Below are 60,220 nucleotides of genomic sequence, written 5' to 3' on the forward strand. Positions count from 1 at the left end.
AAAAATCCCGGTTGCATTTTAGACCATAATTGATTGGACCTGAAGCATGTAATTATACTATTAAGTGCATTTTAATATACGTTGAACATTTAGCGCTTCTTCCATTGTAGTTTGCTGGGTCGTAGGAGGTAATAAGCTCAAGGAAATAAATATATTCGCACATGAATGAACCAAATACAGTCGTAGCTCAAAATTGTGGAATTGAAAAGACACGATTTGTCATGAAAATTAAAAATTTGAGTTACGGCATAGTTTGGTTTCATGTGATGTTAAATTACAAAAACTTAACCCTCTGAACTTGCTGTGTTTTCACAAATATGCTTAGGTATATAGACATCATAGACTTTTGCGGCCAACGGCTAAAGTAAAGTCAAGTACAATAACATAATTTAAAACTACGGGATTTCGTTTTCTGTGCAACCGTCTCGGTAGAAACGGATGAAGTAAATCTAATTTATTTGACAAATATGAATCGACAGCTTACAAACTGACCTGATCACGTAAGAAAACCGAATTAGGTACTGGTACTTAGGAATTTTTCAAATATCTTATGGTTTCCGTAATAAGGCTGAAAAGTATATTGTAAACTTGCCTCATTGATTTTGATATAAATTTGTTTCTAGGCGTTTCCTATTTCGGTCCTCTGTAGGTTTATTTACTGTTGAACATAATAAAAATTATCTGTTGCGTGTGATATACGAGCTCATAAACGAGATATCGGACTTCGGAACAACTGTTGAACGCATCTGCGGCGTTCATAGCAGCCCGACGACAGCGCGTGGGGTGTTTCTACGGGGCGCCAGGGTGCGTGCTCCGTCCCTTATAACCGGGTATTTTCCCGCGTCCCAGCTATTCGTGTCCTGCCCGCGAGCTGAGCTACACGCTCGCGCGTCCGCTTCTCGCACCCGCACCAACTCCGCACTAACATCGCGACCATGAAGTGCATTATTAAATGTGCCGGTCTCGTGACTTTTGTTTCTCTTATCGTTGTGAACGCGGCTGAAATCAAAGTCAAGGAGGAACTGCAAGCCTTGGCAGAGCAAATCCAAATTTTGAAAACTTTGCACCTAACCGACGTCACGCGCCTGAAAAAGGAGGTCGAAGAGCTTAAGTAAGTGGGATCTTTTTATACCCCAGATTCCCTATAACTAAACAACATTTTAGATCGGTCCAAGTTATTATAACTCACTTATTTTTTATTCCACAGTTAAGGTGGAAACCTTATAAAAAGTTAATTTTGTACAACAAAGCAGAAGTTTCTAAAAATATTATGTAAAAAAAACGTCCTTTTGCGTTTCGTTTTTAAATATTCCTTTGTTAGCTCTTATCCTTTCAACATAATTATTTTACGGTAATTTGAAGGTTTAGTTTATTTTATTTAAACATGGTGTCCTTGCATAAAAATGTAAGCGCCCAATATTTTGCGAGTTGTTTACTAAAATAGAGCAAGTGCTGAGCGAACTGTTTTAAACGTGTGATTTTATACAACTTATCATGGCTTCACATGTTCAGTTTACAATAAAATAATGATACATTTATTGGTGTGTCTCACACTATAATATAACCATTCTATTTTTAGTCTATTTTATCTCAGACCCGCGAATTTTTAGGCAAAGTTTTTTCACCCTCACTACAATTACTTTTTGCCGAAATTTGTCTTTCTAAGTTAAGCGTGTTATACTAACACATGAACATAATTTGTATTCGAACGAATGGCTCACTTACGCCTTTAAATCGTTTTGGTAGCTAAGCGTGAACTAATTCGTAAGTTTGTGTACATTTACATACATTTCTCTGCCGGTCTGTACCGAAATTTGTAAAAAAGCATTCATTTTTGCATAGTAGTTTATAATAAGTCCGAAACACGAAGTTTTAGTGAACTGAAAGAAACGTCGTCGTTTCACACCGCGGTCATCAAGGACATGGTTCGACGAATGACCCGTCCAACTACATTTTAAGATATGTACAGACTATGACACCAATTGGCACTGTTTGAAAGCGGTCGATTCATTGAAAGATCAGGCAATGATACTATTGTATACCAATAAAGGTAGACGACACTCGCTACTGCGAAACGAATATGGATTAATACAATACTACAAAGGATTCTGCGAAAAAAGTCCTTGATCGTTGTTGACCTTTTTTGATTCTCCATGACTCAATCAATAGAAATATCCGTTGAATTCAAATACACCCTAGTTGGATCAAATTATAAAACAGTGGTAAATAGTGGAAAATAAAAACGTCCACATCAGAGCGGTGATCCGCCCGCGTCCATGCAGGCCCAGGGGGACTTTCTGTAGCGTGACAGTCACCGCGTCCGTTGCGTTTCATGCTATATGCGCACGCGACTCCTGACTCATGACCCGTTGCACTTAAAACTTTTTAATCGAAGATATAATAAGGCGGCAAATACACAGCGGTTTCTTTCCCCTGCCCCATTATACTTTGCGATATTCAGTTAATTACGTTCGAACACATACACTCTGTCAGATAGGTTAGTACTTACTAAATGTGTTACGTTAACTACACAACTTTTACCTCTAACAAATCTGTACTTAAAATCGCACGGTGTAATTTTGTAATTTTTTTTTAAGACACTAAGTGACGGGGCGACCAAGTCGTGGTATTGGTGGTAAGCGCCACGTCAGTCCATAGCAGTTGCAGTGCTATACAGAGCTTTAGAACGCAAAGATCTGTGGGGCACTGCCACTGCTGCCGTCTCTCTGAGACATAAATTGATAAGTCCCAGGGCCTATAATTTCACCAGTACCCTTATCCTCCAAAACCGGAACGCAGTAATATGTTACTCATGTGCCTATAATTTCACCGGCACCCTTACCTTCAAAACCGGAAAGTAATTAGCTCACATTACTGCTTGGCGGTAGAAATAGGTAAGGTGGCAGTACTTCTATGGACGAACTCTTTCACAAGGAGCTCTACTGTTTTTACGTAAGCTGCCGCGCCGGGGTTTTGTGAAAGTTTCACACGCTTTAAATTTTTGATGAAAATTGCCTTTCAAATAAATAAATACGCGCCCAGCATGTTGCAGGTAGGATATAAGCAACATCCAATCTTTCAATCATCAATTCTAGAACCTTCCTTCTGAATAATGTGATTGTTCCTAAACCCACGAACCAAAAACTTTTACATAGAAAACAGCGAAACGCTAAATGAAAGAAAAATTTTCAATTGCTAAATTAAAGAAGTAACCACGACAATCGCGACAGCGACCTAAACCGCGAGATGCTGCTATTTTCGCATAGAGAGCGCTGCATGCATATATAAATTTTAGAACAGTTCAATAGTCTCGTTTCGGGTTAACTCGTGATTGCAAAACTGAAAATGTCTTTGACTTCGTTTTATAAAATATAAATCTATTAAAACTTAAAAATTGTTGTCTCCGGAAATTTTATATAATTTTTGTCAATAATTCAACAGAAATTAAAAAGTAAAAAATCTTTCATTATATAATATTCTTTTCAATCTAGTCGCTCCACTTTTGGATTTTTACCAAACTTATAAATATTGTCAACATTCTGTCACGTGGAATAGAATCACGTAGAATTTATGGATAGCAACAGTAGGTATTTTGTAAATAGAAGTAACAAGGTAATTAACACCAAAGTCTATGCAACAGTGATCAGGTTCGAATCCCTGAAAATAATAACTACAAATCATAATACCTATCATGTATTTGCGTAATTCGTCGACGAAGTAAATTATCATAGTAGGAGGACTCTACATATTATATTATTACAGAGCTATTTTATATTTTTCGCTCAGACTCAAAACAGAGACGCGGTAGACCACGTCGGCGATAACGGGATGACTTAGACTCTTTTTTAAAGGACTGGCCAGAAATTGCCCAAGACCGAGAAAGATGAGAAAAGAGGGGGAGGTCTTTGCGCAGCAGTGGGGCAAAACATGCTTACAAAAAATTAAAAAAGAATCTAAAGTTCAAGAATCGGAGCCATTCGAGTTATATTATACATATATATACTATTTATTTGCTCTGTGAGTTATACGAAGCGAATATTTATTATTATTAAGAAATGTTTTAATCTGGTGAAATACCACTTCACTTCGTCTTATATCAAACAGTTAAGGTAAACTTTTATTGATTAGATAAGTACGGTTGCGATGTTTTGATGAAATACATTCAAAATTTAGAATATACAAATCCATTTTAACGAAGTCAAAGTTTTAATAACAGCAGCGAACTGTGTATCGAGAAAATTATTTACGTCGAATAACAAACATATTACAGTGAAATAAGTTAACAAAGTTATGGTTACTCAACTTCCTTTAATGTCAAATAGCTTTAAACTAGAGCTTTAAAAATAGTTATGTTGCGTTATTATATTATAAATATTACGATAGATCATGCCTTTACAACAGCAATGCTGATATTTATTATGCTGCTCTAAATATAAAGTTGGTGTCTGTATTTTTATTGCACTATCTAAAATTAATGCAAACACCTGCTGCTTCGAGATACGTCTCAAACGAGTTACTAGTTAGTTATTTTTGACAGCCGCAATGGCGTAGATAGTGTTCGGCTCTCTCGCACAAACCTTTAAAAAAGTAGATGCCACCGACTTTATATGTGAATGTAAAGAGGCCTATTTAGCGTAGGGGTTTTTTATGCTCGTGATACCAAGGTTACACGGGATGAGCCGACTCGCTGCATTCTTTAAACCACAGACATACTTTAAACTTTATACGTAGTTGAAGCTGCCAGCTGCCCGTTTTGGTTTTGTTTATCGATTTTATATAAGCAGTTGCATACTGGTTTATTTTTACAGAGCAAAACGAGCATTGCTTATTAAGACTCACGGATGTTAACGCTGTATTACCGTATAATGGTTGTGAACTTTTTGGCCTCCTTAATATGACTATCTATCTACCTAACCAGCAAAATAATCGTCTAAGGAATTTCTACTAAACTTAAACTACTTTTTTAGTCAATAATCGAGTAAAAGTTGCATAAACGTCAAACTGTATGTATCCTTTTCAAACACGTTTTCGGTAGCCCAGCAGTTTGCACTGTGAGCGATGGATAAAGAAGTACCAGGTTCTGTTCCCGGTAGGACCAATTTGGCAAATGTATTCCTATGGACAGGCGTGTGGCTTAACAATAGGCACACGACTTGTTCGTTCCGCCACTTGGTATCATAAAACATATTGCTTTTCTAAATTGTTTCTTATGCGGGTGTTCTGGGTAGTGCCCCGGAGTGAATTCCTTTGCTCTGGTACTCATAGGCGGAATTCTCTGGTGATTGGCTGGTGAGCAGTTGTCTGCCACGTTATTATTATTATAAATACGTCAAAATTTCCCAAAAGATAAATTTAACGTGTTTATGCAGGGAGAGAGGGGCAATAAGGGAACATCTGGCTAAAATGGTATGTTCATTTATCCTTACCGGAAGTAGTGCTGCGAGCCCACATCCGCCAACGAACAAATGGTGCGAATGTACAACAAATGCCTAAATTAAGGAATATGTTCTAATGTCCATTTGAACCATATTCAAAGAAGAAGGTTCTCAATTCGTTAATGTATTTATAATATACATATGTCAATAAAGATATTGTAACAAAGGACCTTAATTATCTCAGAACAGGACGTCGGCACAGCTTCAAACAATGAAATACCTGCCAACAAAACATAAAAAGGAAAAGAAAATTGGACGGGAGCGGAAAATTGTATAAAACAAATCTATAATTCTTTCCTAGTACCTACCCTACTTACTGGACCGTTCGCATTAGATATTTACAAACTATTAACAATGTAACCCAACATACTTTGTGTAAACGACGCTTTTATCCCTATTGCGTTTCATCTTTTTGCTGTGTAATGCGAATTTGCGTCACTGAAATAAATAGCAAAGTGCAAAAATGTCCACTGCTTCAGTTGTTGTTTCTAGAACTATCATAACTTCAGAGAGTCTGTATAAATTACTGCATATCTATGTTCGTTCTAGCCTTCTTTCTCTTTGTCCTAATTTTTGGAAAGTTCAATGCCCAATAGAAGACTATTTAAGACGTAGTGTTGTGTGTTGTTAGTTTATAGTTACGTACCGATTAAGTTAACAGCACGCTTATTGCAGGTTATATAAAATACCTTCAATTGTTTATCCCACACTGTCTGTCGCCCACTCTATGACCTATATTCCAAACGTACGGATGAGGTCAATAAAATCGGAAACAACAGTGAATATGTCACCTCGGCCTGTATATTTTTTTGATTGAACGCCTACTGATACTTCACCTGGCTAACTAGTTTCAATCAATGATAACAATTGGTATGTTACTATCCAAAACATTTTTTTTGTGGCGGGCACTAGCCGAGTGGGCCTCCAACCCTAACAGCTAGCCATCTACACAAAAGGCAGGTGCTATTTCTACTTATAACCATCTTTCAACGGCATATGGTCTTCATCTACATCGTATTATCAACGCTACGTTCACTGCGTAGAGCTCATAATGCGGTGAAACTGAGACGGGTAGAGATTTTTTATAAGCCGCGAGCTTACCTGTGTTGGGTAATAAAGGTGATTTTTGAGTGATGCTTGTCTAATGCATTCAAAGAGCATCTGGCAAGTTGCATCTGTTGGTCTCGTTTCTATGCGAATACCTATTAGGAATGTTTGTGAAGTCTGTTTTAATATAAATAATCCGAAAAACGCGGGTATTTGAAACAAAAAATTAAATTAAGTAGAAGCTTAGAGATTGCGAACATGCAACTGCCAACCGCAATACTGAGGAAAGCTTCACGCAAAAGAAAAACGACTAATCTTTCAAACATATTTTTCATTTTATTTTTTATCTTCGATTTCAAATCTCTGACGACCAAAACTTTCATGTCCTTACTAGTGCACATGAAATAAAATATTTCCTTTCCTGAACACAACACACATATAAACCCAGTTTAAAACAATGATATCTACGTACTAAATTGAAGTCTTTATTTTAATACTATTTACTAAAATACACATTAACTTACTAAGGTCTTACAAACCTAAACTAAACACATTAACAAATAAGATTGACTATATGGAAACTAAGTACAACAAATTAAAAAAAGATCTTACAGAACTACGAAATCAATACAATATAATGACACTCTAGAGAAATTTGAGTGATGAAAATTGTAAGAAATTCGTCTTATACGGATTTGTTGAAAATAACGTGTGATATAGGAAATTTTCTAAAATTTTCAATAACAGGAAATATCGTGTGATGAATATATTACATTTCTTTGTATAACTATAAATGTCGATTTAGACGGATACATGGGAGACATAATTACATTAGGCCTAAAAAAAAAATATTGAGCGTTAAAAAAAACGAATTATCGTCTCTTTTCAAGATTGGAAAATGCCAATGCAAAGTACTTAGATAATGAGGCCACCGAGAAAAGAAACGACCTAGGAAAAATACTACAAAACGCACGAAAAATAGGAAAGCACGCAGTGTTTAGGAACAATTATTATAAACGGAAGCGATTATAAACAAGCAGAGAACGAAAAAATCAACTAAAAATGTACACACACCGTAGATTTAACAAAAGAAATTAATTAACGCCTAAGATGAATAACTACACAGTACAGAACAAAAACAAACTTTTCTTTCGTAACTAGCCCTAATTTTAATACCATAATTCAAAACGCCCAAAGCATTTACAACAAGATCCAATTTCTTGAAAGTTTTTTACAAGACAATAAACATGAAGCATCTATGCGAAACTTACTACGGCCTATGGCAGACGCAAACGGAGCGGCGTCAGCGTAGCTATCCTATTGCGAAATGGGATCGAGTTCCTTAATAGATACGATATTTCAGACATCCAATGAATGTATAATCGAATGTTGCGCAATCTAATTGAAACCCAACTTCATTTGAATCCATATTAATAGAGGCGATCGAGAGACTTAATATTTCCTTGCATTCTTAAAACAATTTTTAACAAAATTTAACACAATTTCCAATAAGAAATACCTTATATTTATACGCGTTTGCAACTTTTAGGACCGTGCAAACGCGATGCAGTAGTAATGCAGTAGCATTGCAGTCGCTAATCGTCTACCATTCCACGTGCACGCGTCTCTAAGGAGCTATGCAAACACGATGCAAACGCGATACAAACGGGATGCATACGCGATGCAAACCCGATGCACGTTTTAAATTAATTAACTAATTTATTTATTAAATGTATTTATTAATTTCACTTTTAAATTTACAATTTACAAAACAAAATAATGTGCATGTACAGATATGTATCGTTGCAGTCGCGCGTTTGCATCGCTGCTTAAAATCGAGGTGTCTAATCAGAGGTTACACACCTTACCAGTGGTAAGTAAATCAGCATGGATTTTAAAAGAAACGATCAACCGCTTTGTCTGTTTTTAAATAGGAAATTTTAACGACATGAACTAATACAATTACAGGGGAAGGTATTTTACTTGACATGCCCAAAGCCTGCGACAAATTCTCGTACTCTATTCTGCTAAGGAAATTACTAGGATTATGAATATTATGGATATTAGTTAATAATATATATTAGGTAATATCATATTAGAAATTTTAATTACAGTATTATCTGTTCTGCCAGGAAGTATATTAGTGTGTATTCTGTTCCTAATTTACATAAAGATTTACCAACAATCTACCAATAATCTAATTCATTTTCTATCCTAATTAAATATCCTAATAATAACAATAGCACCTATATGGAAATAAACGAAACATACTGCATAGTATAAGGTTGGCTTCATGACCACAATTTAGATATAAACAGCAAAAAACAAAAATGATAAAATTTAAACCGTGAGTCCGTATCTAAATATTTTATAAAGTTCAATTACGAAGAAGTCGATAACTTTACATTATTAAGAATATCATTAGACATCACCTCGATTGGAAAACTCTCGTTGGAAACGTAAAATATAATCTTTTACATACGCAATGAAAATTCTAAAATCAAATACTAGCATAGAGTGCGACCTTATTGCTTATTACACACATGTGTATACAGCAATGTTCGTAAAAAATCTAATTATAAATACAAATTACCCTTCCCCACTCCCAATTTAGATATGTATATATAAATAGTTACAACCAGACTTAACAATACATAAAATACATAATAAAATACTAGTTATTATTAAAAACTGATGACAAATATTCAACATTTACTTTGCAAATTAAATTTGGGCCTTTATAAGCTCCTCTTCAATTGAATAGATCTCGTCAGATGAAGGGCTTTAAGTAAGTAGAATAAATGTTCTCTTTTAGGTATCAACTAATAAAATATTATATTTAGTAATATTTTAAGTAGTGATAATAGCTAAATTCTTTTAAATCCAAATCATCACAATCATCTCAGTGTGCGATGTATTTATTAGTACTTATTATGTATTGTATTTATGTTAGCGAAGTTTTTACGTAATGTATTTAAAAGAGGGGACAGGGAGAGGAATTAAAAACCCTTTGGGACGTAACACACTCTCCCGTTCTCCGCCCGACATCCGTCATTCAACGATAAAATAAACGTCCACGATACAGTCACGACAAATAGTCGTGATATGGGAACAGGCTAGACGCCATTGCCGTCTCAGAAAGAATAATGAATTCTTTAATTAACAAATATTATCATAATTGCAATATAAATATAGAAAATCTCTTTTTAAGCTGTAATATACAGAAATTTGCCCAGAAAGATGCTTAAAATAAGGTACACGTTTACACAGTTTAGGCATCGCGATTGCACATTAAGTTCTAATATTAAAATGTATAAGCTTTACTATGAAGAATGTACAAATTTGATTATCTTCTTAATGCTTATTTTAATACAATAATAATTTGTTTACATTTGTTTTGTTTTATTTGTAATGTATTAGATAAAATTATATCGAAATAAATTTATCTTTATCTTATAATCTTAGTATAGTTACGACGAAATTACAATGACGACTGGTTTTAAGAAAATTAGTGCACTTCGGGCCCGGGTTAGATGGAGGTTAAAGTAAAAAAGTTTATGTAAATTCTAGGGGTTGCTCTTTTAAATAAACACTTGAATAGATTTAACATTTGCAATATTTATTTCAAATAGCTTAGATTGAGACTACCTGCAAGAGCTAAACAATCGAGGCGAGTATTACTTATTTGACAGTAATTGTTTTGGACGGGTGTCGGACAGAGAACGAGAAGAGAGCCCCGGGTCACTACCACGGATTCGTGTCATCCAAGTACGCAGAAGCTGCATAATAATAATTAGTATAAGGTTTTTGTTTCACTATAGTTTTAAACCTCGTGCATGGTAAATTTTGAATATCATCCGGAATCTTATTTTAAAAGCTTATACATTTCATATATATATATATTTTACATTTGTGACTTTGTGAAGACGACTGTCAAAAATAGCTAGTTTATTTTTATTTCTCGTGTTAACGTTATGCCTGTCCACTCATTTTAATAAAAAAATTACTAGTATTCTTTTTACCATAAATAACATTTTCGTAAATGTACTGTGACGCTAGTGTAAGAACGTTAATCTCTTTAAACTTATCTCTCAAAGACACTCTGGGGCCCAGATTGTAAATTGCCCTAACCGCACGTTTCTGCAGGACAAAGATTCTATTAATATCGATGGCATTACCCCAAAGCAAAATGCCGTATGTCATTAAACTGTGAAAGCTATTTCGACGTGTCTGAAAGTTTTGTATTTTTTTAATCGTGTACACTGCATAGCTGAGCCGTTTTAATAACTTACTTATACGTAGACTCCATCGCAATTCGGCGTCTAAAGTTATATCTTGAAATACAATTGTATCTACAAGGGCCCCGAGTTTAATTCATATACGCCTCGACTCGGAAAAGACGCACTTTCCGATCGGGAGAGGCAATCAAAATCAAGCCTTTTGTCAAATTTTTCGTTTCTATGTTTGTGTTAAAAATAATAAAAGCGGAGCTATTTGTTGTATTATTATTTTTAGCATTAAATAAATAATACAGCTTAATTGACTCGGTTCCTGAGGTACTAGCTACGCGGTGTGGGAGGAGTGACAGTATAAGTAACAGTTATGTCGCGCTGTCTGATTTCAACAAGATTTTTCTGACGTGGTCAATACCAAGTACAATTGATACAAAAAAGGGCTTACTAAATTAGTCAATTGTTGTTATGTGAAATGACAATAATAAGAAAAAACTGTTTCATTTGTAATTGAAATTAATATACAAGCTATTTGGTACATTTTTCAATTAACGTGCTATTGAAGATTGTCCGAAAAATCTTGTTGAAATTGTCCCGTGAGCAGTGCGACATAACTGTTACGTAAATTCTCACTACTCTCGCACCACGCAGCTACCTCCTTGTAGATTACAACATCCTGACAGGGTCCATGTTTGTACGATATACATTTCTTTGTGTTTGCATCATGTGCAATTAAATAAATAAACAAATAAATGTCAAAAGCACTACACACCTATGCAGCTTTGAGGTATTTATGTCTACTACGTATTATAGAATAAATGTGCATAACTATAGGTGGGCTCTGTGACGTCAGTAGAAATAAAAAAAATGAAATTTATTGATTATAATTAATAAATATAGTAAATCTAAATTCGTTTAAATTGTTTTCTCTGCAATATCTATTCTTTGTACACAGTAAAATACTCTTCATACACTTAGCGGTATATCATAATATACAAGATAGTCTATACGTATGTCATTTGAAGAAGAATAATTGTTATTTAGCAAGTGTTCTATGTGAATAAGGTACCTTCTTATTTATATAATATTTAACCGAAAATATACCCGTCTCTACATGTTATCATGTACGGTACTTGCGAAGTGAAGCCTGAAAACCAGCAAATTGCTGAAGCCTTCATGTTTTCCTCGACAAAGTTTTAGTAATTATTTTATTTTAAATGTTGCATGTTTTCTGTTGAAGAATAAAGTCTTTTAAACTTTTTATTTGAAGTTGAATACGTATGACTTAGAAAAGTTTGTATTAAAGTTTGTATATATTATCTAACTATATATATCTGACACGGTTTGCTAGAAGACGTCGTCGGTTCGAATCCGGCCGGATCCAAGGAATTTTTTCTAAGTGTTCGATCTTTGTATTGATAATTATAACAAACTAGTGGAGTCATATCAATTTTATACATATATAATATATAAATTTAATTTTAATGTAATTTAATTATACATATATAAATTTAACTATATATTAGTCCTGTAATTTTCAGAAAATATCGACCGTACTTTTGAAAAGTATGTGCTTACATTACGGGATAAAGACGCGTCTCATGAAACTTTAGCCAGAAATTATAATATTTTTAATCAAATTGTAAGGCGAAAGTACAGGCACATGGGACTTGTCAACTTATGTCTCAGAGCCCCTCAGTTCTTTGCGATTTGAAGATCTGGGCGGCACTGACTATAAAACATCACAGTTTTAACATTATAGTAAGCTTACTTTAAGCGTGTCGTAGTACGAAAAGTCAATGTAATATTAAAGTAATATTGTTTTAAGAGGTTGTGGTAAGCCGGGTGTAACTGCTATGGACAGGCGTGTCGCTAACCACCGAGCGCACTACTTGTTCGTCCCGTGACTTGATACCATAAAAAAAGTTAACGGCGCAAAAAGAAGGGTGTTGTAGATTTGAAGCCTTTGTGTATCTGTATGTCTATCACGTTTGGTCTGATTTGGCATCTCAACGTGTTCTTTTTTTTATATTATTACTTGGAAACTAATGTTATATTTGGAATATATTTGATAAACATCTATTCAGCTATCGTTTTTAGGTTTTCGCGATTGTTACACATTGGGATCGAAAAATTTTTTCTAGAATCTATACTGTTTAAATGTATCAGATCCTTTCTCAGTTGGTCAGGGATTTGTCATAAAATAAATATTTATTTTATTTTCACTTGACGGATTGACGTGAAATTTGGTACTATGGAAGTCCTAATTAAATTTGGTCTAGGTTAGGTTCATTAAATTGGTCTCTACGAGTTGATAGCTTACCGATCGGGGGCTTTTCGACTTTCTAAACCGGTCAAACATCGATGTGGTGGTCGCACTTTTCCAACAATGGACTCATACTTATAGGTCTCTGGTCTCAGACTTTTTGCCGATTCCAAGGTCATAATAAAAAAATATCTTTAGTCACAGAGCGCACTGTCGCAATTTTATCAACCTGTAGCACAATTGCCAGCGCTCCAAGCTTCTATTATTGAAAATGCAACAATAATGTCATATTGGTCCTGAAAATTAGTATCGAGGCCATCTTGTTATTTTACATTATGCATTATTCAAAATAATAGTTACCAACATTACTAAAATTTTCTCTTCTTATTTTATGTAAAAGATTCTGTCGCAACTTGTAACAGCAATAATGTAATAGTGGCATATTATTTATTGTTATTTACGTAAATTTTGATGTTTATGTCGAACAAGGTTCTTCTCACTATATACTAACCACACGAAAGCAAGACAAAAGCTTTGGAATATGACTCCGACAGAAATTCCAGAGCGCTGAATTTCGTGAACGAAATATTCTTTGCAGGTATTTGCGGTTCCCTAGTCACAGAACGTGTATAGCACTTCTTGCCTTAAAAGCTATAAGAGCTAATTTGTCCCCGAGATTTGTATAACACATCCACATACATTTGTATAATATAATTATATACCTGCAATTCAGTCGAAAAATAACTTCAATATTATGTACGCATGTTAATTTATGTTCGTTTTCAATGTGTTATCTTTTTTTTTAAAAACCTGTAGATAATTACACAAAGTGAAATCCAGATCCTTAGTGAGGATGCAATCGACAAACGGTCGAAGTTAGAGTAAATTCATAATAAGTACGCACATGAGTGGTTCGGGAGTTATTTGTCTGATCGCAATCAATGTTGGCCAACCCGGCCTACATATGAGCGACATTCGTGGCTTTGGCGTTCCACAGGGAAGCGTACTGGAACCCATGTTGTTCATTATGTGTATGGACGACATTCATAACATTCCTTTCCGGGACGCAGAAGCAATCTGCTATGCTGACACTGCCATCATATTTCATGGTACTGACTAGAACCACGCTACCCGCAATGCAGACCATTGTTTGTTATTATGTGTCTGTGATATTGTATATCATTGGTCTGTGATTGGCTTAAGCGAATTTTGCTCAATTTAAATGTGAAAAAGACTCAGTAAATCTGCTTTCACACCTCAGCAACAGCTCTATTTTCGCTAGGTACCTGGTATTACAGGTTACCAGGTATTATAGCGCACACTTGTTGTGGAGGTGGAAAACCGTGCTCCTGTGAAGGCCTACGCAAAACCAATACTGTTAAGTGCGTTGTTATAATTGTAGACCAGAGTTTCTTAACCTGTGGTCCGTGAACCCCTATGGGGTTCGTGTAATGAAAGCCGGTGGTCCATGGGGAGCCTAATTAACATAATGGAACAGCAACCGTCACACTAACTATTCATTTATGTAATTAAGTAAAGTTTAATCCCAAACAATATAAACTAGTAAAAGATAAACCTAGCTTTTTTATCTTTTCTGAAAGGGTCCGTGGGCTCTTAGACGTTTTGAAACTACATAGAGTAGACGATAAGCTTAAATTATACTGCCACACAGCTTTATTGTCCGGGCAAGTAAGAAAAACGGCAAATATTTTAGGAATGTTTCGGGACACCGCGCTGCTTCGTAGGCAATCTCTCTCTCTCTGCCAGTCGCTTCTCACGTATTGTATTTCTAATTGGAGTGATTTAGCAAAAACGCAGATGTCCACCTGGAAAGAGCACAACGACCTGTTTTTAAAACTATGCGGTAAATCTCGACTTTATCCGACTGCAGGAGGCTATACGAGGAGTCTGGTGTTCTTAGTGTTCGCAGGCTCTTCGCTCTTAAAATTGCAATCAACACCCACAGACAAGTTCTTTGATCTACTGACTGCAGTCCTTTGATCATGAAACGTGCATTTCGTGTCCAGCTACTTACCATACACAGTTCGTGTGCTAAAAGATTTCACCCGTACCATTCCTGTACGACAACGTCCTTAGATTTTGTGACATAAACCCATATAAAACTCTATCGTCTATTCGAAGCTAAACGTGTACTACAGTTTTGTTGCTTGGTTTGTCTTATGATTTTGTTGAAAACGTGATTAATAGTATGTCGTAGCAGCATTTGATTTCATTGATTTTATTAATTTATAATGTTACATGAAATGTTAGTAGTATTTAAAGGTATACTTACCTAATTATCGTATTTATTCATTGATTCATGGCTATAGGAAAAAAAGATATGTCATTACCATTATTTATTCTCATATCTATTTCTGTTCTTTTTAGAGGATAAAAAACATTATTTTTCATAATATGTAAATCGTATGCCTGGAACCGTGGTAAATATGAAATTGTAATCGTTTTCTGTCAAATAAATTTTATCTTTTAGTCCACACATATTTTCTTAAGTAGGTATGTGCATAGCGGAACAAAAAAGGAAATCAAAATACGGATCTGTTTACAATGGAAGTCAAAACTTGAGAAGGGTTACTAAAAAGTTGTAATTAATTATAACTTTACTTATTTCCATTTCCCCATAGAATGTTCTAGCTCGTCGTCCGTTTGAGAAGTTTGTAAAATCGGTTAGACTTGTTTCTGAGAATTGAAAGATGCCTTCCAATGTTCCTACAACAGGAGCCACTGGCGACGAGCACTCGCTAAGTTAGATGTAAACTTCATCACCTTTCACAACTTTAACAAAGTACTTGTGATACCATTGTAGAAAGAGAAATGCAACGGCATTTTAAGTACATTGCACTTACAACGCGTGCATAATTAAATAAAATATCATGTTTCGTGTTTAGTAAAGGAAAATAGCATTATTTTATAAAGAATTTAAAATATCGCTTTTTGGAATACTTGGAAAAATAGTTTCTAATTTTCAGTTACGATTGGGCTAACAAATATGATATTCTGATTAATGTTAACCAAACTTATATCCATTAACATTAACCAAGCAAGGTAAAGTAAGTACCTAAAAGCATGTGTGCCGTCTTCACCCGTGTCGATTCCACCCAAAATTTAACTTACTTTCCCAAATATAGATGTACATGAATATGTATGTACTTTTTTGTTCAATTACCTTTCATTGCTATTTCTTTAACGATTAGAACATTTCAAGATCTTATACTGTTTAAACAATACAAATGTACTGTTAAACAATACAAAAGATAGGGATATAGTTTTTGCTAACAACTCAAGGAGTTAGTATTTTTATAATAATTTTAATCATATACTGCCTACTGGTACACCCAAATAAATAAGAATTTACCGTTAAATTATGTGAAATAATGTGAATAATCGTCAATGACCCATTCCACAAGTAGATAGATATAGAAGATATGTTTTGAGAGATAACGTGGGTTGCTCACTATTTACACAGATTACTAAGTTACCGAAATTGTGTAATAACACTATCGACTATTAACTTCCTTGATTGAATAGCTGATAAAAGATTTAAAAAAAAATTGGAACGCATTGCTTGCAAAAGTTGTACAATACACTCGCAACTATATGGGCCATATTATCGTCTTGCCATGTCAGGGGAGAGAAAAACGTCATTGTATGTATAAAAGTAACAATCTTGAAATCGTACCCTTGCTATAATACAGCCACGGGTTTCAATTCATACAAATTAACTTTAGTACATATAACTTGGATGAAATAAAAATAAGAAGTGTTGAATTTCGAAAATTTGAGGTGCCATAAGAATATAAAATGCAAAACTATTTTAAACAACATTTGAGGGATGTTGAAATTAATATTCATTTACAATTACGAAAATTGGTGAAAACATTTAACTTTCGTTGAAAAGATAACAAATGGAAGGTTTCTCAATGGTATTGTTTTTGATTTGTTAGTTTGCAATCAATTGTATAAATGACGCTTTTTGAACTTATTCCCGAAACTAAGTAACGTTTTAGCACTGACTTTTTATTTAAAATATTAAAAGTAACTGACTCGGCTTATGTGCGATTTATTATATGTTATTGTATATGTATCCACCGCCTGGACAGGAGCGATAACTAGTGATGCAACAGACCTCTGCTTCTGCTTGTGCAACTGCAGACGTTCCGCACGCTTTTTCACATCTGTTTCCGTTTCCACAACTTTTATGCGCGATGCGTCAAACGCTAGTGCGGGTTACTTGGCGGTCAGGGTGCGTTTTTTAAATATTTGTGGTGTGATAGAATTGCACTTAAATTTTGAAACCAAAAACAAATCCTGTTGCGACTATTTTATTGAGTTCTTATAATATTTACACTTCCATTTCCGTTTACGCTAACATTTACTTTACGTGTATTTACTTTTGAAATCCGTTTCTGTTTCCGTTATGACACTTCCGTTACATCACTAGCAATAACCTTGATAGCTGCCATCTGTTGGCCTTTTCAAATATTATTCGCATCACGAGTTTACTTGATACCAGTTAACAATCAAAATAAGCGTCCGAATAAGCGGAGTTACGAGTGCAACATTTATGAGATTGGGTATCTTTATTTTTAATAACGCGCACACTCAACATTAGCCCCGCACTAGGGTGTGTCGCGGGCGCCATGGACACACACATAGACAACCACAAATTACACCCAAACTCACGAGAGAAATAAATGTAGGCCATACAAATATTTCTCCCGGTCCGGGAATCAAACCTGGGACCTTTGCGTGGCAGTCCGGCATGGTAACCTTTCGGCCACGGAGGTAGTTTCCTGTCTGTCCAAGTATACTTTATTTATCTGTGATAAATAAAGTATACTCGTGTGTGCTTTTGTCACATGAAATATAATTATGTATAGAAATATTGTAACTCCACTGTTTAAACAGCCTAAGTTAAAGCGAGATTTATGTGAACGCGAGCGTAGAGTTTAGGAGGTGAGGTGGGGTGGTCGCCTCTCGCGTCCCGCATTCCGCGCTGTAAATTAATATGAATAACATAAGAACATGCGGAGAAAATTGGAGACAGATCCGACATCAACAAGCGCCCGATGGCAACTGACGGAGCAGCGGAGGTCGTAGCGTGACGTTGGGATAAATGTGAACTTAATAAGTAATAAGGCTTCACTTGAAAACCAAAATTTAGCAGGTTCTACGTAGTAATTAAAGAGAAATATCTCCATATAAAAATTATGTACAAAGATAGATATTTTCCTCTTAATAATCAGAATTTTATGATCGGGTGAAGTACATCTTATCTTGTAAACAGTGCATTCTTTAGTTAATATTCTTAGGTGTATCCTATATTTTTTGTAACATCGTTTTTAATAGTAAATGCCTAATCCATATATATATTTGATCTAGCAAATCAGTTATTCCCGTTTTTTCTCCGACGATTCGCCTTAAAAAATTATCGACTAATGTCGTTTGTAGAATCTTTCAACCACTCTCCTGAAAAGTAGTAATATTGCAAATGTGGCCACGTTACCCAAAGCGTGCGAAATAACATTATCTTTTCCAAAATCGAGCCCACCGTGACGAACCTAGCGCAGCCAAATAATTGCACGTGTACCGCAGCATTTTCAAAATTCTAGAACGTGCAGTTTTCGCGAGGGTCTATCCATATAGATTTATAAAACTGATATGATTGCGCTGTTTCTTTTCTGCTTTTCCTTTGTATGTACAAAACGTAGAAACTCCGTATTATGCACATGTAACACGCCTACAGCTTTTGCATAAAGGCAAGCAGGCAAAACCTATGTACCTGTGATTTTGTGCACAGAAATGCGTGGGTTTTGGAAAATTGTATAATTATAGTAGTCAGAAGGATTCTAAATGAATAGTTTTATTATGCAAGCCGAAAGGGTTAGTTACAGGAGACACGGTGTTTGGCTCCACCGTTGCGTGACGTCACTTCCCCTTGCCCCATACATATAGGAAATAAATTATTTATACCACTTTTTTGCATTTATTATAGAGTCAGTACAATATATGTATGTGTAAAATTTCAGAAACGACGTGAGTTATTTTTACATCACACTTCTCTTTTGTGACTCCATACATAGCGCATCATTAGACGTGTAATGACATAATTAAGATCTTATGTAAAGTGAAGTGTCTTTTACTCCTTCAGTCCGTAATAACTATAAAAATAGTATCCCTTTTATTTGCTTTTTCTTCTCTTTTTCTCCTCCTTTTTATAGTTCGACCTGATTTCTAAGAGCTATCTATTCCCCCGTACACTTTACAAGTGTGAAAATTAATTTGTGTAGCATCTATTTTTGGGACCGAGTTATGTTTAAAACCACACGTTTCAATTACGTTTGCAATTTTGATTTTCAAATGAAATGTGATTTAGCGTACAAAATTCAGGAATACATTTATCATCGTATAATTTGTTACAGAAAAACTTGCGGTATTCATTTGACTACAAACAACGAGCGTAACGAACAGGCTACGCTGCAATGGGCCAAAGCGTCGATGAAGGAGCTTCGTACCGAAATGCGTGAACTAACCGAGAGTGTCAATAACTCGGCCCTCCTACGAGATCTCCACGTCATCCGTAACGAGGTAAACACTGTTGTTGACGTCTGTTGGCTTTGTGCTACCAATAATCATATTATGGCAACACGTCCTCGAGAAGTCGATTGAGTTTCTGAAATTCATATTGATATATTGTTAGAAATCTTTATTGGTGTAGTGATGCATATATATAAATGCTGAGTACATAGTGGAAAAAGTTTTATAATGATGTTTAGTATGGAGAAAACTGCTTTCATTGGATAAAGTTTCATAGCGTATAGCAGATCTACTTAAGGGAATCACCACACTTAAATTTGCGGAGTCTACTTGAGCCGATCAGATAGCTTTAGTCGCGTTTCGCGTCGACTGTCTGTGCGGAACCAACTTAGTGCGATTCCGTTTCGATAAGTGCGATGATTCCCTAAAATCACACTATAATATAAGTCGCTAGGAACGTCACATTCAAATTGCTGTCCTGTACAATAAAAAAATACATTAATAGTTTCGAAATATTTGGAAAGTATCGGAGAAAATTGTTAATTCGTTTTCAGCGGTTTAGCCTACATTTCAGTTTATTTTCTTTTGCTGCTTGATGTAAGTAACTATAAAGTGATGAGTTAGTTAAATTGAGACCCAGAAATTACGCGAAATAAACATTGACCGGAATTATGTTATAAAAAAGAAAAAAATTGTCATTAATGGTAAGAATATGGGGAAAATGTTTAGTTTAGTTTTCTTAGAAACATAATAGAAGGGAAGATCGAAGGAACGAGAGGCAGAGGAAAGACCGAGATGAAATTATTTAGATCAGATAAAGGAAAAAGTTAATGTCGTGTCGTATCAGGAAATCAAGGCTAAAGCGCTAAACAGAGATGATTGGCGATTGCTCCACCGACAAGAGCCTAGCTCTTAAATAATAAGAAGAAAAAGGTAAGGTATTCTCCCTTCTTATAAGATTAAATATATAATAAGGCTTTTATAAGAATAAATATTTTAGTATTCAAAACCAGGCATGCTTTTGCTATTTGGGTTCGTTCTGAAGTTCATAAGGAAACTTAAACTTCCTTAAGAAACTTCAGAACAAGAAACTTGCACTTTAAGCGTTGTAAGCTATATACACCTATTTCCAGCTTTTAGATATCTGCAATGATCAAAGGCAGCAGCATACCAGAATTTCATCCCCTAGCTGGAATTATGTTTCTAGAAGAAGATAGAAGATAGGAAGATAAAAATAAATTGATTTCAATATAACTTAATCTAATACAATACAAGGAAAATTTCTAACCTTAGTATAAAATAGTCGTACACATTGTTTCGCCTGAGCTGAAACTAGGGTTTTCACTCTAACCTCGAAACGCAGGCAAGGGTTTTAAGTTTTAAAAGCTTTGCAATATGCTTTACACCTTAGTGTAAATAAAAAACCAGATTTGGGGTTTTTCACGGAATAACAAAAACAATTATTCTCATACCAGCTAACCGAGCACACTGGGAGCAAACACGCAAACTTGCATTGACGCTACATTTCTCTCAGCTTATTGATTGTGTCACGGTGAATACCGGTTGTTTAGACCTACAGCTTTCTTAACGTACAAAACTCTCTGCTGAGAACTGATCGGAACTTTGTATAGGTGTTTACATCTTTAAGTAGCTCCGACCACTGTCTAGTGAATAGGTACAGCAAAAAACCCGAAATGGCCGTACAGGTCAGCAGCCTATCAAAATGAAATGCGGTATTTTGTCACACCTTATCCTTGGCGTACATAATTTATATATATCTTCCTATATGATATTTTCATATGTCCGCCGAGCTATGAAAATAGAAGTTGTACGCCAGGGCGTAGCGTATTTTATAGGCAAACACTGATTATACAACTGGCAATAAAAATAACTCATGTTTAACAATTGGCTGTTGTGATCTACCCAAGGAGAAACTCACTTCGCATGTCTCGCTTTAACTGAAACTTGAATGCGCAAAGCTTCCAGAATTACCCGCCAACTAAATAAAGCATTTGTCAAAGCCAGACCAGTCTCAACTTGCGCTGACATGAGTTTGGCTTGCAAGTTGAATTAGCGTTGTTTCCAGTACTTTCAGTGCTGTAATGTTGAAAGAGCACTTTTTAATAAATTTATTGTATTAATATTTTGTGTATATTGCGTAAGGTATGTGTAACATAACACAATATTAATAAAAAAAAATAAAAAAAATAATATTAATATTCATCACATCAGAATTATGTGAATTTAAACAAAAACATTGTTACAGTTGAAAAAGGCTTTGACTGAAACTGCGGATCTGGCTCAACTGACACGGACTCAGGAGGCGCGGGTTGACAAGCTCGACAACGAAGTGAGCCGGCTAAAGTACGACCAGCAACAAGCTCACTCCATGATTGCGGAACTTCGGAACCATTTTAACAAACTCTCGAGAGAGGTAAGCTCTACGACTCTCTTTAACGAGTGATTCCAAACAGAAGTTTTTCCAAAAAAATTCCTTGATTAGCGTTAACAATCAACATGTACATGTGAGCTTAATACTTGATATTATGAACGGTTTTATAAATTATTCATTTTATTTACAATCACATGGCATTGATAGTATGTTTTTCGTTTAAGTCCACGGAAGATACACTCAAATTACTTTATTCTTTAAATTGTCTTCACTATAGGTACAATCATCACCAATAACGTTCTGTCCTAAATAATTAGGACAATTGTCCTCAAGCAAAAATCATTGACTTATTAGTCTACTCTCCGTATAAGAAGAAATTCCTTACGGAATTTCCTCTAAGCTAAAAATTTTCCAACCATATTATAATTACTACCTATAGGTATATAGATAAGAGGTGCATTTCAAGGACAGTTCTGTCAATATTTGGGACATTGTCCATAATTTGTGTTAAAATTAGTAAATCATCTATAACGTGTGTAATATTATAAGTAAAGATTTTGAAACAAATTCAAGGTGCAAGTCAAAGTGCAACAATATTAATTTACCGATGTATTCAAGAGGGAATTAAGACGTTCAAATGCGCTTTTGTTATTACGTAGCAGAGCTTGTTGTTCTTGGAGGAACTCAAAGTAAATTAAACTACGATGTGTACTTAAAGGAAATGAAGCACCTTAAGCAAGATATTGTGGCATAAATTCTCCCTTCAATGTAAGCACTACAACTGAGTAGTATGTATTTCTGATAAAGGTTACAAGATATGTATTTCACAACGGGATGTGTAGTAAATATTTGTACTCGCTAATTGGGTACCAACATACACATACTAACGTATGCACGCACTGTTTCCATTATCGTATCCGATTTTCAGACGGACTTTGTGATTTATATATAATTGTGTATAGCTGTGACGAAGGGTGCTTATGAATATTTAGAATGGTCCCAACATACCCAAATTTCGAGTAATTTTACAATAGCTGTAAATTAAATAAAATCCTACAAATAAATCAACAATATGGTATTAAAATAAAAATATAAAAAATCTGCAATATGGTTCAATACTTAATGGAATAAAGAATTGAATTGAGACGAAGTCTTTTCTTTTAAATACAGAGACTTGATCAAGTTTATTCCTTATGATGAATTGAACACAAAACTCCCATTTGAGTGTTTGGTACCTATGTTATTGATATTTTCCCGAAAATGTAATTTCAATCTACCTAATTCGTCTAATAGACAGATTTAAACGATAAAGTCATTTCGATAAATTAAACGCTTGCTGCATAACGAACGCGTATTCAAATATCTCAAGTACCTATTACGTAATATACTTAGCTATCAAAAGATAAACTCAACAGTACTCCAGATGCTCCCTCAGTGCATTGTTTTCGCAATATCTCAAAATATATCAGGACCCATAAGATGATTCACGGTCCGGTTGCCTCGGAATTGAGACCCCATATTGCAGATAACTTTTTACCAAAGCTGCGTTATCTCGCAGCCTTGTTTTTTCCTAGTGATTTCTAACTGAACCTCTCTAACTCTCTTATAACTCACCATCTTGATTAAAATAGAATTTCCTGTCGAATATAGACTAAACCTGTTGTCTGTAGATATATGTATGTTTATGTCTGCATATTCTGCCAATAGGATTAAACTAATAGGATCAATTGTGGTGACAAAGGGCGAAGCATAAATATTATTACGGGTGGCATCCCTCTTCACGCTCGGTGGTCGTAACCGTCGGTGACCGTTGCGCCCGCGCACCTGTGACGCTGTGGTTGCTCGCGGTCCTATTAGTAAATACAACTAGGAAGTCAATACGATCTTAAATTATAATATTTGCGTATTAATACATTTAAAGGTATCATGGGAGTTAATGAACCAACATTGCGGTCACGAATAAGTAAGTAAGCTGTTGAATGCCACGTTGCCGTGAAGATTTATTTCTAATACCAAGTGACGGGACTAACAATTCGTGCGCCTGATGGTAAGCGACACGCCTGTCCATAACTCAAATTACTCCTTGGCGGCATCAATAGGTAAGGTGGCACTAGTACTTCGCTGGACGAACTCTTTCACAAGGAGCTTTACTGCTACAAATGTTTCCGGGTACATGACCTATATATTACGTTTTGGAAAATTCCAATCTTTGTCTTTTACTTAAACATCTCGAAATGTCAATTCATAATGTTTTTTGTAAACAGAAAGTATGAAATGTAGAAATCAAGCGAGCGTTTTGGATAGCACTGGTTCTGATAAATATTTAACTCGCGCAGCTGCTCCGAAGAGAATAAATAATGTGATGATGTGTGTACCTTCCTGTCCTTTGTCTTAGCACAAGATCAACGTAATTAAACCTTAATAAGACCTTAATACGAAAAAGTATCTGTACGAATAAGGTGTCACATAGGTACGATCTATAAATTTTCCTGCAAAGTTATTAGACTTTTCTATACTTATCTTTCTGTAGCATTGACGAACGAATATAGAGTAAATTAAATCCTTTTGAAGTTAAGATTGCTATACTGGGTATGTACGGACTCAATTCAAAAAAGCTTTCCAATATGGGCCAATTTTTTTTGATTCTTAATATGCGGAATGTTTTGCATTTTTTGTTTTTTATTTAAGAATGTCTCTTTTTAAATATGGCAAACTATGGCTATTCCTTCACTTCCGAAAAGTCCATCTAAGTATTTAGTGCAATCGAATCAACGTTCAACAGTTCAACATTTTGAAACTTCATTAAGTGGAAGTGTAATCCGTCTGTGTATGACTTTGCAACAAAGTCGGATTTAAACAAGCGGTTGTTCAATAATTTTGAGATCAATAACGTCATCAGAAGTCGAGCAGTGTAGTACTTGTTTGTATAATATAATAAGCGACGAAAGCAAACATCCTCGTCTCGCGCCCTTTGTACAAAAGCAATCGTCAGTGAGGCTGAATCTATAATGGATATATTAATAATGGAGTCGAGCCTCCTTTAGCCTCCAGCCGACAATATCCAGTAATAAATTAACGAACAATATTTCTTTGAGGATATCTGTTTGTATGTTTACAGATTTATTGTATTATTTTTTTTCGGTTCAAATATATATTTTTTATGATTTATTTGTAACTAATATACATAGAAATTAGGCTTTCTTCTGTTCAATAAATAATATAACATTCTCACCTTATACATTTAGTTTTAAAGTATACACGTAAAAGTTATACGGGTGTGTTTGAAAGATGCAGATGAAGGTGAAACTAGTATAGACTATTTAGAAAAGCATTTCATGCTTGGTTGTCTTAAACGAAGTCAAAAATTGTTTTTTTTTTGCCTTAGTTTCAAGATTTTTTGAGAAAAAGCCAATAATTAAATAGTATTATTTTATCGAGGGACTTAATCAAGCGAATATATACCCGAGGTGGTTAGCCATCCGAACTTAGCGAAGGTGTCTATTACTCTAAAAGTTTATATTGGCTTTTAGTCTTAAGGTGAAAACTTTATTTTTCACTTCGTTTGCGAGAAAAAGAAATATTTCAATCGTTTTCGCTCTACAACATAATTACGAACTAAAATTCTGAAGTTTCCGCGGTATTTTTTTTCTCAACCAGACACAGATACATCGAAACGCGCTAACGCGGGAAATTAGTATGGCGCCACCGTACCTATGTATATGCGAAAAAGGCACGGTACTAAAACCGAGCGTACTACTGAAGATTTAGATTTCACAAGTCACAGATACTTAGAACACGTTTTATTACATTACTTTATTTAAAAAAATATAGTAGAATTTATTTATTATTTAAACTGGTCATAGTATCAATGTCATTCAAACTTTTAAACTGTTGACTTATTCTGAAAAAGATCTTGAAATTTAGGTAAAATAAATTTTTTAGAGTTCATCTAAGACAGCCATGCCTGAAACGCTTCTAAATAGTCCATACTAACTGCACCTTAAAGCTTTGCACCAATCTTCCAAACATCCTGTATATAACATCAAGTTATACATACTTAAATAATACATATTGAAAATCGTAAACGTAGTCAAGGACACATCCACGGCACATCATTCAGGACACTTGGACCCTTGTAAGCGGAATACAGTTGACCTTAAATGTTAAGTGTCAAGCTTGACGCGCTCTGATCTGACCAGACCACTTTTATCATAAATAAAAATGGTAATAATATTGGTTGAAGTTGTAATAAAAGTATAGTTTTATCTAACTACGAGGCGACTCAATTTTACATATTCCCGACTAACACTTTCATTACACAAAATACATAATAGTAACATAAAACAACCTCTATACTCATGAGCATATTTAGAAGAACGTTAAAAAAAAGTTTAATAATATGATAGTGTATTACGAATTATAATTAAATGAATCACTTGCTTTAATCGAAATCAAAAGACATTTAATTGAAGTCATTCTTTTTTCAAATTAAACGTTCTGGGGGCCTGCTGAGCTCTTATAGCAATCCTATTTATGCCTTTAATTTGGATTGCCTGTCAAATTCTATGACCTCACAAAAACAATTTACTGTCCATGCAGTTTACGTTCCTAATTCGAAATCCGTTTACCTTTTCTTTCATAGTAAAATCGTATCATGACGTGCAATTTGCCAAAATAATGCGGTCTCATCTGTCAAAATAAGCAATTCAAATAAAGTTACTCCGTGACTAACTTTTTTATAGTCTTTTCAGGCTATATAGCCAATTGTCAATAAATAAATACTATTAATTAACTATTGAGCATTTTTTGAATGTTTTAGTTCGAGTTTCCAATATTTAAAGTATTATTGACAAATTATTGAAATGAAGGTTATTGCAATTTTTAAATGGAATATTAATCATTTTAATAATTTTATTGACTTAGCGAAAACCGTAAAATAACTTTTGAATAGTGCCGAATTTTACTTTAATGCAATACGTACGAATACAAGATACGTTCCAATTATGTTACCAAATTACAAACTTACCTTATTCATTTCAGTGATAATGACTAGACATGACACGTAACTTTATCGTACGACAAATTGTAAAGTATGATTGAAAAGTTGCCGATATTACATAACAACGCGTTATGTATAATCAATAATAAAATTAATAAAATAGTATAATTATGCTCATTTTGAACATAATCGGTTAATGGTGCTTGGACGTTCCCAGGATAGTACATCTGTCTATTTCTTTTAATATGTAGTTCCATCTTTCTCTTGTTAGATGTCAGCCAGCCAGGCAGAGACAACAATAATTAACGTTCAAAATGGTTCAAAAAGTAAAACTCATCGTCCTGTCATGCCATTCCCGTTCAACTTTGTAAGGTCATGATACGAATTTAAGCAATTCAGTTTTGCCATGTCAAGTGAATTGCATGGAACTTGGCTGGCTGCTTATAAGCTTATAGTAGGCTGGTTATATTTTGTGGCCATTCTGGTTAGTACCCCTCTTTAATGTCACATAAAAGCGTAAATGAACAACGGCCATTATTTTATTTGTGGAATTTTGTGGGAAACCAATCAAGAGTTTCGACTCCCATGACTTATTTATTATAATCACTATAAAAGTCAGGGCTTGCATACCCCGTACACATTGTCTTCGAAATCCGATCGAGTGGCAAGCGAATAAACTCGTTAACTTCAGGGTCCGGAGCTTGTCATCGAATTACCAACTAAAATAGAAAAAAGCATAATCACCCTAGATTAATAAGCACATTTTAAAACGAATAACGAGAGAAACGTCGATTTTGATACAAAATAAACTCTAATAAAATCTGCCAATACGAAACAAGCACAAATAACGAAATTGTTATACTTACGTAGTATAGATTGTAAAGCATGCACTTGAATGCTAGAGAACTATTGCGCGAATAAGAAGAAAAATATTAAAAGCAAATAAGGAATTCATAAAACGTGCAAGCGAACATTCTTCTTCTTCTTCTTCTTTTTGCTTAATGGCGCTACCCTTTAGATTTCGCCAGTATCGAGTTTTCCGCTTAGTAATTTTAAGGGCTTCTGTAGACTCTGCTATTCAATGAGTATTGTGAGAGCACAATGTGATATAAAAAAAATGCCTTTCCTATTTAAAGCTGTTGAATTACCTGAAAGGGACGGAGAACAATATATATAGACAAATGTTAGTATGTAAGTGTGTTAGGCAGGACAAACAAATTATAAATTTATGTTATTGCTGGTTATATAATCACAAAGGACATTGATGCAAGTCGTATCCACAAGACTTAAAATCGTATTGAAATTTGTGGGTTTGAGAATGATTGAGGGAAGGACATCGTACAAGGAGACTGGGTACTTGCTACAATTGAAGAAAATGTGATCCGGAGTTCCCTCGTCCAGCCCGCATTCGCAAAGCGAGCTGTCCCTTACCCTAATTTTAGCTAAGTGAACTGGGGTGCTCGCGTGACCGAGCATTAATCTACATATGGTCGAGATGCAAGATTTGGATGCTTTGTTAAATTTAAAGAACCAAGGTTTACTCGGGATGACATTTTGAATGTTCGCATAATGCTTTCCTTTCACTTTGGTACTCTCCTTCCATTCAACTTCCCATGTGGACATCATCTTTTGAGTTGCCAGTAAGGGCAGGTCATGAGAGAATACTTGAGAGTACGTAGGACATCCAATTTCAGTGGCATCTTTTGCCATCAGGTCAACGGTCTCGTTACCTACTATACCAGAATGACTTGGGATCCAGGCCAAAGAGACTCTAATTCCTTGACTGAAGCAACTGTATAGCACATTTATAATTTTTAAGATACAGGGAAAGTTGGATCTGTTACGAAAAGGATTGGACAGAATTGCCTGGAGACAACTCTTCGAGTCTGTTAATATGACAGTTTTATCTAGCTTATGAGACTCAATATAGAGAAGAGCTTCTAAGATAGCAATGGCTTCCCCAGTAAAAACAGAAGAAAGGGGAGTACATTTAAAATGAAGGATAATTTTAAATTTGGGTATCCAGACAGCAGCACCAACACATCCTTCATCTGACATTTTAGAAGCATCAGTGTACATCACAAGCCAATCGCCCCAATTCTCATCGATGTACTTTTGTAATTGAGCTTCAGAGTTAGAGGAATTTTTGTCAATGCCTAAATTCAGTAGTATGCCGGGTTGATAGATAAGACCGAGATAAGGTATATCGAAGAGAGGGTTTAGGGTGCACTGATATACTGGACAGGGGAGCCTGATAAATTTAATAAAACTAAGAAACAGACAGGGTGCAGATTTATGTCTCCAGTACTTATCAGAGGATAAAAATTCTGATAATTGATGTAATTTACCTATAAGAGGATGGGATGAATTTTGAATAATTTTAAAAAGGAATCTGTCCGCTAAATATTGTCTCCTGATAGATAAGGGGGGGTCCGCACATTCCACCTGTAGTGCATTGGTGGGAGAAGATTTCATAGCCCCTGTTATAATTCGAAGAGATTTATATTGTACCTTGTCTAGATCTTTTAAGGAAGATTTATGGCATGGTTCTAGTAAAAAGGAACCGTAATCTAGATGAGCACGAATCAGAGCATTGTATAAAAGCTTCTGAGATTGAGGGTGAGCACCCCACCATGTTCCCGACAATGACCGAAGGATATTAATATTTTTCTCATATTTTTTAACAACATGTGAGATGTGATGGGCGCCTGTCATTTTTGACTCCACCATAACTCCAAGGAACCTGGCTTGATTTTTTAACGGGATAGACTGGTTCTCGTAATTAATAATAATATGGGGTGTGTTCCTTGCACGGGAAAAAACTACTGCATTACTTTTTCCGACCGACAGCGAAAGGCCGTGGTCGGTTAGCCAGGTATGGAGGTAGTTTAGAGCAGAATTGAGGTGGGCTGAGATATTTTCGATGTTGATATCCGAAATGTATAAGGCCAAGTCGTCAGCATACTGGAGGACGTTGCAAAATGGGTTAAGAGACTGCTCGAGGTCATAGGTGTAGAGGCTATAAAGCAAGGGACTAAGAACGGATCCCTGTGGAAGGCCTCTCCAGACAGTTCTTGGTGGTAAAAGGGAGTTGTTAACACTGACTTGAATTGAACGGGCAGAGAGGAGATTAAAAATTATATTGATAAGCTTCACAGGTATACTCAGATTGAGCATCTTTTGCCTGAGTACTGGAAGCAATACATTGTCATACGCTGATGACACATCAAAAAAAACTCCAACTACATGTTCTCGTTTAGACAAGCCAATTCAAATGTCTGTCAGAAAAATACTGAGGCTATCCATGGTGCTCATGCCCTTCCGGAAACCATATTGACTTTTAGCGAGTAAACCCCTACTTTCAACTATCCACTCAAGGCGATTTTTAATTAGATGTTCTAAAACTTTGGCTAGCGTGCAGGAAAGAGCAATGGGTGGACTATATCCATTAGGGTCATTACTAAGTTTACCTGGTTTTAATATGGGTATAATGATTTGGACTTTCCATTCATCTGGAGGAACTCCCGTCAGAAAGATGTTATTAAGAATATTAAGGAATAAGTCTTTGGTTGAATCACTGCTGTTAACGATAAAAGAGTATGGTATACCATCAATTCCAGGGGCAGAATCCTTGAGACCGTTTAACACTGTCGAGAGTTCATCCCGAGAGAATGGGGAGTCAAAAACTGAGGTTGGAGATAGAGTAGGGGACGTGGACAGAGTTACCTCGTCTTCCGTGGGGACTGAGAGAGGAGCCAGTTTGTTTTGAAATTGTTCAAGCCACTCTGAGGTGTCATTAGTAGAGATATTACCGGAACAGGATATGGAGCCCCTAAATCTCCTGACATTCCTCCAAACCAAGGAGGACTGAGATCTTGGAGAGAGAGTTTCACAAAATCTACGCCACCCAACTCTTTTTTTTTCACTCAGTACTCTTATAGCTCTTGCTGCAACCGCACGGTATTTTATAAAAAGGGATTCAGTCATTGTTAGTGCGTATGCACATTCTGCTGTTTTCCTATCCTTGCAGACTTCAGTGCATTCCGAATCCCACCAAGGTGGAGATGGGGAGTTACCCTTAAATACATTTTTGGTGAGGAGACATTCATCTGCTGATGACAGCAGACAATTTCTAAAATCAGCATAGACTGAGTGAAAGTTTTCAAGATCAGCCACAGGTAGGTGTTGAGTTTCCTGGTCTAAAACACATCTATATTTTGACCAGTCGGCTTTTGACAGGTTAAATTTTAGTTTAGGACGAGGAATATTCTGGGTATTCGAATGGTCCGCCCTGTGCTCCGGAGCTAGAATAAGAATTGGAAAATGGTCACTGCCGTGAGTAACCGGCAGGATTGTCCAGATGAGTTTGGAAGAAAGTGAGGGGGAGCACAGAGAGAGATCCACGGCACTTCTAATATTTTGGGACGGATAGACTCTACGCGTCGGGGAACCGTCGTTGAGGAGGCAGAGGTCATGGTTGTCGCAGATATCCAGGAAGGCAGAGGATAAATGGTCATTGTAATATGAGCCCCAGGAAGCGTGGTGTATATTAAAATCCCCTAATATTATAAGCGGGGGACTAAGGGAAGCGACAATATCCGAAAACTCTGCAAGACATGTCAGGTTAGGGTGAGGAATGTAAACCGACAGAAATGTTATCTTTAGTAATTTGGCAGCAACTGCATTAATGTGTTCACTATGAGGGGGAAGGGAAATCTGCGAAAAGGTTACGGCTCTTGACACAAGGAGTGCCGAGCCTCCTTGCCCGTCTGTCCTGTCATCGCGGAGACATGAAAAACCTGGAAACCGTACTCGATCTCCTGGCTTACGTCGCATCTCCTGGACTGCGAAAACGTCAGCGGAGTATTTATTAAGTAGGAATTGAATTTCGTTTTCTTTATTCCTGCTGCTGCGACAGTTCCACTGAAGAATGGGAGCCATTGGAGCAGGTGAGGTGAATGAGCTGAGACAGTTGATCTTTGAGGTTGTTCGGTAGGGGGACGTCACTAAAACGCCCTAAGAGGTTAATGATGGTCGAGAGGAGAAGAGAAATTAAGTTATCGTTAGGCATTGAGGAGTCATTTGGGAGTGCACATCCATTTCCTAGTTGAGAACTAGGAGACATAACTATGTCTCAGTGAACATGTTGATTATACCCTGGACTAGAAGCTGGGAGGGGCTGGTGCCTGGGAATAGCTACTGTTTTGCGGTAGGAAGTGTGTTGGGGAGATCTGAGTTGGGGTGATGGATTGGAGGAAGAAGTATACTGAGTGGTGGGTGTAGGTTGATATTCATTTGAATCAAACCTCGCTGTATCAGCAAAAGATCTTCGCACTTGGGTGAATCTGGCAGATGCTTCAGAGTAGGAGATATTTTCTTGGGACATGACCAGTTTTATTTGTTTTTGCCTTGAATGCTCGGGGCAAGAGGGATCAGTGGCTTTATGACGTCCAGAGCAGAGTAAACAGGTTGGAGTTTCCTTGGTGCAATGTAGGCCTTCATGACTTTGTGCACAAATAAAGCAGCGAGCCTCCGATCTGCATTGAGTTTGGATGTGTCCAAACCGGCAGCACTTATTGCACTGAATTGTGGGAAGGACATAAATTTCCACTGGGAGAGAGGTGAAAAAACAGTACACATGGGAGGGAAGTTTTTGACCTGAAAAGGTTAGTACCACTGTTTGGGTGGGAACCCATACAGGTGACCCATTACTGTCATGGGTTTTCCTATTAAGTCTTCGTGCCTTAACAATAGCGCCATAACCAGTTGGAACTTCCACTGCTTCAACTAATTCCTCCAGTGTCCTTTCAACTGGAACTTGTCGGACAATGCCCATTCTAGTCATGCTGTAACTTGGGATAATCGCTTCATATTTGGCTGGAGAAAGAGCTGGGTGGTCAAGGAAAGCATTAGCATCACTGAAAGTTTTGAATTCAAGAGATATTCTATTTCTGCCAACACGTTTGATGCCATCTCTGACAATATTTTTAACATTGTTCCTAAACAAAAAATGGCCAAATTTAATGGGGCGTAATGCGGTGCCGGAAGAGGGATCCGATACTGTTTTGTTCACATGAACAATGAATGGGGCGATATCTTGTGCCATGTATTTGTTTTTGTTGTTTAAGAATTCTGGGTTGGTGAATGTCAATTGGGTGGACGGAACAGACTGTGAGGTATTGGTTTTTTTGGGAGGTTGAGATGATTCCACGTCAGTGGGGGCTCGTTTCCTACTTTGGATGATTTTATCTACTTCCATTACCTCAGTCTGAGATTGCGAAAACAGGCGAGGAGATGACTGAGCACGTGGCTCAGCATCGCCTCCCCCCGGATCAGGAGGATCGGACATTTACAACAAAGTTATAAAGCTTTTACTTACCAATACAGTTAACAACACTCATAAACTACTTAAATAGACACATAAAATAAGTCAACAGGGGTTATGAAGTAAAGAAATTAGCTAAAAAACGCACTAATTCACAGAACACCTTGTAGCTAACACTCAACCTAACAGCAGAGTCCACAGAATAGCCAAGCGAACATTATATAAAAAGCTCGGTGTACAAACAGGGTTTGTGCAAGTTGGAGGTATCTATTGAATTTTTAAAAACGAACATCATTATGTTATTACAGTCTTTTTTCACTACGTTATCGTTAGTTGTATTAATTGCAAATTGGAAAATTATCTGATGTAGCATCTTGCAATTAAGAGTAGGTATAAGTATAATGAAAAACTTAACTTTAATGCTTTACAAACTCATTAATGTTATAAAACGTTCCTTTATTAGATGATTTCCATAGGATAGAAATAACTTCTGATATGTTTATTATTTTTTGTAGGAATTGTAACTGCAAAACAACTTTCGAAGATAGTATATGTAGAAAACCACAGTACTGTAAAAAGTAACTTTACGTTGGTAAAGATTACGTAGGTGAGTGTGGGCATAGTGCACAATTAAAGCTATTCATAAAGTGATTGAGGATAGATAGATAGATTTTCTCTTTTCTCTTTGAATGTTTATTGGAGATACACTTCAAAACCGGCAAGTGTTTCGATTTGGCGTTGACTCGTAAATTTAGTATCCCATACGCGCAATTGCTTGCACTTTTGTAACTATAGTGAAAAAATAGGGTGGTTTGCATTAATATTGGACATAACTGGTTGATGAGTGTACCACCTCAGTCAACCGTGACCATGGGACCTGTAAAGGGCCCGAAACGTCGGTTTGTTTGAAAAAACAAATATACGCGTTGTATTATCTATGGAAGAATAGCTAGCCATCTGTTTAGTTTATAAAAAAAACAAGAAACCCGCCATTTGCAAAATCCATAATTGTAATGTTGTGAACCATATTTATTTATATAAAAAACAAATTATCGTTGTATATATTTCCTCACAAATGTGATAAAAACATTGTATGTATCACGTAAAAAAATATAAACTCGAGTTATTAAAGACCTCAGCCTTCGACCTCAGGCTCTCTCTTGTTGGTAAATTTGTTTTTACTGCCCTTAATACACAATGTACTATTTTACCTCACTAGCTCGGAATGGCTTTCTTTCTCATTAGAAATCTGCAAAAACGTTTTTTTTGTGCGAAAAGGTTTTTGAAATTCGAACTTGACGATATACTGTGGTGCACGTAACTTTTTCTTTCGATAAAAAAAGACTGACACGTTTAACTACACGATTTGTCGTACATTATTTATGTAACATGAATTCGTTCGTATATTTTATGCTTATTATTATTGACATTTAATCGACAACGATAAGTGATTTGTTATAGTTCAACTGTTTTTCTTTCATCTACTATTTTCCTCGCTATAGAAAGGTGAAAAGTTGTGTGTTCATTCGGCAGCAAAATTGTTTTTACCTTCACTCGTGGGTTCAATCTTAGAATCCTTCGCTTGCTCAGGTTTCAATACCATCAATAGCGTCAAACAACAACTTTGCAGCCTTGCATAACAAATAACTATTAGACGTGCTGTAACTGTTCAAACAGAATTCTCACTGAAACGTAGATCATTTTGCAACATTGTAGAATCGCAAAACAAAGATGCAACGACGCTGAACTTTTAATAAATTAATCAACAACACATCAATAAAACCGTGAAGTCAGAATGGCGGGTGTACGTAAACGGACCCTTTTTTTTTGACGGGTGATAATTTTTATGGATACCCCTGAAGACCTAAATAAAAGAGGTACATTTTTAAATATAGATACTTAAAAGTACAATTTATGTACATTTTTTGGTACTAAATTTGTTAGGATTCGTTAAGATGCACACGACACTCTGAAATGGCACAAGTTTAGCTTTATATCTCAGAAACTAACCTGCAGATCCAGCTGGAGTTTCTTTTAGAGTACTATTAAGGTACAAATTTTTGGGACATTAAGTTTCTATAGTTATTAAATAAAAACTGATAATCTGAGGTACACACGCCATTCTGACTCTCACATAAAACCTTACGGCCTTACGAGTGTGAAGATCATAAGTTACAATCTTAAAATATAATGTACAACATGACTAGAGGCAACGTTATTGATTTATAATATTAATATGGAGGAAAATGGTAAAAATAAATCAGTAATTTGTCGAAGAAGAATAACAAGGAACAGAGTTCATTTTATGTATTTACATGATAACCATGAAATTTTTATACAAAATAAACATCACTTGTTTAAATATTGATCGATTATTTTGCACATAAAATATTACAACAGGCGTTGTTTGAAGTTCGGTCTTAAAAATAGAAATCTATTTTGAATCCAATAATTTACGAAAACCTACGTAGGTACAAACTATTAAGTACGTATGTATTTCCTTGTTATCGTATTCAGTAGTTACTGAGTCCAATTGAACACCTGTCTCGAATTTGAGCCAGCAATTTGACCACTATTTCAGTCGATATATTGATAGGGTTATGGCTACATTTGTCAGCCCTAGAAAATGCGAAATTTTTACGGAATGTGTACATCGCCAATGTAGCTTTATATGATTATTATCTTACTCAATACGGTATATAAATTAATAAGTAGAGATTACGTAATATCCGTGCAAACTTACGTACTTAGTGTAAATTGTATTTCTATACAAAGAAACAGGTCTATATCTTGTTAATTGATTAGGTATATAGAAGGACCGTTTCAGAGTGAAATCAATTCAAGCAAATACAAAACTGTTAAGAGAATTAAAATATTTCGAGAGTAACACTGGGGCAGGGGGGTAGAGAGGGCCGGGCAGTGTTTCTGGACAAACCAGTTACCGAGCACCTGGCAGCAGCCGCGTGATAATTGCCCATCGCAGCAGATGGCCCACTCCGTTTATTACCATTCCGCCTTCAGCACACTCATTTATGCACTGTGTTGGTTCCTAAAGCAGGTGTGGACCTTATTTTATTGTAGTAAAGTCGAGCTAAACCACTTTGACTCACGATTTTACTATACCAGACATATAAATAATCAAAATCTTTTTATGCGGTAATCTGTGGATGATTAATATGGTTCATTGTGCAATTACCTATTCTGTTTGTTTTAACTACATACATAATACAATTTGAACAATTGTTTGTCATCCCTCAATATAATAGAACGTTACGCGCATCCAGTTCTTAAGCACTTCTTAGACTCAATTTAGTTATATACATAAGAGTAACTTATACAAATTGTGCTGTAATTACGTAAATGTGTGAATATGTCCCGTCGCAGCATCGGTAACAAGCAGTGATTATTCACTTCTGCTGCACGCTGCATGCGGATTCCTTCAGCGCGGCGGAGGCGCCCTTTCCCTTGCCTCGAATGTTTTCCCATCATGTCCGTCACAATGACAAGTTTCAAGCTACAATCTTCATTAACATCTCTTTTTGTTCCCTTTTGCTTTGCTGTCTCCCCATTTGCAATTTCACATATTGTGGAGAGAATTCTTAATAGCGCAACGGCTTACAGTGAAGACTTTTTTTACGACACGTCTCGCTTTGTTTATTTAAAGAATCACATTACCTGTTCTTTTTAACTTCCTCTGGGCGTTTTTGGGTAACATACTTTAGTTACGTGTCTAGTAATAATTCAACTGTAGGCAAAGCTATTAAATCTAGATAAATTATGTGTAGATAAGAGGAATATACGTATACTTATATAACAAATACGTACATATAGAGGGTAGACTACCAGTTAACGGAACGGTCTGCAGAGATTGCAGTTCACGGTTGAACGAATGTCATTGAGCCGCCCCGCCGCGTCTCGTTGCCGGCTTCCTGTACAGACTTTTGTGTAATGCCCATTATGATAAGTAAAACCGCAATACAAAGCCGTTGAACAACCCATTCAATACGCCTCAAAAAGCTATACGTACAGCTCAGTATTCCAACATATTTTTATTCAATCAATATAATATAATGAATATATACCTCAAAAGACTTCAGTAAAATTTTTAAACAAATTGTCAGTTACCTTTAAAAAAAGGAACTAGAACTAAAATGTAATTAATTAATTCAGCTGCAAATTTAATTGTAAAGTGTTTCAACCATTTTATTTCGCACTAATTATCAAAGCGATACATGTTAGGGAATTTCCAATATTGCCACTCGAATTTTTGTTACTGAAAAGGGAATGATGCAAAATATATAAAATGTTATTCACACAAATCGTGCCAAAGATTCGTAATTTATGTAAATAAACGAACCATATGAAATTTTAATTATTTTGCTATCGAAATTATTTACAAAAATGTATTATTTCAGATAAATATCAAGCAACTAGAAGAAGAAAGTTTTAATGATGTTTTGGACCGCCACGAGAGTCCGAAGCTGATGCATAAGATTCGGCACAACAAAATGCTGCACTCTCAGATGGCGAGACTGGCGCGCACGCTCGACCAGCTCGAGGAGTATCAGCAGAATCTGCAGACTCAATTGTTGGATGTTCAGCGTCGAATGGATCGCCTTGAAGAACCTAATTGGAATCTCTTGTCCGCTAAAGTTGATCTTCTGGAATTCGAAAACAAAATCCTAGGAAACCAGCTCAAGAACACATCTCAAAAAATGTCTGATTTTGACAAACTGCACGCCTCTTTGCTGGAACTTCGCGAAGATGTTGAGAATATTGAGAATAAAGCTGACAAAACAATACCCGAGTTTAGAAAAGAAATTTCAAAGCTGGACATAAATTTTGCCCAGGTATGTCATTATTGTACATGTTTTTCTTTTATTATACCAAGTGACAGGACGAACACGTCGTTCGCCTGGTGTTAAACGACACGTCTGTCCATAGCAGTTGCAATGCCACTTAGAGCTTTAAGTCGCACAGATCTGAGAGACACTGCCACTGCGTCTGTCACCCTGAGACAAGTTATAAAGTCCTATATCCCTGTAATTTCACCAGCACCCTTACCCTTCAAAACCGACACACAGTAATGCTCACATTACTACTTGGCAGCAGAATTAAGTAAGGTGGCAGTACTTCCCTGGACGAACTCTCTCACAAGGAGCTCTACTGCTACTAAAATCTACTTAAATAAAAGACAATAACATAACAAATTTGTTCATTAATCAGGACTAACGGAACTATATAGTTGTAATAATATATATAATATAATATAACCCTAACATATATTTATATTAGGGTTATAATATATATAAAGGTTAGGTCGGTCAAGTCAAGAAAGTCATCTAATTTCAGCTGAACGCGCAATCGTCGTATTTGAAGGAGGACCAGGAGAACCTGCGGCAGTCGGTGAAGGCGATTGCAGTGAGCGTCAGTAACGCCATCGACCGCGCTGAGATGGACCGTCTGCTTCTCACCAAGATCAATGACTCCATCGGTGACCTGCAGACAAGTTCCAGGCAACACTTCTATCGCCTGAATGACCATATTCTCAAGGTATTGTTACAAATGTAGTTGCAAATCCGTTTCAAATTAACTTATTATTTTACCTCAACAATTCATCAACCGTCATTCATTTTATTAACATTTTTTTAGAGTGAAGCCAATGCGAATCATACTGAAACCATTCCTCTCCCAGAGCTAATGGGAGAAGTTAAGGAATTGCAGCCAGTGGAAAAAGAATATGAAGACCTGGTTAACCAATTGCCTAAAGACTGCTCCTACATTTCCGGGCCTGCGGGTACTTATCTCATCCACCCTGGTCAGCGTCCCGTCGAAACGTGGTGTGCTAATGGCAGCACGCTTTTGCAGCGCCGCTACAATGGATCTATTGAGTTCAATAGAAAATTCACCGAGTATGTGCGCGGTTTTGGCAATGCCGCTTCCGAGTACTGGCTTGGCCTTGAGGCAATGCACCAGATCACCGCTGACAACTGTTCCGGAATGAGGATTGACATGACTGACATATATGGAGGCAACTGGTACGCGCAGTACGAACACTTCTCTGTTGGCAGCACAGGCACCGGCTACGTTCTCAACGTAGGGGGTTTCAAGGGTAACGCCAGCGACGCTTTCGAGTACCAGAATCACATGGAGTTTTCGGCCATCGATCGCGACAGGGATATTTCAAATACCCACTGCGCTGGCAACTACGAGGGTGGCTGGTGGTTCTCCCATTGCCAGCACGTGAATATTAACGGCAAATACACATTGGGCTTGACCTGGTTCGACTCCGTTAGGAATGAGTGGATTGCCGTGGCGACCAGCGAGATGCGCATGTTTCGCCGAGAGGGTTGCCCTTAAATAATCTTCCATTACACGCAGCTAGTAGTCGAAACATACATGTATCAGTTTTATTCCGCTTAAAATGTTTATATGTGTAAGTTTAAATGATACCAAAGAAATTCTAGTAGGGGACGTTATTTATAGAAACTCATGCGTTTAGAGCTTGGAGTAACTCGTAGACAATCAAGTAGAATAGACAAGACGTAATCTAATAGGTGCTCCTGTGTGGCTACTCTTTTTTCTGTAATATGCCATATGATTTCATGTATGCGTGTCAGTGCGTCAGTATTCCGCAACAACGGCCAAGTAGTGGAGATCACGCGTCTCGAGTCTAAGGTATTAAAGCGCATAATTAAAATATCTATTGTCTTTATTACTTTCTGTATCGATCTCTTCAATAATCAACATTTATGAGTAATCTAAAAATATTTTAATTTTTTTAAGTTATTTAGTTTATAACTTTTTCTTTGTATATAGGTAATTAAATTTATGCAAGTAATTCCCTATCGTATTTAGTTGTAAAACATTTTCAATATTGCTGAAAAACTTTAAGCGTAACATGTAAAAGGTGAAAAACTTTACATTCCAATACAGCTCTAATAAGTAAAACCTTCAGGGGATTGCAAAATTTATAATTATTATTAGTTCTTAGTTTTGTATATAAAGTGTGATGTGATAGTATCGTGCATTTGACAGTGACGGTGGAGCCGCCACTTGACTTATAGAGGTAAAGCGAAAGTTGTAAAGTTGTGACTAAGGAAACAGGGTTCCTTGTTTGACTACGGGATCCTAAAAGACTGTTTATCAACCTATCAAGATATTTTTTTTAAGAATAGATATTGTTGAGTCACGATTTCTCAAAATTGTAAGTTAAATCGATTAAATTGGAATAATTAATTTTTAATTTGATATTATTTATGTTAACAACATACTTATTAACATGTAACAAATAAAACTAATATTTTTTGTATTTTATCTAAAATTATAGAAGGGGAAGAAGAGAAAGAAGCAACACCGAGCTATTAAGCGATTGATACAATATTATATTTATAAATATTTATCTATATCTATGATTATATTGTGTGAATTACGCCTTTTCCACGTAGACAAAATGAGCGCCGAAAATGTTAATCTAGGTAATTATTGTACCAATGGATTTAAACCAAATAAAATATGAAATTAAATGTACCATTCGAATTTCATTTCGTCTTTTCTTTGTACATTTTCGTAAGAATGGCAGGTTCGCTTTGGTTATTTAAAACGTGATTTTCCAATATAGTCTTTTGACGATTATGGATACCTTCTTCGACCCTGGACTCGTAGTAATCTTCTGACTCGAACGGCAGTATCCCGTTCCACAACGTCGACGTAGACGTCTCTGTCATTGCCTTTGATGTCGTAGAGGAACGACTCAAATTCTCCGAGAATTTTATATTTACTTTAATCATTTTATACATATTTTGCTTGTGTATTCTATATGCTCCCCCTTCCACATAATCTCTTATGTCATATATTTCTCCAGCAACCAAAGCTAGCTTGTTATCCAACTCCCAAGGATGCAAATCATGTTCAATATGTTGATGCATTAATATTTTTTTACCTCTAGTTCCATCCAGCCATTGCAGCAGATAGTGTGCTTTAGTCGCTTCAAATAGAAGCTGCAAATTTTTACTGGTAATATTCACCGTTAAATATTTGAAGTTGTACTCCAACCAACTGGCAAAAACAAAGTAAAAGTAGATAATTAATATGCATCTTTGTAATCTTATTCTTAAGTCATATTTAGATACTTAAAAATGTTGTCATTTGTTTTTAAACATATGTGAAAAATCTAACGATCTTTAAGATACGATTGTATTAGTTACTGACAAACTTATAGTTAGAAAAGTTGATTCCTTAACATAATAGAGTAAATAGTTGATAGCAAATATTGGGGGTCCCGTCTACTTTAAAATGTACATAAGGTGAAATAATTCGTACTACGACAATATTATTCCTATGGTCTGATATATAGAAAAATAAGTTTTTCATATGAAACGAAGGGCATACTTTCTCGGTCCTGAAACATGCGTATAATACATACAAATAGTAAGTACATTATCACCAGTTTGCTGGGTCTTAGAAGATTATAGAACATATTGGTGAGTTAGAAGAAATCAAAGTAACCTACTAATAATACTGGCGTAGGTCAGTGTAAATGATCGGCAGGTCGGTCTTATAGCCGCAGCCAAAGCCCCAAGACTGCAGCCCGACAAGGTCTTTGCCAACGACGAGCGGCGCACCCGGCACTGCCATACACGGGCAACCAGGATTATTCTCACGCGCCTGTCCCACGCACAGCATACCCGTTCTAATCTTCAGTCCATACTATAAACACAAAATACACACAAAAGGTTACTACGTTCAGTACCGTCACTGGTATGGCCCACCGCACTGAGGCAAAATTAATATTAATGGACGTCAATATATATTATATATATATATACAATATATATATATTCTTTCTTTTTTTTTTTTTTTCACACACTCAACATAGCTCCGCACTAGGGAAACCCTGTGTCGCGGGTGCCATGGACACACACATAGACAACCACAAATTACACCCAAACTCACGAGAGAAATAAATGTAGGCCATACAAATATTTCTCCCGGCCCGGGAATCGAACCTGGGGCCTCTGCGTGGCAGTCCGGCATGGTAACCTTTCGGCCACGGAGGCAGTTTAGCCAGAAACTATTGAACGCAAGCCGAGTTTACTTCATTGAGCTATATTGACTAAGACTCTCTTGCACCTACACGGACTTTAGTCGGGTATACATTAGGGAAATACACTCATGGACAATGGCCACATAGATCAGAACGTTTAATTTGAAAAAAGAATTAGTTCAATCGTTTTTTTATTTCGATTGTAATCGCTCTGGTGTATGTGGTCAGTAGTTCCGTATGAACGTTGTTATTTTTTTATTTTATCTTTTTTTTAACGTTCCTCTAATTATGTTTATGAACATAGTTCCAGTAAACTAAACTTAACGGCAGTTGACACCACCAAACCGGAAATTGTGCTCATCAAGAACTGACCATATATACATATAGATGCAATGGAATCCTCGCTTCTTTGACAGTATAAAAACTTTAAGTAAATACAACACAATATAAAACAAATATTATTTAGTGCAAACTAAAACAAAATACAGACACAAGGTTCAACGTGCGAATTTTTTGCTAGATAGCAATCTCTTTCTGTTTTGCATTGTGTGGCTGAATAAAGCACCTATTAAATAACAATTTTACAGTTGGTGATAGATGGAAGCCGTGGACTAGATAATATATACGTGACTAGTTGATACTGTACTACTTATATACCTATTGTGTTCTTCACTTATAGAGTGTACTGTATTATCTTACTTGAGAATATGACGAGCAGGCTTTTTGCTCTAGTGGAAATGTAATTGATCTCAACATGGGATCAAATTTTTCATTGGGAAACCATCTTGAAGCGCGGGGTAAACATAATTCCTTTCCCTATTTATGCGAAAAGATTGTTATCAGAAATAAACACAGTAGCACTAGGTAATAATAATTACCCAAATTTATAATGTATTTTACGTGAAATGACCTTTTAGGGCGCTTACACACGACGACTTTTAGCAGCGATACTGTAGCGATGTGACTATATATCTAATCGTCTACCTTTAAAGACGCGCGCGGCTTTACGCGCTACAACGCGATACAAACGCGAGCCAACGCGATACACGTTTTAAATTAACTAACTTATTTATTTATTTAATGTATTATTAATATCACTTTCAAGTTTACAATTAACAAAGCAAAATAATTAAACCTATACAGATTTTCCGTACATAATTATTCAACATAAGCGACTGTATCGATACAGTCGAGCGTATGCATCGTTGCAATCGCCTATAGAACGCAAGTGTAGCGATGCATCGCTGCTTAAAGTCGGCGTGTATAACCACTCTAAGACTTTTTTGTTTACATTAAACAGTGTGTAAAAAGTCCTTTCACGAAATGTACACATAATGTACATCAAACTGCCTCAGTTACATTAAGCAAAAATAATTGCTGGCAAACAAGGTTTATTGTTAGTTGTTAAAATATGGCTGTTTTTTAGGACGCGCAATATATTTCAACGCGTGCAACGGAGTGCATGAGTGTCTTCAATCCACTTTCAGCCTGATCGTGGTATGTACTTATTACGTGAGATGACTATGTTGTAGTCTTCATAGAACTTTGACCGCCGTACGCATTTAATAACGTCACGTCTCACAACACGTCGAGAATAGATCTGGGGGCCTACCATAACCTTTCCAAGAATAATGTTATTTCAATGTAAGCTTAAAGTAAGCTTATTTTAATATTACTCATATTCGTACCATGACGAACCTGTCAACCAAGTAATGTAATATTGCAAAAGTGATTGAAAGAACGAATGATTTCCCAATATTGTCTATTCCTTACTAAAAATAGGAAAGAAATAACGCTATGTGAACTATATAATGCCATCTCTTTCTTTTTGATGTTCCGAATTGTCTTATCGTAGTTTAATGTTTAAGTACTTAATGTTATTTACATTCAGAGAATTTTGACTGTTAAGAAAACAAAAGTATATAATAATAAAATCTATAGAAATTACGTTGTTGTCAATAATTATTCCGAATTGTTATGAAGAAAAATAAATAAAACAAGCTGAGACTTGATAGTTGTGAATTTGGAACTATAGTCTAGTGTCAACAGTTAGTTTCGCCAAAGAGCATATAGATAGCGCTGTTTTAATTTTACGAAATAAACATCGCGTATTTTTATTTAACGAAATTTTTTGTTCTATATGCTATTAAATAAAAAATAAATAAAATATTAAAGAGATATATGTAAATAAATAAGTTCAACTTAACTTTTAATCATTACAAATTCAATATTAAGACAATAAAACTGAAAATAATATTGTTTCCATTGCATCCGTATAACTATTTTAAGATTGCTATAAGATTTTGACATAAGAGCAATATTTACTTTAATGTTAAGAGGGAGCATGCCAAAAAAGTTTTGACGTTGGCTCGGCCCAAATTTGTGAAACAAATATATGCCTGAAGTTCGCGTGATATGCGACAGGAGATGTTGAATTTTGCGTATTAAAAGTACCAAATTCGTTTTAGCGGAATAACTCTAAAACTAAAGGGATTAAAAAAAAATCCGTAGTGACAGTTGTCGATCATGCATAAATATAATTAATTATCTAACTTTTGTCCTAATAACCTATAGCATTTCGAGGAAATGTGAAAATTAGAGGTCATTTCGTGATTTTTATCTGTCGAGGAAACTTTATTGTTTTATGTTTCTGATTAATGTCTATGCTTGAATATATCGTGTAGTTACTCATACAATATTTTATTTTTAACTTTAAAGTGGATATACCCCTCTAAAATCAAATCGAAGATTAGGAATTTTTCCTCTGCTCCCTCTTAAAGTCGCGTCATAGTACGAACGGATGAATGAATAGTCATAAAGCGGCCAATAAAACATCATAGTTTTAACATTACAATAAGCTTACTTTAATCTCATTATGGTACGAAAATTCAATGTAAGGTTAAAGTAATATTGTTTTAAGAGGTTGTGGTAGGCCCCCTGCACTCGGATGTTCAATCCCGTAAAATCGAAATGCCTCAGAGGCATTTCCACGGGCCATGCCGTAAAATAAAACCATGTTGACACACTTTCGAGCACTAAATGAATGCACTAATATCAAGGCATTTTCAAAAGTTTCTTAAGTAAGTTTAAAACGTTTAGATGACTACCAAAGCGCATTCATCCACGTAACTTAGTTACGAACTAAAAAATTACAGGCGAGCTTTAAATATCTGCGGGACTTCCGTGCATCTCACAAGCCCCTTTATGAAACCATTAAAACAAAAGGCAGCGCCTCGTTTTCTTAATTCTCTTATCTTAATTTTCTGTATTACAAATTGTATTAAGATAAAACAAAATACTCAGTACTTAAGTTTTTTACTTTTGAATTAATACAGGACGTGCTCGGTGCCACAAACAACCGTTCGCGTCTAATCTCGTCCGCCCACGTGTAGTACAGCTGACATGCGATTTAGTAACAACATTTCAAAACAGATTTCATGAATTTCTCTATGATCCTGAATCTACTTATCTATCAGGTTCCCAGGCATGGCTCCATACAAGAATACACTAGTAACGATGGGAAGAATACGTAGGTATCGTTTTTGTTAAGGGTCTTTTTACATCTTGTATACAGGGTGCTAGATAGATTGCTGCAAACTTTTGAGGTGGCTTTCACTGGCCGGATCATTTCAGCGTATAGTAACATGTTTCGTCGAGAGCACTGCATTCGTATAGTCAGTACAGCGAGCCGAGCCGATCGCCGTGAGCACAGCACGCTCCTGCTCCATTGTAGGTTTTTTCACGAATTCGTTTGAGTGTAACGTACGCCTCGATTTTACTTTAGGTCAGTAAAGCTCGGAGCGTCTGGCGATGTCGTCATGATTTATTTATTCAAAAACCATTTCGACTGCGAATGCGGAGCACCGCCGAGCTCTGAGTTTGAAACAAGCAATACTACTGGTCAGTCAGCTAATGACGTAACGTAACATGCTCGATGCTATAAGATTTTCGGTCGGTCGCCACCTTTAAAGGAGTTGTTTGTTATCGCAAACAGATTAAGGGACAAAATAAAAGTTATTTTATTATGTTATTATATAGATATAACATAAAAGATAAGTAAAAATTCGATTAAAGTGTGTACACGTGAATACAAGTATCATATTTGCGACACCCAGCAACCAATTTGCACGGGTTGCAGTCAACTGTTTACCTAAGAATCTGCACAATCTATTTCCATAGCCTCGTAATGTGAATTAAGCAAGAAATTGACGCCTTTACCATACCGATAAGTCACACCGACCCCATCCAGTGACGAAACCTTGAAAACCATAGATTTCCTTTGTGGGGTACATCACATTGCCTATGGGCCTGATGGATGGTCTAGAATTATAATAACGTCAATGGTATAAACTATTATACGTACAACACCAACAACACAATTAAAAGCATTTTGAATTTTCTGCTATAATAAGTGACAATAGTAATATAATGTAAATGCTACACAGGTCAGCAAAATGCAATTAAAAGTCTGGCCTGTTATTCACTTATTATACTTATGTGCAGTGTTGGGTGTTAATCAATTAAGTTTCAATCAGAAATTCAGATTAAAAAATCAATTCACAATGATTTTAATCCCACACACCAGCTCACCCACCTATTCACCCACACACCAGCTCACCCACCTATTCACCCACCCACTCTCCCATTCACCCACCTACTCACCCACCTCCTCACCCACCCCGTAACCGACCAAATAACCCACCCCCTAATCCACCCCTAACCCACCACCTAACTCACCCCTAACCCCCCAACTCACCCCTAACACCCCCAACTCAAACCCTAACCCCCCAACCCAAATCCTAACACATCCCCTAACCCACGCCCTAACTCACCCCCATATTCCCTATAAATTTATCATAATTGTCAGTTTTAATTGTTAATCAAAAATATTGAAATGATTGAAAATTGATTAATTGTTAATTGTAGATATACGCGATTCACGATTGATCAATCGTTAATTTTTGTTTCGCAATTGACAATTAATTAATTATCAATCTTTAATTGCCAGAACAATTAAATTTTGCCCAACACTGCTTATATGTCAAATTATTTAAGTAACTTGTTTCGTAATAGTGGGAATTTTTACATTTTAAAAGTTGGTATTTTTGTGAGCAAGCTTTTAAGACCCTTTTTAAAAGTTTAAAAAAATCTTTACGTCGTCACGTCTGTTGATATTTTTAGCAAAATTATTAGCAAATACGCGATTAAAAGAGCCTCTATTTGGCTAGCACGACAGGGCGCGACTGGAGCGAGAGCGACATAAACCTTTATGCGAGAATAGCAGTATCTCGCTCTTTATGTCGCTCTCAGTCGCGCCCTGTCGTGCTAGCCCTACTGTTATTTAATAATTATTACAGCAACAGTAATAGATAATATCGACCTATAAGTGATTGCCTCGTATACGCGCAGCAGTGACAAGTCGTTGTGGAGCGTGTACGGGTCAAATTCAGGATATGGCAAGAATAGCAGGACTGTGTACATAATAGTGCCACGGTCCGCGTAGTTCTCGCCACATATCACCGCCAACTCGGACAGAGGAACGCTGAAACAATCAATAATTATGTTTGTTATTTATATGGGAGAATCCCGTTTCCTTGAAGGAATACCACTGAGTAAAAAACGGAATACACATTAACTGACTCCGTGGCCGGACGGTTACCATGCTGGAATGCCACGCAGAGGTCCCGGGTTCGATTCCCGGACCGGGAGAAATATTTGTATGACCTTTATTTATTTCTCTCGTGAGTTTGGGTATAAGATTTCCTTAATGCTGGGCTATGAATGGGTGCTTGTGGTGGTTTTTAGTATTATTATTATTACACATGCGATCCCTCCATTGGAGCCTACGCTACAGGCAGCCATACAGACATACACAGACTAGGGCTTTCAACTTATAACTGCCGTCCTGATAGAATCCTACCCTCTCTTGCGTAGTTAGTTAAAAATATCATCAAAATACGCTAAGTTCAGCGATCCAGCACTTGGTGGACTACAAAAACGTGTCTTTATCTCTGTGCGATCATAAGATTAAATTCACTAATCAATGATCGCGGTCCCGGTTGTAAGATTTGGGGTGGTTTCGTTGAGCTCATTTCAACGAACGTTTCTTTCAGTCCAAACCTGAACTACGAAACGGCATCAGCATAATGTAAAAAATAATAGATTTCCCAATACATCCTAGAATCGCTACTATGATAGTTGAAGCCACTTACTCGAAGAGCGGTTGAGCAATAGTGATGATAACATAATGTGAGAGCAGGCTACCAGTTAAGAAGTGCGCGTACTGTCGCCGTATGCTCACCACGTACGGGTGCTCCAGGATCACTACCCGCGTGCCTTTGTATATCTAAGAACATTATACTCTTTATTATTTTATATGGTAAAAACAATAAACTCATCGAAAGTATTGCGGAACAGCAGACACATATGTGGCCTTCGATCAAATATATAGCCCACGCAATAACCTTTTGTTTATTTTAATGTGTGTAAACCTATTGAGTTGTCTAAGCTAATATTATAACTGTAAAATATGGACTGTAGTTGTCTGAGAATAAATGATTTTTGATTTGATTTTGAATAACACATTATGGTCTCATGTTCAAGGCTTCGATAGCAAGTCAATATATACATACAACTACATGTAATCTAGTGATGTAATAGCCCTCTGCTTCTGCTTCCGTAACTACGAAAGTTCCGCACGCTTTTCTCATCCGTTTCCGTATCAGCTTCCGCAATGTTTATAACGGAACTTTAATCAAAACTTAACGGCGGATCAGGCGGTGTGGCGCGCGATTTTTAGTAGTTTTGTTATAGTGTAATAATTGCACTTAAATTATGAAACCTAAAACAAACGCCGTTGTTTTAGGCTATTTTGTTGATTTCTTTATGGTATTTACACTTCCGCATCTTAGTTTTAGAATTACTTTTGACATCAGGTTGCGTTTCTGTTTGAATTGTCACTTCAGTCGCATCACTAATGCAGTCGAAACCTAACTGCAAACAGCTGCCACCGCGCGCCCAAGCCGGGAGCTCAGGGTATTTATTGATGTGGCATAAAGTGATGCGTAAATTTTAATTGCAGCGTATCACTAAATTCAGACACGTATTTCAATTATTGTGTATTTATAATCCCAAGTGCTGACTTTATAAAGGAAATAAACATATTACATTTAATTTATCAACAAACTCACGTCCGTAATCCCCGACAATACCTTGTTGTGGAAAAAAGAAAAAAAAATAGTTTAAGTTTTGTAGAAATGTGAAATAAACTTTCACCAATCATATTTTGTTTTACCATTACAATGATTAAGCCTCTAGATAATAATTACGTTTTGCCGTTACTGATAAAAAAAAAATATTACAAACGATGAAAATATTCATTTACGTAAAACATTCAATTTGCTTTTGATCGTTTGTCAGATTTTCGTTCTTATTAACTGCAGCCGAAGTTCATCACGATTGTACGCAATAACTACAGACACGCAGTCCATCTGTTAGCTGCCTAATTGGCTATAATTTCGAAAAACAGCACAGTCTTACTTATTAATACTAAATAATTACAGTATTGAGAGCAACAAATTAACTTGTATATACACAAGTTAATTTATTGCTGTACTACCTCTTTACCGATATAGTTTTAACAATATCAAACATACATACAAATATGGTTACATTACAGGTGCATGAAATGAAGCCTAACATATCGAGTACTGAACACGTAACATATTCCGTTTCATAACGAAGTGCATAAATTACCTTTTCGTCATGTACAGATGACTGAATTGAATCATGTAATCAGTGTAATCATAAGATACAGGAGGCAAATAAGACCCACCGTTAATTAAAATAAAACATTTTTACACACAACGAGGCTATCGAGAAAAACACGTTGAATATAAAAGTCTCGTTTATTTAAGTATCTTCACAAATACATAAATTTAAAGAAATATGACGAAACAAATGAAATATTCAATATTTATTAAACTATCGTCTTGGGTCCTATTAGACAATATTGGCGTATTAAGGCCCGCAAAGTAAATAAACTTGCTGAGATAAATAACAGGTTCAAAAGTTTTCAATTTTGCACATATACATACAATTTAGTATCTTCACATAAGAAGAATATACTTATTTTTTTAGAATAAATACAGCTTTGGGCTTCATTAAACTAAAGAAGTGAAAAATATCTTTTTATCTCTCGTCTCTTTGTATTAATAATTATAACAAACTAGTGGAGTAATTTCACAAAAAATAATTGAATATCAATTCAATAAAAATTTAAAATACAGTGAATAGCGACATCTCTCGCCAGGACTAGTAGCTGTAAAGGCACTAACTGGGTGATAAATCTTTCATAGATTTCTCATAGATGGCGCTACGACTAAAAAGTCGTTGAAAAACCAAATACAAAGACACGACACAAGCACATCGAAAAATTCGTTGGGTCCGTTGGTTCGTTCCGTGGCTTAGTTGGTATAGCGTCTGGCACGGTATGCAAGAAGACGTCGGTTCGAATCCGACCGGATCGAAGGAATTTTTTCTGAGTGTTCGATCTTTGTATTAATAATTATAACAAACTAGTGGAGTAATTTCACAAAAAATAATTGAATATCAATTCAATAAAAAATTAAAGTGAAAAATAATCTATTTTATCGGAAAACATAAAGCTAAAAACAAAATAAAACGTTCTCCGTTACAGCTCTATCTACATAAAGTTAGCCTAAAAAATAAATCATATCGTTCATCTTTATTGCTGCAACCGGATTATCTTCGGAGTCCCGCTTTTTCTTAACTAAAAAAGTAAATAATGAAATGAGCTATTTAATGGTACCTATTAAACTCATTGGTGGTAAGAATTACTAAATAGCATTAGAAGTTTTTTTTTTTTAAACTAGGTCATTAAATCTTATACTTAAAATAAGGCCCTTATTACCCACTACAGCAGCGGGCCTTATAAGCTGTAGTCATTGCTGTAGTTCAATTTTTATAAATAACAAACAAATATTTAATGTAAAAATAGATATATAATTACTTTCTTACGTTTCCGTTATAGCTCGATATATTCTGATCACATGAAGTTAGCAAATATTCAGAAGAAACCGTTAAACTTGCTGAAAACTGTGATAATTTATGACAAACAAAATAATACGCAACGCAGCCGCAACGACCCGTAAACACACGGCGACTGAAATGACTTTGCCAGCTAGTTGTATATGTAATTCTATGTGTGCGTGATCTGTTGTACGAATTGGAATATTCTAACATTTTTTAATACTGGGCCTTATTTCCAGCTGGGCCTTATATGTCTCACCTACTTTATGGTATTATACACTTAAATTTCTCGTTAGATTCTCGGAATGGGACGATTAATCGGAATCGCATTCGCATCATCGCATTTCGCAATAGCACTGGAATCGGCATGCTTTACGCACATATCAAAGTTGCAGTTGTTGTTGTTTGTACCATCGATTATTTACAAGGCATCTGCCGCTATGCACATACAGTACGAGGTGAAACTCAAAAAAATAGCGGCAGGGTAAAATGATCCACTAAATTTTTAGAGTGACATATTACACCTTAAGATATAAAAAGCGGTAAATACGCAGTTTATAAAAATGACTGATGCCGAGTATATGAATTTAACCTTTAACATGCACCCATAGTACAAAGAAAAATCAATGTAGGTTGGCAGAGTGGGTTCGTACTTAAGCCGCATTATAATACAATAGAGACGCTGCTACTCATCTCTTGGACTTTTAGCTGCTATTAACAATAGCATTATGTCTAATATAGTCCAATACTCCGTCGGAAAAAACAGCAGTTTAATCCTAAGTACATTTTATTTAAGCAAAGGAAATATGTACCTATCTCGTAGTCCCAATAGACCAAGTGAATAACAAATTAAAATAAAAGGTCCATTGGACGTAGTTAAGCAAAAAGGATCCAATCCACAAAATTATCAAAAAAATTGTTATACACACATCAAAAAAAGTTTGCGATCACTTCGAAAAACTGAAATCTTTTTGTTACTGTAGACTATATTATGATTTTTTCTTCTTTTTAGATTCTTTATTTAAAAATAAATTAGAACATAAAACAATGACCCCGTTCAATTGTTTTTTCATATAAAAAGGCTTTCAGTCCTAGCTTACGCTCATTCATAAATCTGATTTAGTCAATTATAAGCGATTCAAGATATTTTTCGCGGAAAGTTGTGATTGAAAAAATGCCAAGAGGATTATCAGAGGTTTTACGAGCTAGAATAGTAACTTTGAGGGAAGAAGGATACACCACGAGAGTAATAGCACGCAGACTTGCTATATCCCAATCCTGTGTCGTGGCTACGTTGCAGAGGTATCACGGAATGGGGAATTTAGCTGACCGATCCCGCAGCGGTCGCCCAACTGTTTTGACAGCTGCCCAAAAGCGCTATATTAGATTGCTGGCAGCCCGTGATCCAACAATCAACGCCACTAAAATAAAAGCAGAAGTCAGGGCCGCCTCTGGGCTTGAAGTTAGCAGGCAGACCGTTCGCAATTGCTTGCACCAGACTGGATTACGAGCACGGAGGTCTTGGTGAGGTCCGCTCAATTCCCGGCAACGTCAACAACGAAGATTGCAGTGGGCTAGACTTCGGCAAAATGAAGAAGGTAAGGACGAAAACATTTGGCAAAACTGTCTCTTCGTTGACGAATCCCGAATCAGCACTCATCCAGATAACCGACGTGTCGGTGTCTGGAGAAGACCAGGCGACCGTGAAAGACAAAGAACTGCCACTGGAACAGTTCAGCAAGGCGGAAAATCGGTGTCCTTTTGGGGTGGCATTATGATTGGAGCTAGAACGCCTTTGATCCCGTATCGGGGCTTCATGACAGCAGACATGTACAAAGCAGTTGCTATTGATGATATCGTCAGACCATTCCGAGTAAACCATGGGCACCAATTTGTACTGGTCGATGATAATGCGCCCGCACATCGAGCTCAACGAGTCAATGCTGCTCTTCAAGAATACGATATCACACGATTAGACTGGCCTGCCGGCTCGCCCGACGTAAACCCAATAGAGCACGCGTGGGATGCTCTTAAACGAGCAGTATGGAACCGTGAGCCACGTCCCCAGACAGTTCCAGGGCTCAGGGAAGCCGCTATTGAAGAATGGGATAGGTTACCCCAGGAAATGCTGGATAACATGATCCTCAGCATGTCCAGGAGGATCTTCGCATGTATTCGAGCCAGGGGAGGAGTTATTTTATATTGAATTCACACCTTTTAATAATAAATTTTTGTTTAAGTTTAATTAAACAGTCTTTTTCTTTCTATGAAATTTCTATCACTATTACATTATGATTAATGACTCAATTTTTTAAAATAAATAATAAAAAATAGTTTTATATTTTAATTTCAAACAGGGTACCTATTCCTATTTAAAGAAAGCATACAACATAGATTTTTTCTTGATAAAGTTAAATTTAAAGAATTATAGGAGCTTATGCTATTGATCGCAAACTTTTTTTGATGTGTGTATGTACCAAAGGTTTCCTGAAGTCTAACCTCTTAGATCAGCAAAACAATCCAACATATAAACATAAATAAATATCTCTGAAGTTACATGACATTATAAGTTGTGAAAGTAAAACGTGTGTGAGAAACACATTTAAACTTCAAACTGCCGTATCTCGAAAGTGAGCGGATGTGGATTGGATCCTTTGTGTTTAACTACGTGCAATTGTAAAATAATCAACTATACCTACGAATGAATGAATGAGTGAAATATTCTTTATTGCATATAAAATGACAGTTAAAATACAATACAATAGCTTAAGTATACTTAATAGTAGTAGCAAGTTAATATGCGACAGGCGACCTTATTGCTATGTAGCAATTTCTTCCAGGCAATATTAGGATAGCCATTTGGGGTATGTAAAAGGGGTGCAACAGTAGAATATCATCATAAGTACACTATATAATATTTAATAAAAAATATATGTACACACATAGATTTTTTATTATATCAAGTGACGGAACGAACAAGTCGTGCGCCTGACTATAAGCTACACGCCTGTCAATAACAGGTGTAGTGTCACTCAGAGCTTTAAATCGCTGAGATCTGAGAGGAACTGCCACTGCGCCCGTCACCCTGAGACATAAGTTATCAAGTCCCATATGCCTGTAATTTCACCAAAATATAAAGATAGATAAACATATATATACAAATAATATTAATACACACATAACAATAAATAAATAATAATATTAAATACTTAAATATACTTCAAAGGAAAATGCAAAATGAAGTATAAACATAGGAAATAAATAAAAGGATAGTAGAGGACAGACGAAACTTAGGAGTAGAGGAAGTGATCCTTGACACATTGTTTGAAGGAATCAAGATAAAGAGATCGTCGAATGGACTCAGGGAGAGAATCCCACAATCTGATCGCAGAAACAGTAAGTTCAGAGTTGGAATAAAAGTTACAGGTACGAGAGGATGTTTAGTACGAGAGTATCAGAAGAACGAAGGGTACGGCAGACTGTAAAAGAGTGGAAAGTAAAGCGATCTTTAAGACAAGAAGGCGTAAAGGGATACAAAAGAATTGAGTGAAGAAGGGAATGATAATTATGAAGATGTCTACCCCGGTGGATGGGCTATACCTGTATGTACTTTCATACGTAAGTACACGCACACAATTAAAGTCGAAAAACACAATACCTTTCTATTGAGCATAGGCACATAGCCCAGAAAGTTATTGGTGTTCTCATTATCCATAGGGTTCTGCATCTCAGATTCATCAAGGCTCATGTTTAACACAGGCGTATAATCACATACATATTCCGATACACCAAAAACCACTGCAACAATAAATACACTAACCACAGAATTGAAGGTAGACACAGAACAAAATAAGTAATAGTTCTGTGGACTATGGAGATATCGAGTAAAAATGAAAATTAGTAGTAGTAGTAACTTACACAAAATATATGAAAATAGAAGCATATTTCTATTAATCACGACGTCAAGTATATAAGACTACCGCTACTGCACAGGACGTACAACAAATCTATTGGGCTAAGCTTTGTTTTCTTTTTTCAATTTTATTCGAAAGTCCGCTTATCACAACAGGTTAAACAAACGAAATAATGCAAAGAAACGCTATGACTATGAAGGTTAACTGGTTACAAACATATCAAACTTTATTTTAAATAGAACAAAAAGATTGTGAAGTCACCATTCGCCACACATAGAAAACGTTGTTGTACAATCAATAGCACATCAAGCTATACTTTTGTTCGTTTTTCGCCTTCAGTACAACGATCCGTAAATCTGTAGCTTGTACAACGCATTTAATTCTTTTTTAGCATGTTACTGACGTGATGGACTACGTTCACAGGATATAGCAGCAAATCACCTAATTTAATGTCATGTAACTCTTCCCGTACAAAATCATAATTATAAAAAATTTATTCAATTTTGTAAGTACGTCTGCCTTCAACAATTTCCTATTAATTTATATATTATTATTAATATAGTTACTAGAGTTAGTAAATTTATGCGAAGTTAAAATTTTACGTTGTTGATGTAAATAAAATCTATTGTGTACTTACTTTAAGCGGTGATTAGGTAACGGCAACTACACTACGGTAACTAACACAGAATTGGTGAACCTATTTTAACAACACGCATAGCCGTTGTTTATTTCTTCCTTCCGTTCAATATACTAATACATTAAAATATTTAAATGGTAGTTTGCAATGACGGCAAACCGCTGTTGCCGCGGGCAAAGCACCCAAACATGTCAAAGCAACGCGTGGCTTTGAAGGAGTCAGAGATAACGAAATTATTATTTCATTTATCAAAGAAGGGAACTAACAAACTCAACGGGATTAGTCGTTGTTACTAAAACAATTCAGGAAAGACATGACAAGACCTTGGTTTGTTACCCCTGCCAGCCTTATACATATGTATATGAATAAATAAATAATAAATATTAGACAACATCACATACATTATTGCTCCAGTCCCAAAGTCAGTAAGTAAATTTAAAGCACTTGTGCTATGGAAATCGGAAACATCAATGGTACCACAAACACTCAGACCCGAGACAATACAGAAAATTTCATTTTGAACCGGCCAAGGATCGAACCTGGGACCTCAGAGATGTCGATACCATTGAAAACCGTTGTGTAAGCCACTCGACCACAGAGGTCGTCATAGACAATACAGGGTTATTTTTAAAATACTAAACTCGCAGAACTATATTGCTTACTAACACATCATAAACAACGATTACTTTTGTTGAAATTCTCACAGGACATTGGCGAAATCGCCATTTTTTTTTTGTATAATTTTTATAATAATATTAAACTACCGTACATAGTTATTTTTACTTGACATTGGCAAAATCATTGATTATTTCGATGGAGCCATAACATTTAAAAGAAGAAGATCATAAACAACAACTTTTGTTCCACGACTTTTCACAAATATATATAAAAATCTAATAAATAATAGATTGACCAATAATCAACTTTTACGTTTTTCTTGTAATATCTGACACTGCTTTTTCGTTTCGTCCACCAGGATCCCCTAGCCCAATCCTCCTTCCTTCCTCCTTGAGATCCATAGTTCATCAGAATCCCCCGAACGCGAATACATAACGTTAAGCCCATAGATTTAGTATATAATATACTAAATCTATGGTTAAGTTTAAGTATATAATATACTAAATCTATGGTTAAGCCCCAGTTCCACTATAGTACCTTATAACAACGTAAGATATATAAGTATTTGGTAGGAAGTTAAATATTCAGATTCCAAACTCGCGCGCCGCGTCAAATATAAAAAAAATTTTGGTGGCAGGTTTTATTTTCGCCAGGAGTTCGCCGCGTGTCGCGTCTATTGGAATTACATTTTCATTAAATTTATTAATACGAAATGATCTTTTACAATATTAAGTGCAGATAAATAAGGTATTAACTAGCACATCTCCTCATATTGATAAATTATAATATGTATTCACTTGATAAATGCTTAGGTTCACAACTGAATCCACATTAACGAGGATGGCTACATTTAAAAATAAAACAACTATAAATCGTTTGTATCTACTTACATAATTTGAGGACAACTCTCGGTATACGTCTACGACTGCTGGATCTAGGCTGGAATTACACGTGATCTCGTAATCGCTGTGTGGCGGCTAATATTGTTAATACGGCTTAGCGTAGGTACGTTAGGGAACCCCCCCGAAGGGGTTCCCGCCTTGTCGTGGCGGGGGGGCTCTAGTAGCCGTGGTCGATTTCATCCCACGGTGAAGCTAAGAGGAACCCACGGGGCCGGCCGATGGTGGTAGGCTGGCCCGAGGAGGAGGGCGTTCCGCGCGGGCTCGTCTGTGCACCGGGACCGCGCGGATGCGCGAGGAGGAGGGTCGCGGGGGGAGAGACGTGTCGGTGTGTCGTTGCCGCTCGTCCTGTCCTCCGCGACCCTGGCGGGGCTGCACCGCTTTTAATGATGCAGTGGCGGCGGGGCCGCGGGGGAAGAGACGTGTCGGTGTGTCGTTGCCGCTCGTCCTATCCACCGCGGCCGAACGTGGGCGGTTGGCCCGTGGTGGGCGCTCCAAGGGACTCTCTTCGGAGAGTCCGCGCGGAAGCGCGTTAGGTGTTGCGGCGGAGCCTGTCATCAGATCCGCCGCGGGGGCTGGGGGAGCAGCCACTGAACTTCACAGTTGAGTGGATGCTGTCCTGGCCCCCCATGGCCCCTGGGTAGCGGACTCGGGGGAGTTCGTTGCCCAGCATAAAGGGGCCCGGGATGGAAGGCTCGTCTGGTGTTCGGCGAGCCTCACATTCGGAGTCGGGGGACCGATGTGTCTCCCTTCTCGAGGAGGGGCTGCGCAGGGCGCGGCCAGCCGCTGGTGGGGGCGCGGACGAGTGCAACAGCGTACCCGTACCCCCACCTACAGCGGAGGGGAGGAACACTCCGGGGGTTTAGTGCGGTCGGGCTGCTCCCCTTCAGGGTTCAGCCCAGTCCCACATAACCCCGGCTCTGCCCCCGCGGGGCCGGGGTATCTGTAAGCAGATTCCCTCGGAATATTAAAAAAAAAAAAAAAAAGGTACGTTAGGGAATCGTCTCTGTGTGTTGATTTGCATTCTCGCCATATTTAAGAAATTAATAATAGAAATAATGCTAATCATCTAAAAATATTAAAAAAAATATTCTGTTCCACGCTAGCGTGCAAAAAACGTCTTTGCGCGCAGATTTTTAATGAGAAAAAAGCCTTTCCAAGCTAATGAGGTGAAAAAGTTTTTTGTAACTTAGATTTGGTACTTACCAACTTTAGGTTACATGAAAGTATTGCTAGAAGTACCTAGCTCTGCAGCTGGGGGATAGCTCGGTACCGGAGCCACCACTACTACCACCACGGAGGAACCACTCCCACAGAGATTCGCACGTGAGTTTCGTTACAACACTACACTCCACAACTTTGAAAGCAAACTTCGACACTCGTATCCTCCGCGTAAACTAAACGTTTCACATCATGCCATAAGAATAGACACGCCTTTGTACTTGATGGATTACCATGCAGGTTCTGGTGAACCTGGTAGCGGTTCTTTTTTGCACTACTAACTCTTGTTTACATACCAAACCACGTGGCATTTCGTGACAGACTAGAATAGAATGTATGTGGGATGTGAGCGTGACGTAGACACAGTACGGAAAGCAAGGTCGACTGATTTACCAATCGTGCCCTCGATACGACGCTCCCCCGCCGTCGCTACCCGCACTCCACTACCAAATAGATCTAAAATCGCAGAATCTTAAAAAAAATCTTAAATGCGCAGAAACAAGTAAGGGTTTACTTGTTTCTGCGCATTTAAGGTCATTGTTCAAAATGTTTGCAATTGCCGTGCAAGCCTTTGGATCAAATTTGTTTACCGCAATGAAATAAAAAATAGGAATTTGCAAAATTATTTTCGATTAATTTTTTCAGTGATTTGGATTCAGTTTCGGACATAGAATGACCTCTGTAAATATGGCGAGAATGCAAATCAACACATTGTATTCGCGGCAGACTTCCAACACATTATCATCACAGCAAACAAATTTTCACAATATTCCCGTGTGTTTACTTAATATTCGAGTATCAAGATTCGCAATGCATCGTATACGCATTACTGAAATATCAAGTTACAAACAAAAAGACATGGCCAACCAAAAACCATTTGGATTTTTTACCAAAAATATGAACATCAATCCTCGAAATTACAGAAATTCTAACAGACTAGATACTCTTTTATGAAGTACCCAAGATGGAAAAATATAATTAAAACGTTTGTGTATTTGAATTAGAATAAGAGTACCTCAAATGACATTATACACAATACTTCATTCTTTTATTTCATTTATATCTCTCCTATTTAAGTATATAAAGAATCTAGAAACCCTTGCCTTGAAAAGTTATCTTTTTGCAGGTATGACGTTATTACACCAAGATGTATGGTTCGTGGATGTTGATCCAGCACCTGCTTATGGCTCGGTACTAAGTTCGTTTTAATTTTCTAATACATATTGTAGTATTAGAGATTTTTTCAATAAGTTATTATTATACATATAAAAGAATTTAAATTGATTTTAGTACTTGTGACTATTACTTTTTAACTGCCTCTGTGGCCGAACGGTTACGAAGCTAGACTGCCACGCTGAGGTCCCGGGTTCGGTTCACGGGCCGGAAGAAATATTTGTATGGCCTACATTTATTTCTCTCGTGAGTTTGGGTGTTGTCTATGCGTGTGTCCATACACCCGCGATACAGGGTTTCCGTAGTGCGGGGCTAAAAAGAATTAAATTACTAAATTAAAAAACCACCTAATATTAAATACAGAAACAAGCTCGAGCAATGCGGACAAAAAAGAGAAAACCAGCACTAAA

General features: G+C 36.5%; 2 protein-coding genes across 3 annotated transcripts; one reads left to right on the forward strand and one right to left on the reverse strand.

The window, feature by feature from the left end:
- Positions 1 to 863: 863 nt before the first annotated feature.
- Positions 864 to 40,618, forward strand: LOC113226561 (protein scabrous). Its single transcript, XM_026459233.1, has 6 exons — positions 864 to 1,111; positions 19,421 to 19,586; positions 21,802 to 21,969; positions 37,667 to 38,101; positions 38,604 to 38,804; positions 38,904 to 40,618. Exons 1-6 carry the CDS (start codon positions 936 to 938, stop codon positions 39,609 to 39,611), a joined length of 1,854 nt encoding a protein of 617 aa, XP_026315018.1. The 5' UTR covers positions 864 to 935; the 3' UTR covers positions 39,612 to 40,618.
- Positions 40,619 to 40,645: 27 nt separating this feature from the next.
- LOC113226568 (trypsin epsilon-like) lies at positions 40,646 to 55,345 on the reverse strand. 2 transcript variants are annotated; one of them, XM_026459247.1, is made up of 8 exons: positions 55,267 to 55,345; positions 55,007 to 55,146; positions 48,510 to 48,643; positions 47,678 to 47,839; positions 46,521 to 46,617; positions 42,997 to 43,113; positions 41,764 to 41,960; positions 40,646 to 41,309 (listed from the first exon to the last, which is right to left on the reverse strand). In XM_026459247.1, the coding sequence occupies exons 1-8, from the start codon at positions 55,289 to 55,291 to the stop codon at positions 40,793 to 40,795; spliced, it is 1,389 nt and encodes a 462-aa protein (XP_026315032.1). In that variant the 5' UTR covers positions 55,292 to 55,345; the 3' UTR covers positions 40,646 to 40,792. The 2 variants fall into 2 exon arrangements, with proteins under 2 accessions (XP_026315032.1, XP_026315042.1); XM_026459257.1 differs by having other exon boundaries at positions 40,647 to 41,309; positions 55,007 to 55,163.
- Positions 55,346 to 60,220: the final 4,875 nt, after the last annotated feature.

This window comes from Hyposmocoma kahamanoa, unplaced genomic scaffold (genome assembly GCF_003589595.1).
Source record: "Hyposmocoma kahamanoa isolate Upper Pololo Valley unplaced genomic scaffold, ASM358959v1 100021, whole genome shotgun sequence".
In the NCBI taxonomy this organism is placed as follows: Eukaryota; Metazoa; Arthropoda; class Insecta; order Lepidoptera; family Cosmopterigidae; genus Hyposmocoma; species Hyposmocoma kahamanoa.

Excerpts from the sequence above, each read along its gene's own strand:
- LOC113226561 (XM_026459233.1), top strand. The coding sequence starts at position 936 with ATGAAGTGCATTATTAAATGTGCCGGTCTCGTGACTTTTGTTTCTCTT. Across the intron at positions 21,970-37,666 it reads TTAACAAACTCTCGAGAGAG|ATAAATATCAAGCAACTAGA; the intron begins GTAAGCTCTACG and ends GTATTATTTCAG. Across the intron at positions 38,805-38,903 it reads TGAATGACCATATTCTCAAG|AGTGAAGCCAATGCGAATCA; the intron begins GTATTGTTACAA and ends ACATTTTTTTAG.
- LOC113226568 (XM_026459247.1), bottom strand. The coding sequence starts at position 55,291 with ATGCTTCTATTTTCATATATTTTGT. Across the intron at positions 47,840-48,509 it reads ATTGCTCAACCGCTCTTCGA|CGTTCCTCTGTCCGAGTTGG; the intron begins GTAAGTGGCTTC and ends TGATTGTTTCAG. Across the intron at positions 43,114-46,520 it reads GGGGTCGGTGTGACTTATCG|GGAAAGGAATTATGTTTACC; the intron begins GTATGGTAAAGG and ends TCGCATAAATAG.